Below are 72,089 nucleotides of genomic sequence, written 5' to 3' on the forward strand. Positions count from 1 at the left end.
AATTAGTTTTTCAGCATCACTCTGAGACAAGACCTTTCTGATTTTAGAGATATTGCGTAAATGCAAAAAAGCAGTCCTACATATTTGTTTAATATGCGCTTTGAATGACATATCCTGATCAAAAATGACTCCAAGATTTCTCACAGTATTACTAGAGGTCAGGGCAATGCCATCCAGAGTAAGGATCTGGTTAGACACCATGTTTCTAAGATTTGTGGGGCCCAGTACAATAACTTCAGTTTTATCTGAGTTTAAAAGCAGGAAATTAGAGGTCATCCATGTCTTTATGTCTGTAAGACAATCCTGCAGTTTAGCTAATTGGTGTGTGTCCTCTGGCTTCATGGATAGATAAAGCTGGGTATCATCTGCGTAACAATGAAAATTTAAGCAATACCGTCTAATAATACTACCTAAGGGAAGCATGTATAAAGTGAATAAAATTGGTCCTAGCACAGAACCTTGTGGAACTCCATAATTAACCCTAGTCTGTGAAGACGATTCCCCATTTACATGAACAAATTGTAATCTATTAGACAAATATGATTCAAACCACCGCAGTGCAGTGCCTTTAATACCTATGGCATGCTCTAATCTCTGTAATAAAATTTTATGGTCAACAGTATCAAAAGCAGCACTGAGGTCTAACAGAACAAGCACAGAGATGAGTCCACTGTCCGAGGCCATAAGAAGATCATTTGTAACCTTCACTAATGCTGTTTCTGTACTATGATGAATTCTAAAACCTGACTGAAACTCTTCAAATAGACCATTCCTCTGCAGATGATCAGTTAGCTGTTTTACAACTACCCTTTCAAGAATTTTTGAGAGAAAAGGAAGGTTGGAGATTGGCCTATAATTAGCTAAGATAGCTGGGTCAAGTGATGGCTTTTTAAGTAATGGTTTCATTACTGCCACCTTAAAAGCCTGTGGTACATAGCCAACTAACAAAGATAGATTGATCATATTTAAGATCGAAGCATTAAATAACGGTATGGCTTCCTTGAGCAGCCTGGTAGGAATGGGGTCTAATAAACATGTTGATGGTTTGGATGAAGTAACTAATGAAAATAACTCAGACAGAACAATCGGAGAGAAAGAGTCTAACCAAATACCGGCATCAGTGAAAGCAGCCAAAGATAACGATACGTCTTTGGGATGGTTATGAGTAATTTTTTCTCTAATAGTTAAAATTTTGTTAGCAAAGAAAGTCATGAAGTCATTACTAGTTAAAGTTAATGGAATACTCAGCTCAATAGAGCTCTGACTCTTTGTCAGCCTGGCTACAGTGCTGAAAAGAAACCTGGGGTTGTTGTTATTTTCTTCAATTAGTGATGAGTAGAAAGATGTCCTAGCTTTACGGAGGGCTTTTTTTATAGAGCAACAGACTCTTTTTCCAGGCTAAGTGAAGATCTTCTAAATTAGTGAGACGCCATTTCCTCTCCAACTTATGGGTTATCTGCTTTAAGCTACGAGTTTGTGAGTTATACCACGGAGTCAGGCACTTCTGATTTAAAGCTCTCTTTTTCAGAGGAGCTACAGCATCCAAAGTTGTCTTCAATGAGGATGTAAAACTATTGACGAGATACTCTATCTCACTTACAGAGTTTAGATAGCTACTCTGCACTGTGTTGGTATATGGCATTAGAGAACATAAAGAAGGAATCATATCCTTAAACCTAGTTACAGTGCTTTCTGAAAGACTTCTAGTGTAATGAAACTTATTCCCCACTGCTGGGTAGTCCATCAGAGTAAATGTAAATGTTATTAAGAAATGATCAGACAGCAGGGAGTTTTCAGGGAATACTGTTAAGTCTTCTATTTCCATACCATAAGTCAGAACAAGATCTAAGATATGATTAAAGTGGTGGGTGGACTCATTTACTTTTTGAGCAAAGCCAATAGAGTCTAATAATAGATTAAATGCAGTGTTGAGGCTGTCATTCTCAGCATCTGTGTGGATGTTAAAATCGCCCACTATAATTATCTTATCTGAGCTAAGCACTAAGTCAGACAAAAGGTCTGAAAATTCACAGAGAAACTCACAGTAAAGACCAGGTGGACGATAGATAATAACAAATAAAACTGGTTTTTGGGACTTCCAATTTGGATGGACAAGACTAAGAGACAAGCTTTCAAATGAATTAAAGCTCAGTCTGGGTTTTTGATTAATTAATAAGCTGGAATGGAAGATTGCTGCTAATCCTCCGCCCCGGCCCGTGCTACAAGCATTCTGACAGTTAATGTGACTCGGGGGTGTTGACTCATTTAAACTAACATATTCATCCTGCTGTAACCAGGTTTCTGTAAGGCAGAATAAATCAATATGTTGATCAATTATTGTATCATTTACCAACAGGGACTTAGAAGAGAGAGACCTAATGTTTAATAGACCACATTTAACTGTTTTAGTCTGTGGTGCAGTTGAAGGTGCTATATTATTTTTTCTTTTTGAATTTTTATGCTTAAATAGATTTTTGCTGGTTATTGGTGGTCTGGGAGCAGGCACCGTCTCTACGGGGATGGGGTAATGAGGGGATGGTAGGGGGAGAGAAGCTGCAGAGAGGTGTGTAAGACTACAACTCTGCTTCCTGGTCCCAACCCTGGATAGTCACAGTTTGGAGGATTTAAGAAAATTGGACAGATTTCTAGAAATGAGAGCTGCTCCATCCAAAGTGGGATGGATGCCGTCTCTCCTAACAAGACCAGGTTTTCCCCAGAAGCTTTGCCAATTATCTATGAAGCCCACCTCATTTTTTGGACACCACTCAGACAGCCAGCAATTCAAGGAGAAAATGCAGCTAAACATGTCACTCCCGGTCTGATTGGGGAGGGGCCCAGAGAAAACTACAGAGTCCGACATTGTTTTTGCAAAGTTACACACCGATTTAATGTTAATTTTAGTGACCTCCGATTGGCGTAACCGGGTGTCATTACTGCCGACGTGAATTACAATGTTACCAAATTTATGCTTAGCCTTAGCCAGCAGTTTCAAATTTCCTTCAATGTCGCCTGCTCTGGCCCCCGGAAGACAATTGACTATGGTTGCCGGTGTCGCTAACTTCACATTTCTCAAAACAGAGTCGCCAATAACCAGAGTTTGATCCTCGGCAGGTGTGTCGCCGAGTGGGGAAAAACGGTTAGAAATGTGAACGGCTTGGTGGTGTACACGGGGCTTCTGTTTAGAACTACGCTTCCTCCTCACAGTCACCCAGTCGGCCTGCTTTCCCGGCTGCTCGGGATCTGCCAGGTGGTAACTAACGGCGGCTAAGCTACCTTGGTCCGCACCGACTACAGGGGCCTGGCTAGCTGTAGAATTTTCCACGGTGCAGAGCCGAGTCTCCAATTCGCCCAGCCTGGCCTCCAAAGCTACGAATAAGCTACACTTATTACAAGTACCATTACTGCTAAAGGAGGCCGAGGAATAACTAAACATTTCACACCCAGAGCAGAAAAGTGTGGGAGAGACAGGAGAAGCCGCCATGCTATATCGGCTAAGAGCTAGTAGCTACGCTAAGCTAGCGGATTCCTAAAAACACGCAAAGTGAATAATGTGTAAATAATTTAGAGGTGATTCAGCAGAAGGAGTGCTTTAGTTAAGGCACGTAAAGATTACACTGGGAAACAAATCGTAATCTAGATAACTAGATCAATCTAACTGCGCAGATTAAACAGCTAATAGATACAGAAAAACACCGATGTGCTCCGGAACAGGAAGTGATACAATACCGCAGTGAGAGCCAACCACCAGTAGAGGCAAGCAAGAGCCACAGACTAAAACAGTTAAATGTGGTCTTTTAAACATTAGGTCTCTCTCTTCTAAGTCCCTGTTAGTAAATGATATAATAATTGATCAACATATTGATTTATTCTGCCTTACAGAAACCTGGTTACAGCAGGATGAATATGTTAGTTTAAATGAGTCAACACCCCCGAGTCACACTAACTGTCAGAATGCTCGTAGCACGGGCCGAGGCGGAGGATTAGCAGCGATCTTCCACTCCAGCTTATTAATTAATCAAAAACCCAGACAGAGCTTTAATTCATTTGAAAGCTTGACTATTAAGCCCCGGTCACAACCCACCGTGCATTTTTTTTTCGCCGTACGTTTTCTGCGGATGCCACGGCCACTACGTTTTTGTGAAAACGTACGGAGTCACCATCAACAAGGATACCAAGACGCCAGGTGGAATCATTGGCAAAAGCCTGAACCCTGGAGCTGTCTTCAAGTGGATGATCTTGCGTGCAGATCGATCCACACTCGACCAGCCAGAACACAGACACAAACATTCTGGGCAAAAGCGAATGGATGATGACGAGGAAGCTGTACAGGCCATAGCTGCATGCAACAATAACTGAATCAACCCATTCCAGTCTGATGAGCAGCTGTCAGTTAGCTTCTGGCAACATGGTTACAGAAGATGTCAAAGAAGACCTCTTCATCAATTTATTTATATTTATTTATTTATATAGCGCCAGATCACAACAACAGTTGCCCCAAGGCGCTTTATATTGCAAGGCAAAAGCCATACAATAATCACAGAAAAACCCCAACGGTCAAAACGACCCCCTATGAGCAAGCACTTGGCGACAGTGGGAAGGAAAAACTCCCTTTTAACAGGAAGAAACCTCCAGCAGAACCAGGCTCAGGGAGGGGCAGTCTTCTGCTGGGACTGGTTGGGGCTGAGGGGAGAGAATGAGGAAAAAGACATGCTGTGGAAGACAGCAGAGATCAATCACTAATGATTAAATGCAGAGTGGTGCATACAGAGCAAAAAGAGAAAGAAACACTCAGTGCATCATGGGAACCCCCCAGCAGTCTAAGTCTATAGCAGCATAACTAAGGGATGGTTCAGGGTCACCTGATCCAGCCCTAACTATAAGCTTTAGCAAAAAGGAAAGTTTTAAGCCTAATCTTAAAAGTAAAGAGGGTGTTTGTCTCCCTGATCCGAATTGGGAGCTGGTTCCAGAGGAGAGGAGCCTGAAAGCTGAAGGCTCTGCCTCCCATTGTACTCTTAAAAACCCTAGGAACTACAAGTAAGCCTGCAGTCAGAGAGGGAAGCACTCTATTGGGGTGATATGGTACTAAGAGGTCCCTAAGATAAGATGGGACCTGATTATTCAAAACCTTATAAGTAAGAAGAAGAATTTAAAATTCTATTTTAGAATTAACAAGAAGCCAATGAAGAGAGGCCAATATGGGTGAAATATGCTCTCTCTTTCTAGTCCCCGTCAGTACTCTAGCTGCAGCATTTTGAATTAACTGAAGGCTTTTCAGGGAACTTTTAGGACAACCTGATAATAATGAATTACAGTAGTCCAGCCTAGAGGAAATAAATGCATGAATTAGTTTTTCAGCATCACTCTGAGACAAGACCTTTCTAATTTTAGAGATATTGCGCAAATGTAAAAAAGCAGTCCTATATATTTGCTTAATATGCGCATTGAAGGACATATCCTGATCAAAGATGACTCCAAGATTTCTCACAGTATTACTAGAGGTCAGGGTAATGCCATCCAGAGTAAGGATCTGGTTAGACACCATGTTTCTAAGATTTGTGGGGCCAAGTACAATAACTTCAGTTTTATCTGAGTTTAAAAGCAGGAAATTAGAGGTCATCCATGTCTTTATGTCTGTAAGACAATCCTGCAGTTTAGCTAATTGGTGTGTGTCCTCTGGCTTCATGGATAGATAAAGCTGGGTATCATCTGCGTAACAATGAAAATTTAAGCAATGCTTTCTAATAATACTGCCTAAGGGAAGCATGTATAAAGTGAATAAAATTGGTCCTAGCACAAAACCTTGTGGAACTCCATAATTAACCTTAGTCTGTGAAGAAGACTCCCCATTTACATGAACAAATTGTAATCTATTAGATAAATATGATTCAACCCACCGCAGAGCAGTGCCTTTAATACCTATGGTATGCTCTAATCTCTGTAATAAAATTTTATAGTCAACAGTATCAAAAGCAGCACTGAGGTCTAACAGGACAAGCACAGAGATGGGTCCACTGTCTGAGGCCATAAGAAGATCATTTGTAACCTTCACTAATGCTGTTTCTGTACTATGATGAATTCTAAAACCTGACTGAAATTTTCAAATAGACCATTCCTCTGCAGATGATCAGTTAGCTGTTTTACAACTACCCTTTCAAGAATTTTTGAGAGAAAAGGAAGGTTGGAGATTGGCCTATAATTAGCTAAGATAGCTGGGTCAAGTGATGGCTTTTTAAGTAATGGTTTAATTACTGCCACCTTAAAAGCCTGTGGTACATAGCCAACTAATAAAGATAGATTGATCATATTTAAGATCGAAGCATTAATTAATGGTAGGGCTTCCTTGAGCAGCCTGGTAGGAATGGGGTCTAATAGACATGTTGATGGTTTGGAGGAAGTGACTAATGAAAATAACTCAGACAGAACAATCAGAGAGAAAGAGTCTAACCAAATACCAGCATTACTGAAAGCAGCCAAAGATAACGATATGTCTTTGGGATGGTTATGAGTAATTTTTTTCTCTAATAGTTAAAATTTTATTAACAAAGAAAGTCATGAAGTCATTACTAGTTAAAGTTAAAGGAATACTCGGCTCAATAGAGCTCTGACTGTTATGTGTCGGACGCAGCTCGGAGAACCGACCAGCGTTTGAAGGACCCAGTATGAAATAAGCAGAGCACGGTTCAAAGGCTAACTGAATTTAATACATAACAGTGATAATATAATAACAGAAAGGTGCGGTCTGGCGTGGTGCGCTCCCAGCAGCGCTAACGGTCCGGAGCCAGAAGCTGTTTCGGACCCAAGGACCCCGCCGACACCCCCCAGGTGGCCGCAACAACCGAGTCTGTGAAAGAAGGAACCATTATGTGAGTCCACACTCTACACACAGAACACTTAAAGGTGTACAAACAGCAAACACTTCCTGGCTTGATTACTGATCAGCTTCCCAACCTGCAGGCATGGAACATCCAGTTCACAAAACTCCACCGCAGTGGAAGCTGATACATGACTAACATACAGCTCAATACAATAAGGTGTGAGGGACACCACATTTACTGACTGTATAACTGTTAGTCACAAAATCTAACGTACCTCAGGAAGTGTGCTGACGAGCGTGAGACCTCACCCCCTCCTCTTTCACAGACTGTGCATCAAACCTGGACGTTCTCAGCATCCGCTGCTGATGAGATGGCTCCCAAGACGACGATCTCACCCGTCTGGTCACAAGGTCGAGTCTCTGGCAAATACACACTGTGCACTCCAGTCTTAAATGCCAACATGTTCCAATCCATCCAGATGCACCACAGCTGTGAGTCCTGATGAGTCGCAGGTGATCAGGGTGAGGTCCTGACAGCCTCAGCAACACAGCCACTCAGTCCCAAACGCACGCCACCTGGGAGGAAAACCAAAAGACAGAAACAAACCGGCAGCCAGGCCCCCCCAGCCATATAACACTGACTCTTTGTCAGCCTGGCTACAGTGCTGAAATGAAACCTGGGGTTGTTCTTATTTTCTTCAATTAGTGATTGTAGTGATAGTAATTACCTCTTGAATACTCGATCCAGGGGATTGAATTTCTGAGGAAGTTTGCAGAAGAACCACTCGACACTGGTGGAACAAAGGACTTTTACGCTGCCCTACCGCAGCTGCAACTGGAAACTTTCTCCTCTGTGGGGAAGAAGAGGCAGCTGGCAGCAACTCAAGCAGATGCCCAGAAGGCTACCAGAGAGATGTTTGGGAGGCTTCTTGTCATTGGACAAAGCAGAGAGCTGCCCCTGGAGAAGCCGCTGGCTTATCCTCTTGGACCACTTCCACTGTCTGTTGCCACACCTGAAGGGACACCAGTCAAGACTGTGAAGGCCACACTACTCAAACTGCTGGCTGAAGATGTGCCATCTCTTGTCAAAATTCCTCCAGGTGCAGTGTGGATAGTAGATGCCATAGCAGTCCTACAAACATTGAAGACAGCCACGAGCTACACATACTCTCAGATGGCAACTGACATCTTTAACATCATCACCAGAGGAGTATCAGAGCAGGGGCGAGTTGACTAGGTCATAGATACCTATCCTGAGTTGTCTATCAAAGAACCTACTCATCAACAGAAGCACCAGTGTGTCTGGGACCTTAGACACCAAGATCTGTTCAGGTGCCCAGAAAGTGAAGAAGTCCCTGAGAAGTGGCCTGTTTAAGCGCTCACTCATGCACTTTCTACTAGAGGAGTGGTCCAAAGACACATACACTGGCAAGCTGAAAGGGCGGTCATTATTTGTTACAGCAGATTACAAGTGCTTCTGTTTGATGGCCAGTGGAGACATGACCTCCATCAAGAAAGATGAGATACCTCACTTGAGGCGCACATATGAAGAAGCTGATACCAGGCTCCTCTTCCATGTGGCACATGCATCTGAGCATGGTGCTGCAGGTGTTGTGATCAAATCACCGGACACTGATGTGGCTATAATTGCAATAGCAGTGAGCCATCAGATGCAGACACAGCTGATCTTCTGGACAGGCACCAAGCAACGTACCCTTTACCTTGACCTGACAGCTGTTGGCAGAAAGCTCGGCAGAGATGTGTGTGAAGCCCTTCCACGTTACCATGCCTTTTGTGGTTGTGACTCAACCAGTGCATTTGCTGGTAGAGGGAAAGCCACTGGGTTCAAACTCATCAAAGAAGATGCCAAGTTCAGGGGTGCCATGCAGGGGCTTGGGCAGTCTTTTCAGATGGCTGTTGACCAGCTTGCAGCAGGGGATGCAGCCATATGCTCCTTGTATGGAAGGAAAGACACGGACTGTGTCAATGACTTGCCCTATACAATGTTCGCGCACAGCACTAACGCAGTTCAACTCCCACCTTGCCAGAGTGCTGCCAGGCTGCATCTGCTCCATGCAAACTACCAGGCTGCCATTTGGAAGCGATGCTTGGATGGACAGACATTCATCCAGAGATTCCACGTCCCCATGACCATGGGTGGGAGATCAGTGGGTCAGTGATCATCGTCCACCTGGTCGTTACTGTGAGTTTCTCTGTGAATTTTCAGACCTTTTGTCTGACTTAGTGCTTAGCTCAGATAAGATAATTATAGTGGGCGATTTTAACATCCACACAGATGCTGAGAATGACAGCCTCAACACTGCATTTAATCTATTATTAGACTCTATTGGCTTTGCTCAAAAAGTAAATGAGTCCACCCACCACTTTAATCATATCTTAGATCTTGTTCTGACTTATGGTATGGAAATAGAAGACTTAACAGTATTCCCTGAAAACTCCCTGCTGTCTGATCATTTCTTAATAACATTTACATTTACTCTGATGGACTACCCAGCAGTGGGGAATAAGTTTCATTACACTAGAAGTCTTTCAGAAAGCGCTGTAACTAGGTTTAAGGATATGATTCCTTCTTTATGTTCTCTAATGCCATATACCAACACAGTGCAGAGTAGCTACCTAAACTCTGTAAGTGAGATAGAGTATCTCGTCAATAGTTTTACATCCTCATTGAAGACAACTTTGGATGCTGTAGCTCCTCTGAAAAAGAGAGCTTTAAATCAGAAGTGCCTGACTCCGTGGTATAACTCACAAACTCGTAGCTTAAAGCAGATAACCCGTACGTTGGAGAGGAAATGGCGTCTCACTAATTTAGAAGATCTTCACTTAGCCTGGAAAAAGAGTCTGTTGCTCTATAAAAAAGCCCTCCGTAAAGCTAGGACATCTTTCTACTCATCACTAATTGAAGAAAATAAGAACAACCCCAGGTTTCTTTTCAGCACTGTAGCCAGGTTGACAAAGAGTCAGAGCTCTATTGAGCTGAGTATTCCATTAACTTTACCTAGTAATGACTTCATGACTTTCTTTGCTAACAAAATTTTAACTATTAGAGAAAAAATTACTCATAACCATCCCAAAGATGTATCGTTATCTTTGGCTGCTTTCAGTGATGCCGGTATTTGGTTAGACTCTTTCTCTCCGATTGTTCTGTCTGAGTTATTTTCATTAGTTACTTCATCCAAACCATCAACATGTTTATTAGACCCCATTCCTACCAGGCTGCTCAAGGAAGCCCTACCATTATTTAATGCTTCGATCTTAAATATGATCAATCTATCTTTGTTAGTTGGCTATGTACCACAGGCTTTTAAGGTGGCAGTAATTAAACCATTACTTAAAAAGCCATCACTTGACCCAGCTATCTTAGCTAATTATAGGCCAATCTCCAACCTTCCTTTTCTCTCAAAAATTCTTGAAAGGGTAGTTGTAAAACAGCTAACTGATCATCTGCAGAGGAATGGTCTATTTGAAGAGTTTCAGTCAGGTTTTAGAATTCATCATAGTACAGAAACAGCATTAGTGAAGGTTACAAATGATCTTCTTATGGCCTCGGACAATGGACTCATCTCTGTGCTTGTTCTGTTAGACCTCAGTGCTGCTTTTGATACTGTTGACCATAAAATTTTATTACAGAGATTAGAGCATGCCATAGGTATTAAAGGCACTGCGCTGCGGTGGTTTGAATCATATTTGTCTAATAGATTACAATTTGTTCATGTACATGGGGAATCTTCTTCACAGACTAGGGTTAATTATGGAGTTCCACAAGGTTCTGTGCTAGGACCAATTTTATTCACTTTATACATGCTTCCCTTAGGTAGTATTATTAGACGGTATTGCTTAAATTTTCATTGTTACGCAGATGATACCCAGCTTTATCTATCCATGAAGCCAGAGGACACACACCAATTAGCTAAACTGCAGGATTGTCTTACAGACATAAAGACATGGATGACCTCTAATTTCCTGCTTTTAAACTCAGATAAAACTGAAGTTATTGTACTTGGCCCCACAAATCTTAGAAACATGGTGTCTAACCAGATCCTTACTCTGGATGGCATTGCCCTGGCCTCTAGTAATACTGTGAGAAATCTTGGAGTCATTTTTGATCAGGATATGTCATTCAAAGCGCATATTAAACAAATATGTAGGACTGCTTTTTTGCATTTACGCAATATCTCTAAAATCAGAAAGGTCTTGTCTCAGAGTGATGCTGAAAAACTAATTCATGCATTTATTTCCTCTAGGCTGGACTATTGTAATTCATTATTATCAGGTTGTCCTAAAAGTTCCCTAAAAAGCCTTCAGTTAATTCAAAATGCTGCAGCTAGAGTACTGACGGGGACTAGAAGGAGAGAGCATATCTCACCCATATTGGCCTCTCTTCATTGGCTTCCTGTTAATTCTAGAATAGAATTTAAAATTCATCTTCTTACTTATAAGGTTTTGAATAATCAGGTCCCATCTTATCTTAGGGACCTCGTAGTACCATATCACCCCAATAGAGCGCTTCGCTCTCAGACTGCAGGCTTACTTGTAGTTCCTAGGGTTTGTAAGAATAGAATGGGAGGCAGAGCCTTCAGCTTTCAGGCTCCTCTCCTGTGGAACCAGCTCCCAATTCAGATCAGGGAGACAGACACCCTCTCTACTTTTAAGATTAGGCTTAAAACTTTCCTTTTTGCTAAAGCTTATAGTTAGGGCTGGATCGGGTGACCCTGAACCATCCCTTAGTTATGCTGCTATAGACGTAGACTGCTGGGGGGTTCCCATGATGCACTGTTTCTTTCTCTTTTTGCTCTGTATGCACCACTCTGCATTTAATCATTAGTGATCGATCTCTGCTCCCCTCCACATCATGTCTTTTTCCTGGTTCTCTCCCTCAGCCCCAACCAGTCCCAGCAGAAGACTGCCCCTCCCTGAGCCTGGTTCTGCTGGAGGTTTCTTCCTGTTAAAAGGGAGTTTTTCCTTCCCACTGTAGCCAAGTGCTTGCTCACAGGGGGTCGTTTTGACCGTTGGGGTTTTACATAATTATTGTATGGCCTTGCCTTACAATATAAAGCGCCTTGGGGCAACTGTTTGTTGTGATTTGGCGCTATATAAAAAAAAATTGATTGATTGATTGATTGTACCACAGTCCATTCTGGAGTGCATCTCATGCAAATGCCAGAAGAAGTGCATCCGAAGAAACCTTGAGATGAATCTGGCACGGCAAAGCCTGCCGGTATGACCTGTGCCACGTACAACCACATTTCCATTGAAGTTGGGACACTGTGTAAAATGTAAATTAAAATGGAAAACAATGATTTGCAAATCCTCATGATCTGAAGTAAAGGTTAGAGAAGCAAGACTGAGATGGGTTGGGTATGTGCAGAGGGGGTATCCAGGCAATACCAGGAGATGGATGCTGAGGATGTAGCAATCAGTTAGGAGCAGAAGAGGAAGGCCAAAGAGGAGGTTTATGGGTATGATGAGGAAGGACATGCAGGTGGTTAGTGTGACAGAAGATACAGAGAACAGGGAGAGGTGGATCGTCTGCTGGTGGGACCCCACATAGGAACAGCCTAGAAAGAACAACAAAAACAAAATAAGAAGAAGAAGTATGCAAAAGTTGGATGTGCTGCCTGTTGTTTTAGCTTGAACTGTTGAGTAGAGGCCATTGAGGACCATTGGCAAACTGTGTATGGTGAGCTTCCTCCATGCTCTGAGTGATGAGAGCAAGGTTTAACCGTCTGCAGGTGTGCTTGAGACAGGCAAGTAGGGCCTTTGAGGTGGAAGCCAAGTGGGACCCAGGCCCATCTCTGACCAGCAGCCAGCAAAAACATACACTTTCAATTAACACTCTCTCTTCCCTCGCTTTCAATTTCTATTAGCTCTGCTGTCTTTTATGAAACTCATCTTTAATCACAAAGCAGGGATTTACCATGAAAACCTTGGGGCAATAATTTGAATATTCTGTTTGTGATGAGCAGGTGAATGTGTTGCAATCAAGAGGTCAGTTGTACTGGTTCATCATTACATATGCAAGATGAATATTGTTAAATCTGTTCCCTGATTAATTCACCTCTCAAAAGGCTACATGAACCTCCTGCTTCAGAGTCAGGGTGATTGTTGAGAAACCTGTGAATCCTCAGAACTCTGATTCTCTGATGTATTGGATTGGTCTCATTTATCTTGAAGTGATGAATCATGTCACGTCATGTGAACACTACACGCCCTGTCTATAGTACAGATAAGCTGTACTCTCTCTCTCTCTCTCTCTCTCTCTCTATGTATATATATATATATATATATATATATATATATATATATATATATATATATATATATATATATATATATATATTAACATGACGGAATAACTTGAGGTCAGGACTTTTGATGGAGTATTTGAGCATGCAAGAGCTCATTCAGGGTTTCCTGGCCAATCACATCACTCCTGTAATTTGTCAGATGTCCTACTCTCCTGATATGGCTGTCTTTGAGTTCTGGATTTTCAAAACTACACTAAAAGGGACAAGATTTGAGTCATAAGAAGATTTCCTGCAGAACGCAATGGCCCAGCTGAACACCTTCAAAAGAGGACTTACCGAAATGCTTCTGTCAATAACAGAACCTCTGGGAGAAGTGAGTGTGAGAGAGTACGGAGTCTGAGGAATCATGGGAGTGTTGTGTTTGGCCATGAAAGCCTCAATCAGCCAAGCAGAATGAGCAACTGCAGGACTTCCAGGAGCAGTTGCTTCTCCTCCGCAGTCACAAACTTTCCTGACACTCTCCACATGCCAAAATCGTCCATTAAAATGGAACCTGTGCTAATTCCCATGTCCTCCGCAAGTTCTTGTATGGTGACATGTCGGTCATCCATGGCCAAAGTATGGTGTCAATCACTTGGTCATTTCGGCCTGTGGATGGTCTCAAGTTGCTCCGTCATGTTAAAAACTGACGGAGGCACAGTACAAGTCTGCACTCTTTGGCCTGCTGCTCAAGTCTAACATGCTCTGCAAACTACAAAAATTCACTCATATGTAAGAAGGCTGCTTACACCTCTCCACCAAATGTTTTGGACAAATTGTTGTTTGACCTCTAATTTTTGCCATCCGACTTCTTGATGTTTTCAGAAAAAATTGAGTTGAACTTGACAGTACTTTTTTTTTCTTTTGCTTTGTGCAAATAAAACTCATTCATTAAAGGTAGAAGGCCACCAAAATTTCACTAAACTGCAAAATTTAGTTTCTACTGAAATCCAAGCATTTTAATGTTGTTTTTTTTTTTTTTTGAAATATCTTGTAAAATTACTGCTCATTTTAATGAGAACATATATTTATGTGAGGGGAATTCAATAACAAATATTATCTTTTCTTTTTGACACTGTCTGCAGGTGGACGTGCATGTGTGCATGCATGAGCTTTTGAAACGACCCAAACTTACACGCACATGTATGTAGCATACATGCAGACATCTGTGAGATATCTTGCAAATCACTTCAGAGGCATCATCAAGTTACAAAAACAGTATTTATAGTTTTAGAAATGTTTATTTATCGCTAGCTTTTATATAAAATAAGAGAAACATATTAGATTTACACAAAAACACAGCAGTTTTTTTTTTTGTTTTTGGTTTTTTGAGCATTTTTAACCATGTTGGATTTGCAGCCAGAGAAAGACCAGCCAGCAGATGTCACTGTGCCTCTCTACTCTGATTGGCTGTCACCCTGTCCTTCCCAACATCCCTTTGCAAGTCTGGGGAAGCCCGCACATGATCTATGACCTCGCTGTTATAAACTGTATGGGTTTCTACTGTCACTATCATAAGTAATTCAATGTCATCTGCTCTTTTGAAAATTTACCCTTCAGGGGAACATTTTATTCATTTATTTTCTAGACAATTGATCAGACTGGCAATGGCATGAATGCCCTATTTAAAGGCTAATAAATAAAATTAGAGTGGTACCAAAGAAAATTATTTTCATGCCTTAAATCTTAAAATACTCAGTGGTCCTATACCTTTAAGGATTTTAAAATTCAATAAGAATGCTAAAACAAAAGGAAAGTTAATATCCAGTTTACCAATATCTAGTTTACACCATCTATTGGTAATGCCGATATAACACTTAACAGGAGTTATATCATACAATTTTATATATATATATCTTGCACATCTCATTAAAGATAAAAAAAAGAGAAACAAATGCCTGTTTCTCCCTTGAAGCAGCAACATCTGGCTCCTGTTAGCCTCAAGTGTGTAAAAATCAAATGTGGTTTCAGCCCAAGCATTTTGTACAACAGCCTCACACAAACACACACACACTGGGAGGTAGGAATCTGGCATGGCGGTCACCCCCACAAGTCCCAGACACTGTGTTCCTCCAGTGGCATGTTTGAAGAAATCAGCAGACAAGAAGGGGCTTAGACAGGGACAAGTGTATTTGGAACGAAAAGAAGCAACGATAAATATAGATACAAAATTTTTACACAATATTAAACCTTTAATGGCCTGAGGATAGCTGTGCTCCACATGTTTACTGTTGTGTCTCCGTGTGAGTGAGTGGTGTCAGTGATAATAACTAATAGTATTTTGAAGTAGAAGGACATTCAGTATTGTGCATAACTCTGGCATCTGGCACTGTGCACTTTAATTTAAACTAGCGGGTGACGGATAAATAAGCCAGTAACTAATAAGATTGTTTTTATAGCCCATGCACTTAGATTTTTTTCATTATCAAGTTGTGTTTCCCCTTGCCTGTGGTACACATTCTGAGTGCATACCTCCAACCTACTCTGTCTATGATGGACGCAGAGACATTGATTCATGCCTTTGTCTCTTCTAGAATGCATTATTGTAAAGTCCTATTTTCTGGTATTGCAGTTCAGAGTAAGGGGTCTCCAGTTGGTTAAAAATGCTGTTGCTAGAGTTCTGACTTGAAGAAGAATGCTATCCCAATTTTGGCCTCCCTTCACTGACTTACTGTCCATTTGAGGTCACACTTTTAAGGTTTTGATGTTAATGTACAAAATCCTCCATATGGACTAGCACCTCCGTATATGGCTAATCTGGTCCCCTGTCTGAGGATGCAACTTGATTTATAATCCATACAAAAGATTTTCACCATCCAGCAAAATTCTTGGATGACAACTGACTTTTTGTTGTTGTTGTTTTGCATGCTTGAAAAATCTTTGCTGTACTTTGTTTATTTGAGCTTTGTTATAGTTAGTGCAGCCTAAGCAGTTGTCTGTTGATGGTTAAAGTGTGTGACTCAATCAAAGGATGAAGTGATTGTGCACATGAAACCACAAGCCCCCAAGACAGGATGGAAAGCAACTGGAAACAAACAATGAACAGATATATCAGAATAAAGGTACAAGGAGAAAAAGAGAAGAATCCACTACGAAACTCGAAAAAGGTAAAATATCACTGTAAAATAATTATTAGAAAAGTAATTAATTGAGCGAATGACAGACACCAGGTGCATGTGCTGCCGTCTCTGAGTCATTCGCATTTTTCATTGTTATTTTTATGCAAATGTGAACATAAGACTGTGAGAATACCCATATCACTGCGTGTTTAGCCATTATCCGAAATGAGTGAAAGAACTATCAACACAATACAATCTGGTTTTGTTGGCATAAACAGACACTCATGGACAGGTTAGTGAAATTGGACCAGACAGACAGACTCTGTCCCAAAAATCCAAACAACTCTGTGCACACTGAGTGACACATGGCCATGCAATTCTTTGCTGAAATTCTGACTCAGTCAATCGGGTTGTTATTGTTGCTATGAAGCGCATCAGATTGCTGACACAAACTCGAAGCGTGAAATCCGGTGTTTGAGTGTGTAAAATGGTGTGTAATTATCAGAGCACATTGTCATGATTGTGTAATCAGGAACAATGATGCAAATAAAGGGCAGCACATCTTTTTACTGCACATGACAGTGATGTTTAACATCATGTCTGCAATATTTTGGCATTCTAGCTGTTTCAAAGTGTCACGTAGACTCAAAGCCGGCCTATTGTGTGTTCTTCAAAACCCAGAAGGCATGTCTGAAAGTCTCTGAAGCCCTGTGTGTCTGTCTACAACCTTCAATTTCCTGCCTGGTTGAAGAAGATATTTTGAGTTCAGCATGGGGTGGGCTGGTGGGGGGGGGTAGACTACACCTGAATGTCTTTATCATTATCTATGAGTGCACTGCCCGTAGGAAGTTTATATTTCTATAGAAAATTGGGAGGTTAAGTAGATTTCTCATGGATGGTCGCATGAGGCTGTGTTTGAAGGTGGGATGTACAAAGAGGTGTACTTATGTTATACATTATATTGTTATTTGAATATAGTATTTCATATTGTTTAAAAAAGTTTTATTATCAATTATATGAAAAAAATCCTATTAAACAGGTTATTGGAAGAGACAGACAAAATTAATCAGAACATTTAGAATATTTGAAACCCCCTGAACACAGTTTATTTAAACTTGAACTTACACCAAACAAGATTTTATTCAGCTTATGTATTTACTGAAATGTTGTACAAATAGTGGGAAATTTGTTGGTCGCAGCAAAAAATGGATTTTAGTTAACATCTCCTCAGTGTTGTCAAGTTAAACACAGTCGCAAGGAACACTGACAGCATGTGTTTCACAGTAAAAGTATGTGCAGGGATGCTGGCATTAAACATTTTATTGTCTTTCTGATGTGTGATTCAGTTTTTTTCTTTTCTCTCTGTCCAGAGATGGGTGTGGTATCTGTTCCAGAAACCCTCCTGTCCTATGCATCTGCAACATTTCCTGTATGTGTATATTTTGTGTGTAGAGCGCGCCTTGTATGGCAGCACCCTGACATCGGGGTGAATGTGAGGCATAATTGTAAAGCGCTTTGAGCGTCTGATACAGATGGAAAAGCGCTATATAAATGCAGTCCATTTACCATTTTGTGAATTGTTTTGTAATTTGTATCGGTCGTATGGCCCAAGCAGAGGGTCACCCCTTTGAGCAGGCCCGGCGCCACAAAAAAAATATTAAGGGGGCGATGAGTTTATCACAGGGGGCGGGGTCATTCCACCCCCCCCCCCCCACACACACACACACACAAAAAGTGCGCACCAGAGGGTACCTGCCTTTGAGCGTGCGTAATGAATTGGGTGCGCTCCTAGAAAGCTTGTGTATTTAGGCTACACCGTTGTAAGAGACTGACTAAGAGTAAAGAGTGATGACAGCATTTTTTAATTATTATTTGAACGTATAGACCCTCGGTCAAGTGATCTCCTGCATACCACAAAACCAAACCAACAACTGATCTGAGAAACGACACATAAACCTTTCATGTAGATATACAGTGGTCCCTCGTTTATCGCAGGAATTACGTTCTAAAAATAGCCCGCAATAGGCGAAATCCATGAGGTAGTCAGCGTTATTTTTTACAATTATTATAGATGTTTTAAGGCTGTAAAACCCCTCACTACACACTAAACACTTTTCTCAAACAGGCATTAACATTTTTTCACTTTTCTCTTGTGTGTAAACACTCTCAAAGTTCAAACCTTAGTAGAAAAATAAGACCAACCTGTTTTCAGGCCCAAACATTTGTTTGAGAAATAAAAATAGAACGTTTTCCTATAAATAATTATGATGGCTTTTAGAACTAACGAATTTAATTTTAACGATCAACCTACGAGGGTTAGGGACACATAAGAAATTATTAACAGTGACTGACCAGTATTTCACAGTTCCTCTGATTGTGCCTCTTCGTCCTGGCGCCGCGCCACTGTCGCACCTTTTTCCACTCACACCTTGGTGCAGGTGTCTTTTCCGAGTGAAGAACACAGTTATGGGTAGTTGTTGGCGCTCTTGTTTCTTCTAGGTGAGAAGATTCTTATAAATAGACACGCAGTGTTGTGTGGGCCGCCTGAAGAGGAGGTACTGCTGGCCCACCACCAGAGGGCGCCCTGCCTGAAGTGCGGGCTTCAGGCACGAGAGGGCGCTGCCGCGGACACAGCCGGGGGTGACAGCTGTCACTCATTATCTCTTGACAGCTGTCACCCATCTACTCTACATCATCTCACTCCATAAAGACCAGACATCATCTCCACCTCGTTGCCGAGATATCATCTACCTGTGAAGGTAATATCCTCAGCCAGAAACTAACTGTGTCCTAGTCTGAATTCATTTTGCAGCTGCTTTCCTGTGGAGTGCCTTATCAGTGAGGTTGGCGTAATCCGCGACGGCTTCGCTTCACACCCCAACCAGATAAGTGTTTGACAGGAGCTGCACGAGTGTGTATTAGAGGTGGAGGTGACTTTCCACCTTCTGACTGTTTTTGTTACTGGGTGTGCACACACCCACGTCTCACTGTTTGTGCTCCTCGCCAGCAGTACCAGATCCGACAGTCGGGGACGGTGATCACCTGGGAATTCGGGACTTGGCGGCTCCAGTATTCACCGGGTTCTGTGGCGGTGGAAATCGTGTGGTTCCGGCTCTTCTCAGGACAGACGTCTTCTATCCTCGAGCCTGCCCACACGTCACTTTTGTGGATTGACTGCTATCAGATTCTGAGATTGTCTGTATACTCGTTGTGCACATTCACAACATTAAATTGTTACCTTTTGGCTCATCTATTGACCGTTCATTTGCGCCCCCTGTTGTCACTACACTTTCCCCAACAGGATATCTCGGCCAACGTCATGGATCCCGAGGGGCGTCAACCATCTGTTGGACAGCCAATGGAAGAGCAGGGTTCACAGGCGTCGGCTGGAGGCGTGATTGGTGAGTTGCAGCACATCCTCACCACCTTTACCGCTCGGATGGACCTGATGACCGAGCAACACATCCTCCTTAATCGCAGGATGGAGGCTCTCACCGCACAGGTGGAAGCGCGCGCTCAGGGCGCTGCTGCAGCTCCTCCTCCTGCCGGCCCGGTGCCGAATACAGACATTCCACTGGTCATTCAACGACCCCCCCTACCATCCCCTGAAGCATACATAAGCCCCCCAGAGCTGTACGGAGGTTGTGTGGAGACTTTCTTATGCAGTGTTCGCTCGTCTTTGCACAGCGTCCCGTGATGTACGTGTCTGATGCCAGCAAGGTGGCTTACGTGATTAATTTGCTTCGATGTGAGGCACGCGCTTGGGCTACAGCGCTTTGGGAACAAAGTTCACGGCTCCTTGCCTCTTATACTGGGTTTGTGAGGGAGCTCAGAACTGTTTTTGATCCCTCTAACAGAGGCGAAACCGCGTCTACCGTGCTGCTGTCAATGAGACAGGGGCACCGGAGCGCAGCCGCATATGCAGTCGACTTCCGCATCACGGCTGCGAGATCCGGCTGGAAAATGACTGTGCTCCGCGCCGCCTTCATAAACAGACTGTCGTCGGTCCTGAAGGAGCACCTGGTGGCTAAGGAGGAACCGCGGGATTTGGCTGAGCTTATCGATTTGGTTATACAGTTGGACAATCGGTTAGAAGAACGCCGACGGGAGTGAGGCGAAGGGCGCGGTCAGGCACAAGCCGTCCCTCTTCCTCCCGGGTCCAAAAGGGAGCCGTCTTCCCCACGCTCCACAGCCACAGCACTCCGTGTGGCTACAGCTTCCCCTGCTGACGATGCTAGGGACACAAGCAGGGCCACATTCAGACAAAGGAGGCTGGTCCGCGGGGAGTGCTTTCTCTGCGGCTCGAGTGAGCATCAGCAGAGAGACTGCCCCAAACGGTCAAAACACAAACGCCCGCCCTTAGAGACTGGGCTGAGGGGGGGGTCAAAACATTCACGTGGGTCATACTCACGACTCCCAGTTACAATCCTGAGCGGGGATTTAACCCTTCAAGCTCCAGCACTGGTGGACACGGGGTCAGAAGGGAATCTGCTGGATAGCAGATGGGCAAGGGAGGTAGGGCTCCCTCTAGTGGTGCTTTCTTCCCCAGTGAAGGTGCGAGCACTAGATGGCACTCTTCTCCCTTTTATCACACACAAGACACTACCTGTAACCCTGGTAGTGTCTGGGAATCACCGGGAGGAGATTGAGTTTTTTGTAACTCCTTCTACCTCCCGCGTGATTTTGGGCTTCCCATGGATGATTAAACACAATCCCCGGATTGATTGGCCGTCTGGTGTTGTGGCTCAGTGGAGCGAAACCTGCCACCGGAATTGTTTAGGATCCTTGGTTCCTCCCGGTGTAAACGCTAAGGAGGAGGTTAAAGTCCCTCCCAATCTACCGGCGGTGCCGGTTGAGTACCATGATCTTGCTGACGTCTTCAGCAAAGATCTGGCGCTCACCCTTCCCCCGCACCGTCCGTACGATTGTGCCATTGATTTGGTCCCGGGCGTTGAGTTCCTGTCCAGCAGGCTGTACAATCTCTCACGTCCCAAGCGCAAATCAATGGAGACCTACATCTGGGACTCATTAGCTGCTGGGTTGATCCAGAATTCCACCTCCCCAATGGGTGCAGATTTCTTTTTTGTGGGCAAGAAAGATGGCAGACTCCGTCCATGCATTGATTACAGGGGGCTGAACGACATAACGGTTCGTAATCGATACCCTTTACCCCTGTTGGATTCAGTGTTCACACCCCTGCATGGGGCCCAAATTTTCACCAAACTGGACCTTAGGAATGCGTACCACCTGGTTCGGATCCAGAAGGGAGACGAATGGAAGACGGCATTCAACACCCCATTAGGTCATTTTGAGTACCTGGTCATGCCGTTCGGCCTCACTAATGCCCCCGCGATGTTCCAAGCATTAGTAAACGACATCTTGCGGGACTTCCTGCACCGATTCGTCTTCGTATATCTGGATGACATACTCATCTTTTCCCCGGACCCTGAGACTCATGTCCAGCATGTACGTCAGGTCCTGCAGCGGTTGTTGGAGAACCGGCTGTTTGTGAAGGGCGAGAAGTGTGAGTTCCACCGCACCTCTTTGTCCTTCCTGGGGTTCATCATCTCCTCCAACACCGTCGCCCCTGATCCGGCCAAGGTTGCGGCAGTGAGAGATTGGCCCCAACCAACAAGCTGTAGGAAGCTGCAACAGTTCCTCGGCTTTGCGAATTTCTACAGGAGGTTCATTAAGGGCTACAGTCAGGTAGTTAGCCCCCTGACAGCCCTGACCTCTCCAAAAGTCCGCTTCACCTGGTTGGATCGGTGCGAAGCCGCATTCAAGGAGTTGAAATGCCGGTTCTCATCTGCACCAGTTCTGGTGCAGCCCGACCCTAGCCGCCAGTTTGTGGTTGAAGTGGACGCCTCTGACTCAGGGATAGGAGCCGTGCTATCCCAGAGCGGAGAGACCGATAAGGTTCTTCACCCATGTGCCTACTTTTCTCGCAGGTTGACCCCAGCTGAATGGAACTATGACGTCGGCAATCGCGAACTCCTTGCGGTGAAAGAGGCTCATGAGGAGTGGAGACACCTGTTGGAGGGAGCGTCTGTGCCTTTCACGGTTTTCACTGACCATCGGAACCTGGAGTATATCAGGACCGCCAAGCGGCTGAACCCCAGGCAAGCCCGCTGGTCACTGTTCTTCGGGCGTTTTGACTTCCGAATCACCTACCGCCCCGGGACCAAGAACCAGAGATAGGATGCCTTGTCCTGGGTGCATGAAGATGAGGTCAAGACTGAGCTGTCGGATCCACCGGAGCCCATCATTCCGGAGTCCAGTGTCGTGGCCACCCTCACCTGGGACGTGGAGAAGACCGTCCGGGAGGCCCTGGCACGGAGCCCGGACCCCGGAACTGGGCCGAAGAACAAACTCTACATCCCACCAGAGGCCAGGGCTGCTGTCTTGGATTTCTGTCACGGTTCTAAGCTCTCCTGTCATCCGGGGGTGCGAAGGACCGTGGCAGTGGTCCGGCAGCGCTTCTGGTGGGCATCCCTGGAGGCCGACGTCCGGGAATATATCCAGGCCTGCACCACCTGTGCCAGGGGCAAGGCAGACCACCAGAAGGCACAAGGACTTCTTCAGCCACTTCCTGTGCCTCATCGCCCCTGGTCCCACATCGGTCTGGATTTTGTCACGGGCCTCCCGCCGTCCCAGGGAAACACCACCATCCTCACGATAGTGGACCGATTCTCAAAGGCGGCCCACTTCGTGGCCGTCCCGAAGCTCCCCACGGCCCAGGAGACTGCAGACCTTCTGGTCCACCATGTCGTCCGTCTGCATGGGATACCCACCGACATCGTCTCTGATCGTGGTCCCCAGTTTTCCTCACACGTCTGGAGGAGCTTCTGCCAGGAACTGGGGGCCACCGTGAGCCTCTCGTGCGGGTATCACTCGCAGACGAACGGACAGGCGGAACAGGCCAATCATGAACTGGAGCAAGCCCTGCACTGTGTGACGTCCGCACACCCGACGGCCTGGAGTGAACATCTGGCCTGGATCGAGTATGCGCATAACAGCCAGGTGTCCTCTGCCACCGGCCTCTCCCCATTTGAGGTGTGTTTGGGGTATCAGCCCCCATTGTTTTCCGTGGTGGAGGGAGAGGTCGGTGTGCCCTCGGTCCAGGCCCACCTGCGGAGGTGCCGTCGGGTGTGGCGCCCCGCCCGTTCTGCCTTGTTGAAGGCCTGGACGAGGGCGAAGACCCATGCAGACCGCCGGCGGTCCCCGGCCCCTGCTTACCGGCCCGGGCAGGAGGTGTGGCTATCCACAAAGGACATCCCCCTCCAGGTGGACTCCCTGAAGCTCAAGGACAGGTACATCGGACCTTACAAAATCCTCAGAATCCTCAGTCCTGCCGCAGTGAAGCTCCGACTCCCGGCTTCACTGCGGATCCACCCGGTTTTTCATGTGTCACGAATCAAACCTCACCACACCTCACCCCTCTGTGCTCCCAGACCGGCGCCGCCTCCTGCCCGGATCATCGACGGGGACGTCCGTCGGATGGGCCGGGGGTTCCAGTATTTGGTGGACTGGAAGGGGTATGGACCCGAGGAACGCTCCTGGGTGAAGAGGAGCTTCATCCTGGATCCGGCCCTCCTGGCCGATTTCTACCGCTGCCACCCGGACAAGCCTGGTCGGGCGCCAGGAGGCGCCCGTTGAGGGGTGGGGTCCTGTTGTGTGGGCCGCCTGAAGAGGAGGTACTGCTGGCCCACCACCAGAGGGCGCCCTGCCTGAAGTGCGGGCTTCAGGCACGAGAGGGCGCTGCCGCCACAGACAGATGGGTGACAGCTGTCACTCATTATCTCTTGACAGCTGTCACCCATCTACTCTACATCATCTCACTCCATAAAGACCGGACATCATCTCCACCTCGTTGGCGAGATATCATCTACCTGTGAAGGTAATATCCTCAGCCAGAAACTAACTGTGTCCTAGTCTGAATTCATTTTGCAGCTGCTTTCCTGTGGAGTGCCTTATCAGTGAGGTTGGCGTAATCTGCGACAGCTTCGCTTCACACCCCAACCAGATAAGTGTTTGATAGGAGCTGCACGAGTGTGTATTAGAGGTGGAGGTGACTTTCCACCTTCTGACTGTTTTTGTTACTGGGTGTGCACACACCCACGTCTCACTGTTTGTGCTCCTCGCCAGCAGTACCAGATCCGACAGTCGGGGACGGTGATCACCTGGGAATTCGGGACTTGGTGGCTCCAGTATTCACCGGGTTCTGTGGCGGTGGAAATCGTGTGGTTCCGGCTCTTCTCAGGACAGACGTCTTCTATCCTCGAGCCTGCCCACACGTCACTTTTGTGGATTGACTGCTATCAGATTCTGAGATTGTCTGTATATTCGTTGTGCACATTCACAACATTAAATTGTTACCTTTTGGCTCATCTATTGACCGTTCATTTGCGCCCCCTGTTGTGGGTCCGTGTCACTACACTTTCCCCAACACGCAGAACACAATGCGCGTGCTCTCCCTTCGCGGTGCCACAACAGATGTCCTGTCATCTCGACAGAACACCGGCCTGCTTGATGAGGACGCAGACCACAGTGCGCTATTAAAAAAAAAGCATGCAAAATTGGACTAAAAAAATCCGCGAAACTGTGAAGCACTATATTTTCCAGTATTTCTTTTTCTTTCTTTTTTATTTTTATTTTTGATAACTCTCATATCTGAGGGGGCGAGGTTGATGACGTGAGGGGGCGTCGCCCCCAAACGCCCCCTCGTGGCACCGGGTCCGCCTTTGAGTCTGGTCTGCTTGAGGTTTCTTCCTCAGAAGGAGTTTTCCCTTACCACTGTCGCCTGTGTGCTAGCTCTGGGGGTTGGTAAACTTTACTTGTGTGAAGTGCCTTGAGGCAGCTTTGTTGTGATTTGGTGCTATATAAATGAAAAGAAATTGAAACTGAAAATTGTGAAATCGTGTTGTTTAACTTTGGTACCAGCAACATCAGCGAGCCACGCCATCTTGGAAGTATAAATGTTACAATGTTAATCAAAATAAAGGTTTCAAAATAAAGGTTTTAAAAATTAATTCCACAATTTTTCATAATAAAGGATACACATCATCGTGCTATGCGCAAGCCATATCTGAAAGCTGAGCCCGATCTGACAAATATTCAGCGAGATACTGTATGTGAGCCACATACTCACATTCACACAGATGCTTCTTGCTTTATACAACCCCAATTCCAATGAAGTTGGGATGTTGTGTAAGATGTAAACAAAAACAGAATACAATGATATGCAAATCCTCTTCAACCTATATTCAATTGAATACACCACAAAGACAAGATATTTTCCTTCTAATAAAACTCAATAAGTGTTTGGGAACTGAGGACACTTATGACTGGGAATAAAAGGAGCATCCCCAAAAGTCTCAGCCGTTCACAAGCAAAGATGAGGTGAGGATTACCACTTTGTGAACAACTGCATGAAAAAATAGTCCAACAGTTTAAGAACAATGTTTCTCAACTTTCAATTGCAAAGAATTTCGGGATTCCATCATTTACAGTCCATAATATAATCAGAAAATTCAGAGAATCTGGAGAACTTTCTACATGTAAGCGGCAAGGCCGAAAACCAACATTGAATGCTCGTGGCCTTTGATCCCTCAGGCGGCACTGCATTAAAAACCGACATCATTGTGTAAAGGATCTTACCGCGTGGGCTCAGGAACACTTCAGAATACCATTGTCAGTTAACACAGTTCGCCGCTACATCTACAAGTGCAAGGTAAAACTCTACCATGCAAAGTGAAAGCCATACATCAACAACATCCAGAAACAGCACCACCTTCTCTGGGCCTGAACTCATTTGAAATGGACAGACGCAAAGTGGAAAAGTGTGCTGGTCTGATGAGTTTTTGGAAATCATGGACATCGTGTCCTCTGGACAAAAGAGGAAAAAGACCATCCATATTGTTACAAGCGCCAAGTTCAAACGCCAGCATGTGTAATGGTATGGGGGTATGTTAGTGCCCATGGCATGGACAACTTACACATCTGTGATGGCACCATCAATGCTTAAAGGTACATCCAGCTTTTGGAGCAACACATGCTGCCATCCAAACAACATCTTTTTCAGGGACATCCCTGCTTATTTCAGCAAAACAATTCAAGCCACATTCTGCACATGTTACAACAGCGTGGCTTCGTAATAAAAGAGTGTGAGTACTAGACTGGCCTGCCTGGAGTCCAGACCTGTCACCCATTGAAAATGTGTGGTGCATTATGAAGTGCAAAATATGACAACGGAGACCCCGGACTGTTGAACAACTGAAGTCATACATCAAAAATGGGAAAGAATTCCACCTACAAAGCTTCAACAGTTAGTGTCCTCAGTTCCCAAATGCTTATTGAGTGTTGTTAGAAGGAAAGGTGATGTAACACAGTGGTAAACATACCACTGTCCCAGTTTTTTTGAAACGTGTTGCAGGCATCCATTTCAAAATGAGCAAATATTTGCACAAAAACAATAAAGTTTATCAGTTTGAACATTAAATATCTTGTCTTTGTGGTATATTCAATTGAATATAGGTTCAAGAGGATTTGCAAATCATTGTATTCTGTTTTTATTTACGTTTTACACAACGTCCCAACTTCATTGAAATTGGGGTTGTATATAGATAGATATTGCCATCTTGGTAACATCAAAATTCTGCAAGCAAACTGGTACAAAGGAGAATATGCATTTGCTCAAAAGTGCCTTCTCACAGTGTTTTTGCATTGATTTTTGTAAAACCTGATGCATCGTTGCACACACTGCCCTGAGTAACACAGTGGCATCAGTTCAACAACTTTTTTGCACTCATCAAGCATGTGTCAAAAAATCAGCAAGAGACCATTAGAATCAAAATTAACGCACTTTTTTGGGAAACCAATTTCACGCCACCTTTCAGCAATAGTTGTGTCATGGCCAGCTCAAGCACTTCACAAAAAAAAAAAAAAAAACTAAATTATCTTTGGCAGCGTGCTGGCACTTCTACTGGACTGTCAGAGTGAAATGTTGCCCTCGCATCAGATATCAGTAAACTCTTCTCCCTTCAACTGTGATGGACGGGCCTTCTCATAGTCTCTGGAGATCTGGCACACAGCGTGATGCCGGGGTGGTTGGATCAACGTCTGGACCGCTTCAAGGTCCTGGAGTCATCTCCTCGCTGAGTACTGCCAGTGTTCGGTGGAGGATGAGGATAAGAGCTTGAAGAATTGTTCTGCAAAGAGAATTGCAGAGATTATGGACACTGTATATGACAATACATATTTTCTGTATACCTTTCCCTTTAAGGCATGTGTGTCTGACAGACTCCTAACCTGAGCCTCCCAAAAAAATGTTGCAATACCCGAACATCTCACATGTGCTTCTAATTGAACTCTAAGTCCTTGGTGGTCTTTTATCTCTCCATTCTCCTACCCTGAACATTATTACTTACCCCCACCTCCACTTTTTGTTTTTACCTTCACTCAACCCCATCGTGCCAAACTGAATCAGCAATCCAACTCTTTTTTGCTGCGCAGAGACAAATCCATCTGTTTGACCAACATGATTCATACAGATTTACCCCTACAAATCCACCTCATTCAAAATATACTTATTTCTAACCACGTCACACCAGAAAATAGAATTCAAAATAAACCCTCATGCACAAAGATTTTCATAAGCACATCATGCTTTACTAATTTTTAAACCATTGTCTGTATATATCACTCCAGTATGAGTCACGACAGGCTCAATACTATAAAGAATATATACATTTTTTTAATATTCCAGCAAGGATTTGCTGCTCCCATTCGTTTTCTTAAAGATCAAAGAGGTGACACAAAATAGCATTATAAATCGACAATAACTTTGACAGCAAGACACACCGACAAGGACAATGCCTGTGACAACAGCAAAGACGCCAACAAGGAGTGAGTGAGAGAAAGAGAGAGAGAGAAAACAACATGCAGACACACACAAGCAAACAGAGTACAGATCATGCCCACCCAAGGAGGAAGCAAAGATGATAGTTGCAAACCGAGAAATATAGAGTTTCATATTATGAATTGCAAAAATATTGAATATGCATGTGCATTTGTCAGGCTCACCTCCACGCACAGCTTGGGCTCTGGTACCCAACTCCTGGAGAGGGGCTGGACGCTTCATTTTTCTGGCGTCGCCCACGGGGAGAGGCAGAGAGCTGGGGTCGCATTGCTTATTGCTCCCCAGCTCAGTCGCCAAGTGTTGGAGTTCACTCCGGTGAACGAGAGGGTCGCGTCCCTACGCCTTCGGGTCGGGGACAGGTCTCTCACCGTTGTCTCGGTCTACGGGCCGAGCGGCAGTGCAGAGTACCCGACCTTCCTGGAGTCCCTGGGAGGGGTACTAGATAGCGCTCCGACTGGGGACTCCATTGTTCTCCTGGGGGATTTCAACGCCCACGTGGGCCGCGACAGTAAGACCTGGAGGGGGGTGATCGGGAAGCACGGTCTCCCCGATCTGAACCCGAGTGGTGTTCAGTTGTTGGACTTCTGTGCTAGTCACAGTTTGTCCATCACGAACACCATGTTCGAACACAAGGGTGTCCATAAGTGCACGTGGCACCAGGACACCCTGAGCCGGAGGTCGATGATCGACTTTGTACTTGTATTATCTGACCTTCGGCCACGTGTCTCGGACACAAGAGTGAAGAGAGGGGGCAGAGCTGTCGACTGATCACCACCTGGTGGTGAGTTGGATCCGCTGGGAGGGTAGGAAGCTGGTCAGAGCTGGCAGGCCCAAACATATCGTGAGGGTCTGCTGGGAACGACTGGTGGAACCCTCTGTCAGCGAGGTCTTCAACTCCCACCTCCGGGAGAGCTTCTCCTAGATCCTGGGGGAGGTTGGAGACATGGAGTCCTAGTGGACCATGTTCTCCACCTCCATTGTCGATGCGGCTGCTCGTAGCTGTGGTCGCAAGGTCTCTGGTGCCTGTCGCGGCGGCAATCCCCGAACCCGGTGGTGGACACCGGAAGTAAGGGATGCCGTCAAGCTGAAGAAGGAGTCCTACTTATCTTTGTTGGTAGGTGGGACCCCAGAGGCAGCTGACAGGTACTGGCAGGCCAAGCGTGCCACAGCCCGTGCGGTCGCAGAGGCAAAAACTCGGGTCTGGGAGGAGTTCGGGGAGGCTATGGAGGAGGACTATCGGTCGGCCTCGAAGAGATTCTGGTAAACCGTCCGACGTCTCAGGAGGCGGAAGCAGCTCTCCACCAGCACTGTTTACGGTGCGGGTGGGGAGCTGTTGACCCTGACTGGGGATGTTGTCGGGCGGTGGAAGGAGTACTTCGAGGATCTCCTCAATCCCATCGTCACGTCTTCCGAAGAGGAAGCAGAGACTGGGAACTGAGAGGTGGACTCATCCATTACCCAGGCCGAAGACACCGAGGTGGTTAGAAAGCTCCTCGGTGGCAGGGCCCCTGGGGTGGATGAAGTCCATCCTGAGTACCTTAAGTCTCTGGATGTTGTGGGGCTGTCTTGGCTGACACGCCTCTGCAACATCGCATGGCAATCAGGGACAGTGCCTCTGGATTGGCAGACCGAGGTGGTGGTCCCTCTGTTTAAGAAGGGGGACTGGAGGGTGTGTTCCAACTATAGGGGGCTCACACTCCTCGGCCTCCCTTGTAAGGTCTATTCCAGAGTACTGGAGAGGAGAATTTGACCAATGGTCGAACCTCGGATTCAGGAGGACCAGTGTGGTTTTCGTCCTGGTCGCGGCAAACTGGACCAGCTCTACATGCTCCATTGGGTGCTCGAGGGTTCATGGGAGTTCGCCCAACCAGTCCACATGTGTTTTGTGGATCTGGAGAAAGCGTTCGACCGTGTCCCTCTGGGCACCCTGTGGGGAGTGCTCCGGGAGTACGGGGTCCGGGGTCCTTTGCTAAGGGCTATTCGGTCCCTGTACGACCGCAGCAGGAGCTTGGTTCGCATTGCCGGTAGTAAGTCAAACCTGTTTCCAGTGCACATTGGCCTCCGCCAGGGCTGCCCTTTGTCACCGGTTCTGTTCATTATTTTTATGGACAGAATTTCTAGGCACCGCCAGGGTGTAGAGGGGGTCTGGTTTGGGAACCACAGAATCTCATCTCTGCTGTTTGCGGATGATGTGGTTCTGTTGGCTTCTCAAATCAGGACCTTCAGCGTGCAATGGGGCGGTTTGCAGCTGAGTGTGAAGCGTCCGGGATTAAAATCAGCACCTCCAAATCCGAGGCCATGGTTCTCGACCGGAAAAAGGTGCTTTGCCCTCTTCAGGTCAGTGGAGTGTCCTTGCCTCAAGTGGAGGAGTTTAAGTATCTCGGGGTCTTGTTCACGAGTGAGGGACGGATGGAGCGTGAGATCGATAGACGGATCGGTGCAGCATCTGCAGTGATGTGGTCGCTGTATCGGACCATCGTGGTGAAGAGAGAGCTGAGTAGGGGGACAAAGCTCTCGATTTACCGATCGATCTACATTCTGATCCTCACCTATGGTCATGAGATTTGGCTCATGACCGAAAGAACGAGATTGCGAGTACAAGCGGCCGAGATGAGTTTCCTCCGCAGGGTGGCTGGGCGCTCCATTAGAGATAGGGTGAGGAGCTCGGTCACTCAGGAGGAGCTCGGAGTCGAGCCGGTTCTCCTCCACGTCGAAAGGAGTCAGTTGAGGTGGTTCGGGCATCTTTTCCGGATGCCCCCTGGACGCCTCGCTGGAGAGGTGTTCCGGGCATGTCCCACTGGGAGGAGGCCCCGGGGAAGACCCAGGACACGCTGGAGGGACTACATCTCTCGGCTGGCTTGGGAATGCCTTGGGGTTCCCCCGGATGAGCTGGGGGAGGTGTGTGTGGATCGGGAGGTCTGGGCGGCTTTGCTTGAGCTGCTGCCCCCGCGACCCGACTCCGGATAAAGCGGAAGAAAATGGATGGATGGATGGATGGATGGATGGATGTGCATTTGTATTTGGGAAAGCTATAAATCAATGTGCCAGACCTGAAAGATAAAGCTAGATGTGAGATCAAGTGAAGGTTTGTGAGGAATTGCATCCGTGCCGCATGGCCTCTGAACAGAGATGCAGCCCCACGACCACACAGGGATCCACAGCCACAGCAAGCACCACAGAGTATTGGGGCAGGACCACTCTTCCGTGACCAGTGCTTGGTGCCCACACCCCAGATCCCAGGCCAGCACACAAACACAGTGCAGCAACAGATTCAGAATACCTCCTGACAGCTGCAACTCCACAGACCACAGAAGTGCCCTCACTTCCATCTAGGTCCCATACCACCATGAGCCACTGCCTACAGCCCCTCAGCACCATTGGCAAACTCCAGCACCACAGTCACCAGAGGACCCCCACCCACCCAAAAAGCCAGCTCCCAGTCTACAGACAGTACAGTGCTGCCTCAGATCTGTTATTTAAAGTTAGTAACCAGTGCTTATGCTACGTAACATATCATATTTGTTTTGGGTTTTTTGTTTTGTTTTGTTTTTTCTTTTACTTTTGATACTGTGTGCTTCTTACCCTGTGTGCTGCTATACAATGCTGCTGGAACCTCAAATTCCCTGAGGGAATCTTCCCAAGCGATTAATAAAATTCTATCTAATCTAATAACAACAAGCAAGGCCGGCAATAAACTCAACAATTATAAGACATTATTAGTTATCAGGTTCAAGATACATACATGAATGCAGTAGAGTAAAAGGTGTGTCACATCCTGAGTTTGTTTCTTCTTGGCTACAAACTTTTTTTTTTTTTGTACAATTTGTAGCCAGTCAGACAATCCTTCCAGCGTGCAATATTTATGCTGTTCTTTGATTTCCACGAGGATAGTTTTCTTGTCCATAGTGAGACCGATGAGAAGTAATTTACTGTCAGTTTGGTTTGAGGAGCATTTGGATAAATTGCCGACAAAGAAGAGCACTGGGGAGAGTGGGATGGGAAGCCCAAGAAGTTGGCAAGACTGTCAGTAGTCTTCTCCCCGAAGGGAGGTGTGTAGTTCCAGATAGCATGGAAGGAAGTTTCTGGAAGGATTTGTGAGAACTGTGAGCATCTCAGTCTGAGCCATATTCATTTTGAACATTTATTGTCCGGTATACTGAAATCAATGAATTACTTTGTATTAAACTAAGTGCATGTTATTACAATTGGTCATCGTAAAAACATTGTTGTAAATATTCATCTAAATCTCTGAGTTTGAAATGGCCGATTACACTATGTAACACAATTTTTGTTCCTGGCTTCTACGAGGTCTGTCCGTAAAGTATAGGTCCTTTTTATTTTTTTCAAAAACTATATGGATTTCATTCATATGTTTTTACGTCAGACATGCTTGAACCCTCGTGCGCATGCGTGAGTTTTTCCACGCCTGTCGGTGACGTCATTCGCCTGTGAGCACTCCTTGTGGGAGGAGTCGTCCAGCCCCTCGTCGGAATTCCTTTGTCTGAGAAGTTGCTGAGAGACTGGCGCTTTGTTTGATCAAAATTTTTTCTAAACCTGTGAGACACATCGAAGTGGACATGGTTCGAAAAATTAAGCTGGTTTTCAGTGAAAATTTTAACAGCTGATGAGAGATTTTGAGGTGATACTGTCGCTTTAAGGACTTTTCACGGTGCGAGACGTCGCTCAGCGCTCTCAGGCAGCGTCATCAGCCTGTTTCAAGCTTAAAACCTCCACATTTCAGGCTCTGTTGATCCAGGACGTCGTGAGAGAACAGAGAAGTTTCAGAAGAAGTCGGTTTCAGCATTTTATCCGGATATTCCACTGTTAAAGGAGATTTTTTTAATGAAAGACGTGTGGGCGGATTGCAGCGTTGGCTCGCAGCCGCCGCCGCGACGCTCCGTCACAGGAAAAACACCTCTGCTGGAAGCCATAAGGACAAGTTGGAACATCTCCAGCTGATAAACAATTTCTCATATACTCACTCCACTGAAAGCCATCAAAAGCCAACTGGATTTTAACAAATGGCTATCAACACGGAGGTGTTTTTCCTGTGCCGTTTCCTGACCCGTCCGCACGTCTTTCATTAAAAAAATCTCCTTTAACAGTGGAATATCCGGATAAAATGCTGAAACCGACTTCTTCTGAAACGTCTCTGTTCTCTCACGATGTCCTGGATCAATAGAGCCTGAAATGTGGAGGTTTTCAGCTTGAACAGGCTGATGACGCCGCCTGAGAGCGCTGAGCGACGTCTCGCACCGTGAAAAGTCCTTAAAGCGACAGAATCACCTCAAAATCTCTCATCAGCTGTTAAAATTTTCACTGAAAACCAGCTTAATTTTTCGAACCATGTCCACTTCGATGTGTCTCACAGGTTTAGAAAAAATTTTGATCAAACAAAGCGCCAGTCTCTCAGCAACTTTTCAGACAAAGGAATTCCGACGAGGGGCTGGACGACTCCTCCCACAAGGAGTGCTCACAGGCGAATGACGTCACCGACAGGCGTGGAAAAACTCACGCATGCGCACGAGGGTTCAAGCATGTCTGACGTAAAAACATATGAATGAAATCCATATAGTTTTTGAAAAAAATAAAAAGGACCTATACTTTACGGACAGCCCTCGTAAGTGTTATATTTCAACTGCTTATGTCTAAAGTCTATGGAAAAATGACTACATTCAGCACAAACTTTGATTTTATTATTTTAATGTTCTAGAAAGTTCTAAAAGTTTCTTGAAATTTCTAGATAATTCTGGAAACTTCTAGAAAATTCTGGACAGTTCTAGCAGTTAAAGAATATTCTAGAAGACTACTCAGTAGTAGTGAAGGCGAATCGAGAATATTCTTGAAAACAGACAAATTTCAAAATATCAATGTCCTGATCACAGAAGCAAAGTTTTTGTGGAATAACAGCTATTTTCTATTTATTTAAGGCATAACAGGTAAGGAAAATACACTGTGTACCCAGGAACAAAACAAAAATAAAAATTTGTTACATAGTGTAATTGTTGCTCCCATTTCATTGACAGTAAACAGATTATTGTGCAAGTTTTCAATATTAATTTTTGACAGGAACCTTTTTGAAGTTAGAAATTTTAGAAATTCCAATGCAGAAGGAATCTGAAACATCACTAATTAACATCTGACTTGATTTTTTTATTTTACCACTGATTTAATTTGTGAATGTTGGCAACACTTTTGCATGGACAACCACCTGTAGTTTGCTCTCCTTTTACAGCACAAGATTTCCTGGATTACTTTGGGAAGAAAATAGAAGACATCAGGTTAAACATATCCCAGCATGCCTTAACCCAGCCACCTGCTATTGAGATGGGCGCCACTACTGAGGTATTACCTAGATTTACAGAATTTGATAGTATCTCACCATGCTGACAAAACTTGTAATGTCAACAAAAAGCACAACCTGTTTATTTGATCCTATACCAACAAAATTGTTTAAGGACCTGTGGCCCACTCTTTCGCCAACTGTGCTGGAAATTATTCATCTTTCTTTAAATTCTGGATCTGTTCCTAAATGTTTCAAATCTGCAGTGATTAAACCATTACTTAAGAAACTTAATCTTGACCTTAGTGTATTGAAAAACTATCGGCCGATATCAAATCTATCATTTTTCTCTAAAATTCTGGAAAAAGTGGTGTCGCGGCAGAATGTAGACTATTTTACCAAGAATAATCTCTTTGAGCCACTGCAGTCTGCTTTTAGAAAATATCATTCCACAGAGACGGCACTCACTAAAGTGGTGAATGATCTTCTGCTTACAATAGATTCGGACACCAAAACGGTTCTGTTGCTGTTAGATCTCAGTGCTGCATTTGATACAGTGGATCATCATATTCTACTTGATAGGCTGGAAAATCATTTTTTGATTACTAGGAGTGCCCTTGCATGGCTGACGTCATACTTGACCAGTTCTCACTGTGTTTTGTACAGTAACACTACCTCTAACCTTAGTGAAATGAAATTTGGGGTTCCACAGGGGTCTGTCTTAGCCCCCCTGCTTTTCTCCCTTTATATAGCAGCCCTTGGGCACATACTGCGGTGTTTTGGGATTACCTTTCACTGTTATGGAGATGATACTGTAGAAGAATTTTTAGGTCCATATTTGAACTGTGATGAACTATCAAGTGTCCTGATCCGAACTGTATGTCCTCTGGTTGAACTAGCAGGTGTTCAACCCAAAAAAAGGGCTCTATTAGTCATTTAGTCTGTCAGGGGCTTTCCAAGGCCTTTTAGGTGCTTTCCCGCAGGCCGCGTGCAGGGGCCTCAGGCCAGCTGCACGTGTGGCTGAGGCCACGTGCGGAGGGGGCCTCAGGCCAGCTGCACCTGTGGCTGAAGGTCTTTTAAAAAAATCAGTTGTAAATCCTTCACGTTTTAATGGGAGCGTTTGTCACATTGAAATAATGGCCTAACACCTGCTTAGGGTTCACTAGAGGACGCTTCCAATAGAAAACCATGTCTTGGGAATGAAATAAATAAAAAAAGTCGAAGGAGGAGCGATGCCCGCGGGTCTCCAATAAATAGACGAGCGCGGTTGTCATATTCAGTCTCTCTAGAGGACTCAGTTTGTCTAAGCTTTGTGTCGAAGGCTTAAATAAACTTAAAAACTCTGTGCATTTTATCTTGCTTAAGGCTGAATTATTCTAAAGTGTTGTGTCATTTTCTAGCATATCACTTGCAATTAGTTTGAGTTATCTAAAAGACGACATCCTGAGAAGACTAAAGACGAGCCGCGACAGAACTTGGCGAGCCAGCTTCAGGAGGGTCCAGGGGCATTCCGGCAGCCTGGGGCAGTCCAGCTCATCCCTCCAGACCGTAAATAACAGTGATCACGACTAAAAGGTAAGCAGAAACCTTTTATAATTTCTGCATGATCTGGAGGAGTGAGTCGGGATTTCCGCCCAAGTTGACAGGTGATATTTTTTAATTGCCTCTTACCCAAAAGAACCTGGACTAAGAAAATTGATAAGAGACTAAAAAAGATAAGATTGAAAATTATCAGGCCTTGTAGATAAAATGCTCAGAAGGTGTGTGTGTTCCCGGGAAAAAGAATGTCTATGTGAGTGAAAGGTCAGGAATGTTCATGAACTCTGGTGCGGAAAGAGTGCGTGGAGAACTAACCTGGATGCTTGGGGAATAATTGGTGTTGAAATTCGTTACTAACGTGCCGGCTGATAGCATGCGCTGTAGGGGTTAATTTAGGGGAGTATACTGACAAATAGATACAAGGTAATACAAGGTTGTTTAAAGAGTTTAACAGAGACTGAAGTGAAATAAGTGAGAAAAAGAGTTTAACAGAGAATACGTGCAGAGGAAGCACAAGATAAGCGCCTGAGGGGGCGCAGTAGAAATACCGTACGTGATAAAGAGATTTAAAAGTGCAAAGTGGCACAGCTGACAGTAAGTAAAAGAGCTCAATAAAGGACGTCATTTTTTAAGAAAAGAGAAAAACTATAAAAAAATAATAAAATAAATAGAGAGTTAGTGCAGAATACATGAGAATTAATGAAGCAGAAAATAGTGCAGTAAGGCACCAGATACACGCTTGTGGGGCGTGGGAGAAGAATAAGTAATTAAGTACACAGTAATATGACTTTTTTATAAGACAAGAAAAAGAGTATTTTCAGTGCAAAGGCACATTAAGCTCACGAGGAGCTCAGTAAGTGAAAAAAAAAAAGGTAGAAGAAAGTGCAGAAAGGCACAGGATACGCACGCGAGGCGCGGTAAGGCGTAGAAATAAATGAAATATTGTATGCTCAGAAAGGAGCTTGTGAAAATAAAATAGTAAGCACAGGATACGCATGCGAGGCGCGGTAAGGCGTAGAAATAAATGAAATATTGTATGCTCAGAAAGGAGCTTGTGAAAATAATATAGTAAGCACAGGATACGCACGCGAGGCGCGGTAAGGCGTAGAAGTAAATGAAATATTGTATGCTCAGAAACGAGCTGGTGAAAAATAATATATTAAGCACAGGATACGCACGCGAGGCGCGGTAAGGCGTAGAAGTAAATGAAATATTGTACGCTCAAAGAGGGCTTGTAAAAAAGTAATATATGAAGTTGCTGACAGCGCCGGAGAAGCTGTCTAACGTGAAGAAGAGATACATGCTTAAACAGAACACATTGGTGTTAAGTGAATAAAAAGGTTGTTTAAAGCCGCGGAGTGAAAAGTGGCAGAAGTCTAGATAGAGATATATAGAAAGTTGTTTTTAATAATTTTTGTGTATAAAGCTGTTGAAAATTGTGTGTGGGAGAGTGGAGAGTAAGCGGGGAGGTGCAAGCAAAAAGCTGTGAGGGCTTGCAAGCTGGCTGACATACAAGATTAATGTGAAAGAGTACGAGGGGGAGGTATTTAGACCCAACAGGAGGACTTGGGAGGTGCATGACAGGCAGAGAGGAAAGTGTGAAACAGAGGCAGTGAAGAAAAAGACAGGAGAAGAGTGCTATGTAAATACAGAGAAGGTAGATATTATTTCAAAGAGAGAAAACTAATAAACAAACATAGCAGAAAAAGACGAGAAGCAGAAAGTTAAAAAAAAATAAAATAAAATAAAATAAAAATTAGAAGGGAAATAGAAAGTCGGGAGCAAAGACATTAGGAGGTGTTAGGGTTGTAAGAGGATTAAATAAATAAAGTTGGTTATAAATCAAAAGAGTTAAAGCTTAGATTATAGTGAAAAAGCTGACAGACTGATCAATGCTTGGGACAGTCTTTGATGGGAGACTTAAGTGATGATGAAATAATACTCCCAGAACATTACTTGACTGACGGAGACATCGAAACCCAGGGAATCAGGACACATTTTTGGCTGGAAAGGACCTATTTTGACAGGGTAGGAGCAGAAAATTGGCAGGACGAACAAGAGATCAATCAGAAATTATGGCAGATTACTAAGGTAATCAATCTGAAGCAAAAGAAAGAACAATTCCCTCTAATTAATTGGGAGCTGCTGATAAGACGTCTGTGGCATCAGGGTTTAACCCCGTGGCTGGAGCTGCTTTGTGCTGACCCTAATAAAGAACTTAGCATACCATTAAATCATTTAGTAACACTACCAACCGATCCAGGTGAAGAACTGTTTCCTAGGTTGACTCTGACTGTGGTCCCAAGGAGGGTTCGGTGGGAAACAGGTAAATTTTCATATTTAGTTAAAGAAAAAGAAGACGGGCATAGCAGTTGGAAATTTAATCCTTTTAAGGGTTTAAAATACAAAACAGGTGTTACAGCCAGCAAGTTATTGGTCTGGATCAGGACAGCCCCTGAGGGACTACCAGAACACCATAGAAACACCTCACATAGCGTTTGTCAGGGTTACATGGGTAACTCTCAAGGTCAAGGTCGGGAAAGTACCCCGCTAGACTTAGTACTAAGAAAATATCCAGGAAAACGCACTAAGGCCAACCAATGTATGAGAAAGTGGCACAAAAGGTCACATGGGGGCAGGCAATGGCCTTTGGTGGGATCATTTGATCCGGTGATGTGTGAAGCAGTTGCGGTAGAAATACAGAAAAAAGAAATTAAAGATCAGCAGAAGAACGTAAAAAACAACAAAAAACGCACTGAAGAAAAAGAAGTTTTGGCCTTGTTCAAGCAGGAAGCACAGAGGCTACAGCAGAAAAGAGAAAAAATGACAGAGGAAAGATCCAAAGAGACTAAAGCCAGTGCACCGAGCTGGGAAGCAGAGCCACCCCCATATAAACGTCATGATATGGGGAAGACAGCTGGACAATTTGTATTAGGAACTCGTGAAGAGGACCAAGGCATGGATGTGGAGGGCAAATTCACACTGACACTATGTACATCTAGTTTACCTTTACATGTCACCCTGATGTTCGATGCCAAACAAGAACAAACTGACTATGCATGCTGCTGGGATGCATTGATGAATCAACGGCTGTTTCACATAACCACCACAGAAATTTATTTAGGCCCCCAAGGGGCCGCAGCTTCTGTCAAGCTAACTTCAGCTGAACAACAATGGTATCAAGTGCCGAATGCCACACCTCATGTGACCCTTTTAGTCTCAGAAAAGTATGAATCCCATGACCTAGGTCCAATGGTAAAGACAGCCTCAGAAGTTGAAGAATGGCAAAACATGGAAAGTCCACAAGTACATCTGTCAGAAGACCAGCAGTTTGTACGAATTAATTTAAAAGTAAATGATGAGGCTATAGCTCAAAAAGTGGAGCTCAATCCTAGACCAGAGGGACAGATGGTGTTATCGGCCCAACAAGAGAAATTGTTAGAGCAAATACCACCAGTGGTGTGGTCCAAAAGCAAAACGGATGTAGGACTAGTAAAAACAGCCTTACCAGTAAAAATAAAAGTAAAACCGGAAGCAAAACTGCCTCACCAAAGGCAGTATCCATTAAAACCTCAGGCTATTGAAGGCATAAAACCAGTAATCAAGGGACTAATGGCAGCTGGAGTTTTAATAAAAACTGCAAGCCCATGCAATACTCCTATCTATCCTATCCCTAAAAACAATACCAAAGAGTATCGGCTGGTACATGATTTGCGTCCTATCAATGCAATAATAGAAATGGATGCACCTATAGTACCTGATCCGCATACTATACTATCAAGCATCCCTGCTGGAGCAAAATGGTACACAGTAATAGATCTGTGTTCAGCCTATTTCAGTGTGCCTGTGCACCCAGACTCACAACATTTGTTTGCATTCACATTTCTGGGACAACAGCTAACGTATACACGGCTACCTCAGGGACTGAACCTGTCCCCAGCCATCTTTAACAAAGTCCTGGCTGAAGATTTACAACACCTTGACATACCCAGTACATTGGTGCAATATATGGATGATCTCCTTATTGCATCAGAGACTCAAGAACAGTGTGAAAAAGACTCATTAATTGTATTGCATGCATTGGCAGATGGAGGTCATAAAGTAAGTAAGGACAAATTGCAGTTCTGCAAACAACAAGTAGAATACTTGGGAAGACAGTTGTGTGGGACCACGCGATGTATAGCCCCAAGCCAAGTGGAGGCTATAATCAAGGCTCCCAAACCCCAAACAGTGGGACAGATGCTTTCATTCCTTGGGATGGCAGGGTACAGTCGGCCGTGGATTTGTGATTATGCTATAAAAACTGCACCTTTGCGTGCCATGATTAGAGCAGTGGGGCAAACAAGCAATGCAGCTCTCCTCGTCTGGACAGATCAGGCAACGGGAGCTTTTGAGGCCCTAAAAACAGACATGCAATCTGCTCCCGCGTTAGGTAACCCAGATTATGGGAAACCTTTCCATTTGTATGTTACTGAAAAAGCTGGTTATGCTTGTGCTGTACTAATGCAGGAAACAAATGAAGGAAAACAACCATTGGCCTATTATAGTACAAAGCTTGACAACATTGAAACAGGATTGCCACCATGCTATCAGGGTCTAGCAGCAGCTGCCTTTGCATTTCAAAAAGCATCATCCATAATCATGGGACATGCAGTAACGTTGTACACGTCGCATCAGTTACATGCCCTGCTAACCAGTCAACGTTTTGTCTTAACACAAGCTAGACGCACTGGATATGAAGTTGTGTTGTCCGCTCCAGAAATAACAATACAACGTTGTCACACGGTGAATCCCGCCACCAAATTGACCACACCGTTAGATGGTACTCCACATAACTGTGTGGCAGAGACAGAGAAATTTTTGAGAGCCAGAGCACATTTGTATAATCACGCCATAGATGCAGATCTAACCCTGTTCGTGGATGGCTCATGCTTTCGGGATGCCGCGGGATTGCATGCGGGTATGGGGATTGTTAAACTAAACACGGATGGCGAGACCTTTGAATTACTGGAGTCCCAAGGAATTGATCAGCCTTGTTCAGCCCAACTGGCAGAAATTAAAGCCTTAACTATGGCTTGCCAGATAGCTAAAGATCAACGTGTTAATATCTACACAGACTCAGCCTACGCTTATGGCGTATGTCATGTACATGCAAACATTTGGAAACAAAGGGGATTCCTGAGAGCAGATGGCACCCCTGTCACTCATGGAGAAGCGATTTCCCAACTGTTACAAGCTCTCCAATTACCGTCTGAGGTAGCCATCATTAAATGTGCAGGTCATCAAAAGAATAATAACATCATAGCTCAAGGTAACAACCTAGCAGATGACGCAGCGCGCAAAGGAGCACAAGGAGAAAATATGTTTCCCCTGCTAACCATCCAAGATTGTGCCCCACTGGTTTCACTTGACGCACTGATAGTGGCTCAAAGTAGGGCCAGTGGAGAAGAAAAACGAATGTGGGTTAAACGAGGCGCTATTGAGACACGCAGTCAGGGGCCAGCGGACAAGCTGTGGCGCAGTAGTCATGGACATTTTGTGTTACCCACCAATTTATTACGACATGCAATCATTTGGGCCCACGGACCCGATCATTGTTCGCGAGTCCAAATTATGAACAAACTAAAAGCTGTCTGGTGGTCACCATATATGGCAGCAACAGTGGACCGTTTGTTGAATGAGTGTGAGGTATGTGCACAGTACAATGTCCGGAAATCATTCACAGCCCCTTTAGCCCACATTCCGGTCCCTGATGGGCCATTCAGACATCTTATGATGGATTTCATAGACATGGGAGCTGAAAATCGAGTTAAACGAATGAGATATGTTTTGGTAGTGATATGCAGATTCAGCCGATGGATTGAGGCAGTAGCCTCTGCAAATCAAGACCATAAAACGGTAGCCAAATTCTTGTGCCGAGATGTCTTTCCAAGATTTGGCATTCCAGATACTATCTCATCTGACAACGGTAGGGCTTTTGTAGCCAAGGTTACACAAGAAACATTCAAACAATTGGGTATCAAACAGAAGTTTGGGTGTGTTTATCACCCTCAATCAAATGGGGCAGTGGAACGGGCTAATGGCATTTTAAAGAACAAACTAGCAAAAATCATAGCAGACAGCAATGGCAAACTAACCTGGCTGGATGCGTTGCCGCTTGCTTTATTGTCAATGCGCTCACAAACTAACCGACTAACCCATTTGACACCATTTGAAGCTCTTACAGGTCGGCCGATGCCTATTCCATACCTGAGAGGACCCTACGAAGGACCATCGCTGGAGCAGCTACAAGACAAATGGCATAATTATCTGAGACAGTTAACCCAAATACACAAAACTATCTTTTTGCAGGTCAAAGGTGCTACAAAAGACAGAGAAGCAGAGATTCCACTCGAAAATCAGAGCATCCAGCCTGGTGATCTGGTTTACGTCAAGGTGTTCAAAAAGAAGTGGGACAGGCCCCGCCGAGAAGGTCCTTTTAAAGTTATTCTTGCCTCACGTACAGCAGTCAAAGTAGACGGTAAGGACACTTGGTTTCATTTAAACCACTGCTGTAGGGTTGGTGGCCCAGCGCCCCTGCGGCCTCGGCAAGCTCGTCTTGGCAGAGCCGCCGGGCCAAGGGGGGAAGCAGGAGAAGCCAGAGACCCTACAGCAGCACCGAGGGACGGCCACGCCTCCCTGCAGCCAGAAGAAGCACCGAGGGAAGGCCACGCCTCCCTGCAGCCAGGCGAACACTGGCCAAGGCGCTCACAGAGACTGATTGAACAAAGACGACGCACAGCTTCAGAGAGTAGTGGATCCCTGCCAGATAGAGCAGCGACAGACTCAGATGCAGACTCAGAAACAACTGGAGACGCAGGCCAACAGACAGACAGAAATACAGACCGACAGATAGACAGGCCACAGGAGACATCAGACTCGGACAGCAACTCAGTAGATTTACCGACAGAAGAACCGCAGGAAGTACAACCCAGACAAAGCACAGATACACCACACATCCCTAGTGACAGCTCATCTAGTGACGGCTCACTTAGTAGCACATCTAGTAGCACATCTCAACAGTCATCAGAGCAATGATTAAGGAATTATTCAAGGGATTGACAATACTACTGGTGGTCAGTATGGGAGAAAATAGACATCCAAAACATACAATGGACTGTGCCGTGGCCATGGCCGCAATAGCAGCTAAACAAGGCATTCTAAACACAGGAAAAACATATAATTTGGTATACATTAAATCAAAAGCCTACAAGAACATAGGAATACAGGGAAAGCTGGGGGATTACATATTAGGCAAAGCCATTAGCATCAAATGTGAAGAGGAGGGAACACTCAACATAGAGGTAATTTGTGATAAAAGAGGATGCAGGGAAACCAAGCAAGACGTAACTGTTACAGTACATGAAGCCACAAAATGGGTAAAAATCAAACCAAGGAAAAAGAGGACAATTAGAAGCCTAGAAACAAGCAGTCACTTAGGGAGATGGGATCCCAGTACAGACCTAGCCCGCACACAAGGGTTGAAGACCAATTTATTTTACCAATGGTTGAAATTTTCGGCTAGGCAGATCAGTGAAAAGCCTTGCATAGCCTGTCACCGGAAAGGTGTGATACCTCAGGCTAAACCCCTACCTGATATCAACAACTGTTATAGGAGCCCCCAACATAACTCAGACCAAGCAGAATGCTATACACAATGTGTTATGAAAATGGCAGTAGGTGATGAAAAATATGCTGCCGACAGTAAACTTTGTCCAGTGCCCCTAAGTACAGAAGGAACCGTTCCACCTATGATTAAAATAGAGAAAGGGATGATACACCCATTCTGTATAGCTAAAGGCTTAGTAGCACAATACATAAGCGATTGGCAGGTAGGGACGACCCAGCCAAAACACCACATACAGTGTATGCAAAAGCAGCAAGAATACAAACCGGCCAAAACAGCATGGAACATTACCGTCTGTCACACCCTGCCAGCAGCAGGCATACAGTGTGAACAAATAGTACCGGCCACAGGGGGGTCTGTAATTGGACTGAATCTCACCCATGCTTCATGGGTATCTACTCCAAATTTAGCTAAGGGAACGGTACCCTTAGCTGACATCTTTTGGATATGCGGACAAAAAAGGAAACTCCTGTCATCGCTGTCCCCGAATTGGAAAGGCCTTTGTGCTCCTGTGATGCTCACAGGAGCAATAACAGTAATTGAAATGCCAAATGCAATACAGCCCATGCCACAGAAACTTCGTAACAAAAGAGGAATAATGACGTTTAAAACAGACTACAACATCACAGTAAGAAACGGGATACCAGAAGGGATACCCCGACAGTTAGAAGCCATAGACAGTAGCAGAGTTAAAGCAGATGAAGATGCGGATAAATGGGGATGGGCATTGGCTCTGTTCGGGGTTACTCCAAAAATCCGTTCTAGGTTCCAGGAGGTGCAGTGGATTAATTACTTGTGGTATAATCAACAAAGATATTTGAATTGGACATTGGCAGCTGTAGGAGCCTTAACCGAACAACTGCACGCCACCTCGCTAATGACAATGCAAAATAGATTAGCTATCGAGATGATGATGGCTGATGAACAAGGAGTTTGTATTATGATCAAAGCCACCGAATGTTGCACAGCTATTCCCATGCGTACAGGGGAAGACGGAAATTTGACAGAGCTCTTAATCACACTTGAAGAGATGCAACAGGAACTGTTAAGTAACTCCATAGGAGGGAGAAATGAAACTGACGATTCTGGATACATTATAGGGAATGGAATGAATATTGGCCCACTATTTTCACTGTTTGGGACTCTAAGGAGAGGGTGGATATCATGGAAAGACTGGTTATACCAGATAGGTGTAATCTTGGCACTAACAGGGGTGGTGGTCTTGCTGGTAATATGTTGTGGTATTCCCTTGATAAAATTTCTGGTCAATAAATTGATTTCATCCACAGTAGGACAGCTCCCACTGCTAGCCATCCGAGCCCTAGAAGAAAGCACAAACGAAACAGACAGAGAACCAGAATATATGGAAATGGATGAAATACCAATTATCCTCCCCGACAGCCCCCAGCTCCCTAATATTGTGGCGCATACCCCAGATAGGGAGGACTGGGATGGACCGTGCTTGGTGATATTGTAGACGAGGAAGAAGACATGCACGCACATTTACATTCACACACATGCACCCACAAAAATGAGGGATAGGATAGACAATATCTGAAAGAATGACATGGAGCTGTAATAATGAACGTATATGTATATTACTAGGACACAGGAGTATGGCTGAGAGACCAGACTCCCCTGATCAGGGACCTATGCCTGATCTGCCTCTATCAAGTCTGATTGGACTCTCAGAACTGTTTGGAGAAGAGGATATACAGGAGGGATGGTCGAGACATGATTGGTCGCCACAGCCGCCTTCCATCCAGCAGCTAAACCAGTTGGCAACAGAAGGATCTTCATCGTTCCAGCACCTGGCGATGACGGCTTCACAGAATCTGCCTGCAGCAAGAGTCGGCCCGAGGACTCCACCATCACCTGAAGGACCCTTTGGACTCAGGAACACACCCCTTCCGTAGATGCCATGGAGACAGTCACATGTGCCAGTGGCAACGATATCCTCCAGGGGAGGCAGCCAAGGTCGGCCATATGCAGCAACCGCCCGAGTGCATCCTAGACCCAATTCGCTGCTAGGACCTGTCCCCAGCTTTCCACCCCCAAGGCAGGAGAGATATTCTGATCAGCCCAGTACCTCTGGAGGAGGATCAGCAGGGGTAGACCTTAGCCAAACTCACCCACCAGGACAGAGGGGAGCTTTGTACAGGCTGCTAAATGCCCAGAGTGTCCCACCCACTTGCCTGTGCGACATCAACAATACTCCCCCCACACACGAAATGCCTTCCCCCTTGTACTTCCTGTCCCCTGGACTGCACAACCTTAATCTGGTCATGGTCACCCCACAGGACATGGCAATCTTGGTTCGAGAGCTTCGTCTTCCACAAGAGTCTGTTCCAAAAACCTTGGAGCAGCTCCTGCCCCTCACAAATCACATTCCCCATGAGCTATTTGAGGAAATCATGCCACAACTAAGTCAGACAGCTGCATACCTGTTCAGGATACACCGTGACAATGCCAACATCTCTTGTGCTCAGGAGGGCCTCCATACTCAACTGTGTGGTCTTCAGTCTAGTATGGACATGCTAGCCTGCATGATGGAGCATATGGAAAGGGAACAGCTAGGGCTGGCCACCACCACCCTGAATGTGGGCAAGAATTCTCTGGGGGCCCTGTACAACCTGGCCAAGCAGCACAAGGAGCTGGAAAGATCCATCAGAGAACTGCACGACTGTCTGAAAGCCAGAATTCCTGATCCTCCCCCCACTACCCCTGAAAGGCCAACCTCCCCATGTTCCCCAACTTCTCCCAAAACTTCAGATGCTGAGTAAATGCTGAGGAGCGCGGACTGACGTAATGGCACTGAACACGGACTATGATCTTGGTTCTTGAGTTTGAATTGCGGACTGGTTTCAGAAATCTGAGTGTAAATAAAACAAAGAAGGATATATGTTAGTAACGAAGGTTGGGTAAATGTCTGTCCTTACCATCATCTGCGTAACACAGATAAAGCTAAATGCATACACATAGATATCACATTGCAAAGTTATAAAAAGGGGACCCTTACACGGCGTGTTTGGAGATTTAGTAGCAAAGATGCACCATAGGGACCCCTTTTTCTTAAATTATAGCATGCCTCAAGAGACATGCATCGCCTAAATTTGGCGTCTGGCCAAAAAGGGCATTAGAAAACAAGCTGAAAAAGAAGAAAAACAAAGTGGAGAATGTTGAGAAATGGCCTATAATGAAAACCATTATATGATTGACTAAGGCAAATGACTTAAGGACGGACATGAAGGGAAACCATTTATTGTGTTTATCATTTAACTAGACATAGCTGCGCTAACCTTAGAATAGTTACTTGATTGGTTGACTAAATAGTGGTAACGTAGGGGTTATTTGATGCATTTAAATAATAAATGTGTGACGCTTTAACAAAATAATATGTAGAACCAAGTATAATGGGTTGGAGCCTCTGGTTGAGTGAGTCAATAGATGCCAGAAGATGATTGGTTGCACTGATGTCAATGTGAAGCCTTTACTTTGCCATGATTAAGAGGTTGATGTAACTTGTTTTATGTGGCCATTTTAAGTGCCTTGAATTACACCAAAACTCAATGTTTGAATGTCACCTTGTGTTGATATAATCCAGCTAATTGCTCACCTTGTGCCTTAGTATGTAGGTTCACCTGCACTGCAATATATTTACCGTGTAAAGTATCACTGATATTCATATCCGCACCAGAGTTATCAGTAAGTCGAGTGCTGTGTTTTTCTTTTTTATTGCAATGCACAAATGAGGATGTCTTGTCAGTAAACAACCCAAGAGTATAGTTGATGTAATGGGACTCTTTCGAGTCCCAGAGGAGGGACTGTAGAAGAATTTTTAGGTCCATATTTGAACTGTGATGAACTATCAAGTGTCCTGATCCGAACTGTATGTCCTCTGGTTGAACTAGCAGGTGTTCAACCCAAAAAAAGGGCTCTATTAGTCATTTAGTCTGTCAGGGGCTTTCCAAGGCCTTTTAGGTGCTTTCCCGCAGGCCGCGTGCAGGGGCCTCAGGCCAGCTGCACGTGTGGCTGAGGCCACGTGCGGAGGGGGCCTCAGGCCAGCTGCACCTGTGGCTGAAGGTCTTTTAAAAAAATCAGTTGTAAATCCTTCACGTTTTAATGGGAGCGTTTGTCACATTGAAATAATGGCCTAACACCTGCTTAGGGTTCACTAGAGGACGCTTCCAATAGAAAACCATGTCTTGGGAATGAAATAAATAAAAAAAGTCGAAGGAGGAGCGATGCCCGCGGGTCTCCAATAAATAGATGAGCGCGGTTGTCACCTATTCAGTCTCTCTAGAGGACTCAGTTTGTCTAAGCTTTGTGTCGAAGGCTTAAATAAACTTAAAAACTCTGTGCATTTTATCTTGCTTAAGGCTGAATTATTCTAAAGTGTTGTGTCATTTTCTAGCATATCACTTGCAATTAGTTTGAGTTATCTAAAAGACGACATCCTGAGAAGACTAAAGACGAGCCGCGACAATACTCAGTTATAAATGCCGATAACTGCTGGTAATCTCGTTCACATAAAATCCTTAGAAGATTGCCTTGCAGCAGTGAGAAGTTGGATGCCTAGAAACTTCCTACTTTTAAACTTTGATAAGACTGAAATAATGGTTCTTGGTCCAGTGAGACATCGGCATCAATTTGAGGCTCGTGTGTCATACATCACACTGACAAAGTGAGGAACCTTGGGGTAATTTTTGATCCTTTGTTGTCCTTTGGCCTCCACATTAGAAATATTACTAGGACTGCTTTCTTCCACCTGCGAAATATAGCAAAGATTCGTCCCATCCTGTCTATGGCTGATGCTGAGACCCTGATGCATGCATTTATCTCTTCCAGATTGGACTACTGCAATGTTCTATTTTCTGGTTTACTGCAGTCTAGCATTAGGGGTCTCCAATTGGTTCAAAATGCTGCAGCCAGACTTTTTACACGAAGCAGAAAGTACAACCACATTACAACCATTTTGGCATCCCTTCACTGGCTTCCTGTCCAAGTGAGATCAGATTTTAAGGTTCTGCTACTAACCTATAAAATTATTCATGGACTGGCACCTCCCTACCTAGCTGACCTAATTAAACCTTACGTACCGGTTCGGGCTTTACGTTCTCAAAGTGCAGGACTACTTTGTCTCCCTAAGGTGAATAAGAAGTCTGCAGGTCACAGAGCTTTCTTTTATCATGCCCCTGCTCTGTGGAATGATCTCCCTGTGTCAATAAAACAGTCAGATTCTGTGGAGATTTTCAAGTCCAGACTTAAGACGCATTTATTTTCCCTTTCATATGGTTAGCATACTGGTACAGTTTTGTTTTACGCATTTTACTCTTTTAATTCATTTATTAGTAATTGGAGCGGGCCGTGACCTCAACTTTACCTAAATTCTGGGTTTTTTAGTGAAGTTTAGGGCTAGTGGCCGGCGATCACCTTAGTATTTCTCTGTTTTTCTTGTTGTTTAATGCTGGCAAATTATACAGTATTTTTTTTTTTTTTTGTCTTTCTGATGCCTGATTCTGTTTTTTTCACTCTGTTTAAGGTGCAGCTCCATCCAGAGATGGGAGTTGTATTCGTGTTGGCGATCATCCTGTCCTGTGCGCCAGTAACATTTCTTGCATATTCGTCCGTGAATTGTTCTGTGAATTGTTCTGTAATTTATGTTTGTAGCATGGCCCAAGAGGGTCACCCCTTTGAGTCTGGTCTGCTTGAGGTTTCTTCCTCAGAGGGAGTTTTTCCTTACCACTGTTGCTCTGGGGGTTGGTAAGGTTAGACCTTACCTGTGTGAAGCGCTTTGAGGCAACGCTGTTGTGATTTGGTGCTATATAAATGAAAATAAATTGAAAATAAATTGAAAAATATTGAAGGAAATGATTTTTCCTCTAGCTCAAATTTCTGACCCAAATATCAGTGTTATTTTCAAAAATATGTTTAAATTGTGTTACCCCTTTATTCTGTAAGAGGTTTGAGAGACTGAACAAGGTGGTCAGGAAGTCCAGCTCTGTCCTGGGCTGTCCTCTGGACTCTTTGGAGGTGGTGGCTGAGAGGAGCGTGTTAGCCAAGTTCAAATCCATCATGGACAACTCCTCTCACCCTCTGCACGAGACTGTAGTAGAGCTGAGTAGCTCTTTCAGTGACAGACTGAGGCACCCTCAGTGCAGGAAGGAACGATACCGCAGGTCGTCCATTCCTGCTGCTGTCAGACTGTACAATAACACTGTAAAATAACCACATGCAATAATACGTCCACAAATCATGTGCAATAACAACTAATATACAAATTCCAGCACTAGTGTCACCTTATCACATCTATACTCCATTTCACATATTGTAAATAAGATGCTCCTTTTTTTTTAACTCCAATCATGTTTATATATGCATACAGTGAGGAAAATAAGTATTTGAACACCCTGCGATTTTGCAGGTTCTCCCACTTACAAATCATGGAGGGGTCTGAAATTTTCATCTTAGGTGCATGTCCACTGTGAGAGACATGATCTAAAAAAAAAAAAAAAAAAATCCGGAAATCACAATGTATGATTTTTTAAATAATTTATTTGTATGTTACTGCTGCATATAAGTATTTCAACACCTGTGAAAATCAATGTTAATATTTGGTACAGTAGCCTTTGTTTGCAATTACAGAGGTCAAACCTTTCCTGTAGTTTTTCACCAGGTTTTCACACACTGCAGCAGGGATTTTGGTCCACTCCTCCATACAGATCATCTCTAGATCTTTCAGGTTTGGAGTTTCAGCTCCCTCCAAAGATTTTCTATTGAGTTCAGGTCTGGAGACTGGCAAGGCCACTCCAGGACCTTGAAATACTTCTTAAGGAGCCTCTCCTTAGTTGCCCTGGCTGTGTGTTTGGGGTCATTGTCATGCTGGAAGACCCAGCCATGCCCATCTTCAATGCTCTTACTGAGGGAAGGAGGTTGTTTGCCAAAATCTCGCAATACATGACCCCATCCATCCTCCCTTCAATACCATGCAGTTGTCCTGTCCCCTTTCCAGAAGAGCACCCCCAGAGTATGATGTTTCCACCCCCATGCTTCACGGTTGGGATGGTTTTCTTGGGGTTGTTCTCATCCTCTAAACATGGTAAGTGGAGTTGATTCCAAAAAGCTCTTTTCTGGTCTCATCTGACCACATGACCTTCTCCCATGCCTCCTCTGGATCATCCAGATGGTCACTGGTGAACTTCAAACAGGCCTGGACATGTGCTGGCTTGAGTAGGGGGACCTTGCTGCCCTGCAGGATTTTAAACCATGACAGCATCATGTGTTACTAATGTAATCTTTGTGACTGTGGTCCCAGCTCTCTTCAGGTCATTGACCAGGTCCTCCTGTGAAGTTCTGAGCTTTCTCGGAATCATCCTTACCCCACAGACTGAGGGAGACTGACAGTCATCTTGTGTTTCTTCCACTTTCTAATAAATAATCATAACAGTTGTTTTCTACCAAGCTGCTTGCCTGTTGTCCATCCCAGCCTTGTGCAGGTCTACAGTTTTGTCCCTGGTGTCCTTAAACAGCTCTTTGGTCTTGGCTATGGTGGACAGGTTGGAGTGTGATTGATTGAGTGTATGAACAGGTGTCTTTTATACAGATAACAAGTTCAAACAGGTGCAATTAATACAGGTAAAGAGTGCAGAATAAGAGGGCTTCTTAAAAAAAAATTAACAGGTCTGTGTGAGCCAGAATAAATACTTATTTGCAGCAGTAACATACAAATAAATTATTAAAAAATCATACATTGTGATTTCCATTTTTTTTAAGATTATATCTCTCACAGTGGACATGCACCTAAGATGAAAATTTCAGACCCCTCCATGATTTCTAAGTGGGAGAACTTGCAAAATCACAGGGTGTTCAAATACTTATTTTCCTCACTGTATATACTTATATGTGTGCATGTGTGTGTATATATTTTATTTATTTATTTCTACCTCATTTCTTATTTTAGTGTATTGTTACAAGTATTATTATTATTGCTTATCTTTGCACACGCTGTTTGATGCACATTCTCCTCTACTCGCAGCTGCCGTAACATGTGAATTTCTCCACTGTGAGATCAATAAAATCTTATCTTATCTTATCTTTGGATTATATTAAATTGATGTGCTATTAGAGGATGATAAAATGCTGTCAAAGTTGTCAAAATTGTTGGGGTTTTTGATGGTTTGGTTGATAAAAGGTAAATTCATAACTCTAATTTCCCCACACATTGTTGCCTCGTGGTCCATCATGATTTACTATTTTAAAAAATATCATATTGTTTTAAGTTGTTGGAAGAGATTAATGTTGTTGCTGTCCCTTCTGCTGTTCCCGTTGTTTCTTGTTCGGGGTCGCCACAGCAGATACAGCCAGATCCGCATTGGTATTTGACACAAGATCAAAGCCGGATGCCCCTGGAAGAGATGAATGTAATATGTAAAATATAATATCTACTTTGCATGTTTACATTTGTACCCAGCCAAATGCAACATTATGAAGGTTGCAAGAGGGCACAGACACACAGTACCCAGGTCACACAAAATGACAACTCCGGATGGTGCAATAGTATCTCTGGAGATGACTAAGAAGGAAAAGGATCTTGGTGTCCTTGGAGATGACAAGCTGACATTTGAGAGCCGCATAAACTCAAAGATAAACAAGGCCAACAGGATTATGGGGTTTATGAGAAGAACCTTCACTCTTCTGGCTGTTAATACCTTTGCAAAGACAGCACACCACAGTTGTGAGGCCACACACAGAACATGCATCCTCTGTGTGTACCCATACCAAATAAGGCCTTATGAATAATAATAATAATAAATTACAAAGTGCTTTCAGATCATTCAAAGTGCTGAATGATCTGAAAGCACTTTGTAAATGTAATTAATTAATATATTAATTAATTAAGAATAATTATTATAAGAATTTAAAACCACAAAACAACACACAACATAAATGGCATATTTAAAATAAAATTTAAAATTAAAATCAGAAAACTAAAAATAAGGACAAAGGAAAATGTACAATACTGTGCAACAAAACTGGCACCAGGCCTCAAAGAAATGACATGTCAAGATCATTTTAGAAGACTCAGCTTCCCTACTCTTGGTTGATACAGAATAACCCACAAACAAATATACTGGGTTCCAGTTACCTTGGAAGTTGTAAGTCTTTCACCCTATTGAGATATCCCGTAATCCCTTGCGCGCCAGAGAGACACTGTAGTCAAAAAAACATAGAGAATCCACATGACGACAATTGCAAATGAACATTATACAATCAAAATGTAATTTTTTTTATGCTTTTCAACACGTTAATAAGAGACTGCTGCATGAGACCCTGAAAACTTGCTAAAACAAATATTCCAAATAATCCGTGTCTGCTACATTTAACCTGCATGGAATTTAATAAACGCAAACTAAATTTCAGACATTTTATTATTTTTTTTTTTTTTAAATATAATACTCTGGAACAAAGAGGACAAACAGTGTTGAAAAGGACAATAATCAGGATGTTAAAGAGCAAACTTCACTTCCCCCCAGAACAGCATGAATAGGAAGTGATCGCAGCTCACAGCAATTCCCATTGAAAATAATGGAGAAACAACCTGAGCTTCTCACATGTTTACATAAAACAAACACAATAACAACGTCTAAAAACCCAGATAATGTATTCATGAGTTTTAGGCACAATATACAAAGAGTTTTATGTTGCGATATTAATGCTGTTGTCCGTATGAGCGGTTAAAGTGCAGCCTGATCAAACCACCTCAATGCATTTCTCAATGTTACTGACATCTCACAGAGCGACGACCTCTCTGAAATTTTGCGAGATTTTGCGGAATTTGAAACCTCAATAGGGCGAATGACTAGGAGTGATGTCATACCTGATTTAAATGCATTTCAATTTCCACACAACACCGTAACTCAGACAACAAAATGGACACCTCCATCAAAGCTTTTCTTGTGTTGTCTCTTTCAGAGCATTGAGAGATACAAAATTATGCAATCCACCTAAGAGACCACATGGAAGAAAGCAGATGGCACAAAAGATATATTATATTTGAATTTATTGCTTGGTTTGTAGCACAGTGTAACCAGTCATTCTTTTTCATGACATCGACCCATAATTAGGGATTCAAGTTGATGAACACATTAAATGGTATTTCATGCATTTAAAACACCATAGCAACATGTCTCCAGACAGCAGTAGGACAGTGCTGTGCCTACAACTTATTCAACTAGACAGAAAAAGACAGAAGTAAAAAAAAAAAGTAAAAAGTACAGCTTTCAGTTACTGTTGATATTCGGAGTAGCCATCGTGGATTGTGATTATTGTTGTTTTTTCTACAAATAAATTGATGAGCTGGAATAGATGAGATCCTCATCCCAATGCACATGTGCAACCTGTCACCAGAACAAAATTCTGGGGGGAAAAAAATCTCCTCCCAACAGCAATCAGACAACAGCAAAGAACAGGCAGCTTGAACTGTATTCAATTTTTGTGGTTTTTATTTAATCTAGTTTGCACTGTGATAATGATATCAACATATTGAAATGAGAAGATGTGCTAATCTCCTGTGATTAGTGATTGTAGAACGTTTAGGGGGCAGCACAGTGTCTTAGTGGTTAGCACTGTTGCCTCACAGCAAGAAGGTCATGGGTTTGATTCCCACCTGTGGCCTTTCTGTGTGGAGTTTGCATGTTCTGCCCGTGTTTGTGTGGATTCTCTCCAGGTGCGCCGGCTTCCTCCCACATGCAGGTTAGGTGGATTGGAAACTTTAAATTGTCCGTAGGTGTGCGTGTGGGTGTGGATGTGTTTGTTTGTTTCTATGTAGCCCTGCGACAGAGTGGCGTCCTGCCCAGGCTGTACGCCGCCTCACACTCTACGACTGATGGGATAGGTTCTATGCCCCCATGACCCTTAATTGGAATAAGCGGTTGAAGATGAGTGAGTGAGGATGTTTCGGGCACAGTCATTTTGGACATTGGCCACCAACCTGGGTCATTTCAGGCACCGAATATAGGACGTTTCAGACATGAACTACAAATTCTGTTTTGTTTTGTTTTTTTGGTTGTTTTTTTTTTTTCTAGGGTTTTTTTTATTTTTACATAAATATTTAAAATTTTTTAAATAATTACAGATTTTTTTCTTTCTTCGGGAAAAACAAGATCACACGTTGAAGTAGCACAATATACAGTATTATCACAGTGTATCAATATATATATATATATATATATATATATATATATATATATATATATATATATATATATATATATATATATATATATATATATATATATATTCTCCCAGATCCCGGGGGAGGTTGGAGACATGGAGTCCAAGTGGACCATGTTCTCCACCTCTATTGTCGATGCGGCTGCTCGTAGCTGTGGTCGCAAGGTCTCTGGTGCCTGTCGCGGCGGCAATCCCCGAACCCAGTGGTGGACACCGGAAGTAAGGGATGCCGTCAAGCTGAAGAAGGAGTCCTACTTATCTTTGTTGGTAGGTGGGACCCCAGAGGTAGCTGACAGGTACCGGCAGGCCAAGCGTGCCGCAGCCCGTGCGGTCGTAGAGGCAAAAACTCGGGTCTGGGAGGAGTTCGGGGAGGCTATGGAGGAGGACTATCGGTCGGCCTCGAAGAGATTCTGGCAAACCGTCCGACGCCTCAGGAGGCGGAAGCAGCTCTCCACCGGCACTGTTTACGGTGCGGGTGGGGAGCTGTTGACCCTGACTGTGGATGTTGTTGGGCGGTGGAAGGAGTACTTCGAGGATCTCCTCAATCCCATCGTCACGTCTTCTGAAGAGGAAGCAGAGACTGGGGACCCAGAGGCGGACTCATCCATTACCCAGGCAGAAGTCACCGAGGTGGTTAGAAAGCTCCTCGGTGGAAAGGCTCCTGGGGTGGATGAAATCCGTCCTGAGTACCTTAAGTCTCTGGATGTTGTGGGACTGTCTTGGCTGACACGCCTCTGCAACATCGCGTGGCGATCGGGGACAGTGCCTCTGGATTGGCAGACCAGGGTGGTGGTCCCTCTGTTTAAGAAGGGGGACCGGAGGGTGTGTTCCAACTATAGGGGGATCACACTCCTCAGACGGTAAGGTCTATTCCAGAGTACTGGAGAGGAGAATTCGACCGATGGTCGAACCTTGGATTTAGGAGGAGCAGTGTGGTTTTCGTCCTGGTCGCAGCACACTGGACCAGCTCTACACGCTCCATCAGGTGCTCGAGGGTTCATGGGCTCAGTTCAAGGGTTCAGTTCGCCCAACCAGTCCACATGTGTTTTGTGGATCTGGAGAAGGCGTTCGACTGTGTCCCTCGGGGCACCCTGTGGGGAGTGCTCTGGGAGTACGGGGTCCGGGGTCCTTTGCTAAGGGCTATCCGGTCCCTGTACCACCGCAGCAGGAGCTTGGTTCGCATTGCTGGTAGTAAGTCAAACCTGTTTCCAGTGCACGTTGGCCTCCGCCAGGGCTGCCCTTTGTCACCGGTTCTGTTCATTATTTTTATGGACAGAATTTCTAGGAGCAGCAAGGGTGTAGATGGGGTCTGGTTTGGGAACCACAGAATCTCGTCTCTGCTGTTTGCGGACGATGTGGTTCTGTTGGCTTCGTCAAATCAGGACCTTCAGCGTGCACTGGGGCAGTTTGCAGCCGAGTGTGAAGCGTCCGGGATGAAAATCAGCACCTCCAAATCCGAGGCCATGGTTCTCGACCGGAAAAAGGTGCTTTGCCCTCTTCAGGTCGGTGGAGTGTCCTTGCCTCAAGTGGAGGAGTTTAAGTATCTCGGGGTCTTGTTCACGAGTGAGGGACGGATGGAGCGTGAGATTGATAGACGGATTGGTGCAGCATCTGCAGTGATGCGGTCGCTGTATTGGACCGTCGTGGTGAAGAGAGAGATTTACCGATCGATCTACGTTCCGATCCTCACCTATGGTCATGAGATTTGGCTCATGACCGAAAGAACGAGATCGCGAGTACAAGCGGCCGAGATGAGTTTCCTCCGCAGGGTGGCTGGGCGCTCCCTTAGAGATAGGGTGAAGAGCTCGGTCACTCGGGAGGAGCTCGGAGTCAAGCCACTGCTCCTCCACATCGAAAAGAGTCAGTTGAGGTGGCTTGGGCATCTTTTCCGGATGCCCCCTGGACGCCTCGCTAGAGAGGTGTTCCGAGCACGTCCCATTGGGAGGAGGCCCTGGGGAAGACCCAGGACACACTGGAAGGATTACATCTCTCGGCTGGCTTGGGAATGCCTTGGGGTTCCCTCGGAGGAGCTGGGGGAGGTGTGTGTGGATATATATATATCCCCAGGATAAATAAATATATTTCTCCGGGCGCCTAATGGCGACTTCTGCTCCTACTGGCAATTACGATGGGTTAAATGCAGTAGACACATTTCATTGTGCAGGGAACATGTTCTTCTGTATGACAATATATGACAATATGACAATAAAATTCCTTTGAATCCTTTATATATATATATATATATATATATATATATATATATATATATATATATATATATATATATATATATATATATATATATATATATATAAGAAATATATATATATATATGTAAAAGAAACTTTGCGGGTGGAATTCTTTCCCATTGTTGTTTGATGTACGATTTCAGTTGTTCAACAGTCCGGGGTCTCCATTGTCATATTTTGCGCTTCATAATGTGCCACACATTTTTGTTGGGTGACAGGTCTGGACTGCAGGCAGGCCAGTCTAGTACCCGCACTCTTTTACTACGAAACTATGCTGTTGTAACACGTGCAGAATGTGGCTTGGCAGCATGTGTTGCTCCAAAACCTGGATGTACCTTTCAGCATTGATGGTGCCATAACAGATGTGTAAGTTGCCCATGCTATTGCCACTAACACACCCCCATACCATCACAGATGCTGGCTTTTGAACTTTGCGCTGGTAACAATCTGGATGGTCTTTCTCCTCTTTTGTCCAGATCCATCCATGATTTCCAAAAACAATTTGAAATGTGGACTCATCAGACCACAGCGCACTTTTCCACTTTGCATCTGTCCATTTCAAATGAGCTCGGGTCCAGAGAAGGCGGCAGCATTTTTGGATGTTGTTGATGTATGGCTTTCGCTTTGCATGATAGAGTTTTATCTTACAATTGTAGATGTAGCGACGATCTGTGTTAACTGACAATGGTTTTCTGAAGTGTTCCTGCACCCACGTGGTAAGAACCTTTACTCAATGATGTCGGTTTTTAATGCAGTGCCACCTGAGGGATCAAAGGTCACGGGCATTTCTGCCTTGCCGCTTACGTGTAGAAAGTTTTCCAGATTCTCTGAATCTTCTGATTATATTACGGACTGTAGATGATGGATTCCCTAAATTCCTTGCAATCGAACATTGAGAAACATTGTTCTTAAACTGTTGGAGTATTTTTTTCATGCAGTTGTTCACAAAGTGGTGATCTTCGCCCCATCTTTGCTTGTGAACAGCTGAGCCTTTTGGGGATGCTCATTTTATACCCAATCATAACACTCACAATTAGTGTCCTCAGTTCCCAAACGCTTATTGAGTGTTGTTAGAAGGAAAGGTGATGTAACACAGTGGTAAACATACCACTGTCTCAGCTTTTTTGAAATGTATTGCAGGCATCCATTTCAAAATGACCAAATATTTGCACAAAAACAACAAAGTTTATCAGTTTGAACATTAAATACAGTATCTTGTCTTTGTGGTGTATTCAGTTGAATATAGGTTGAAGAGGATTTGCAAATCATTGTATTCTGTTTTTAATTTACATTTCACACAATGTCCAAACTTCACTGGAACTGTAGTTGTACATACTGGCAAACATATCTTGCCAAACTTCATTTTGGCAAGATAACTACAGATAACCTGTTACACCGGTTTCCTCCCACATTTAAAAGACATGGAGGTTAGATGAATTGGAAACTTTATAATTGTCCAGGCCTCCCTTGCAAGAGAGGTCTTGGTCTCAATGAGACTAACATGGTTAAATAAAGATTAAATTAAAATAGGCGAATATCTAACCTCCTTGTCAGATTTAATGAGACAAGTATACCTTTGCCAAAGCTCATCAAGGCTGGAATTGTCCATCACAATCAACAGAATTAATGCAATCTTGCTGAGATTCATTGGGTTTCAAGTGATTTGAGAAACAACCACAAAGACACAAAAGAGGTGTTCAACATCTTGGTAGGAGGATAAGCCTGATCCATTTGTTCAAAGTAGTCACCCCAATGTAATGTTTTTAAATAACAATACAGCAGAGCCATTTCTCAGAACCATGTCCTGACTATAACAGGATGAGGTCTAGATTCAGAGAAATACAGTGCTTTGATTCCTCTGTAAGCAGGCCGAGTCTCATTAGACCACAGATGGTGAGTCACCTGCTCACAGACTCCTCTCACCAATGCCTCCTTGTCTACCCTCAGTGCCATCACAGCCCATTTTCTCAGCTCCCTGCACAGCCCAAAATTGCCATCAAGCCATGTGCTACAGTTTCTCCAGATGATCTGCCACACCTACACTGACTGTAAATTACACTCTTTTTGTCACATTGTCATTTTCATGAGTCCAAATGTATGAACTGTAAGAAAAAAATAATCTACCTACAACTTGTTACACAGCTGTTTATAAGGCACAATAAAACACCTGGTGGAAAATGATCAAAATCAATATTGTTGACTTGGAAATAAGTATTCATGGAACACATGATATTAATTCTGGCTTCAGGACAAGTAACTTCACAAGCTTTTGTAGACGTCTCCAGACAGTGAACAGTGAACTGGAATGAAAGAAGAATGAGAGCAGAAGAGTGACTGATTGCAGGGCATCAAACCAAATGGGAACCAGAGACTGTGAGATGTCAGAACTGCTACAGATTTATATTTTACCTGATCCCATGAGATCTGCCACACATACACCTACTCTGGGCAGAACAAAAGACTTGGTGGGTGTGAGGGGGTAAGATGTGAAAAAGTATGGGCATGAAGTCAAAGGTCAAATGGTGTGAGAGAATTAGTAAAAGAGGCTTGCAAAGATGACTGCGAGATGGAGGACTGCTGAGGGAGAGACATGGTTCTGAGTAGAAAACAGCAACATCAGCTGGCTCTTATTTAGAAACCTTTTGTACTCTTAAAGGAGCCTTGTACACCAGCCTGTACATCTGCCATCCGCATGTTAGGAGTGCAATGGGTGGGCTGCCCTGTTCTGTCTTTGCACTTTTCTCGCACTCATTGTCAGATTTAACAAAATTCATTCAACCAGCCAATTTCAATTAATTACTCTGAACAACCCAAGACATTCCAGCGTTGATGTGCTCCTGAGACAAAGGCCAGTCGCCAACAAGATAAATCCAGCATCTGATTAACGTGGTAACAAATTATTGGGAACGCCGCATGAAGCCAGCAAGTGCAGCTGATAGATGGGACCTGCCTCAGTGAACCACAGAGTAACACAATGTAGAACTGTTAACTGTTACTTTGACTGGAGGCTGGTCTGGATTAGATTCCCTCACCTCCCTCCTCAGACCTTCATCCAAATCAAACTCTTCCATAAACCAGATTTCTGCATTTAGACATTTTTTATGTCCAATTTAACCTATTTCATCATCTGATTTGTCTGTCATTTTTTTGCCGTCTTTCAGCCCACTGAGACACACTTAACGAAAACGCATGAGAGGGCGTGCTTGTCCAGATTAAAGACTGGGCACCTGGTACTGTACATTACTTGACAAGCCCTCTCCTAAACACAGCTGTAAAATCTTTATGGGTATGTCATACAAATTTCGGACATCAAACTCATCCATAAACTTCACTGTGGCAAACGGATTGCGCTCATACTGGTTACGATGACTCAGCATTATCTACTCTCGAATTCAGCTGTAAAACAAAGTATTGCTTCCCCATGCTGAGTTCTTCTGGTCCTGTGTGGCTTTGTAGATAACTTCAGATATTTAAATTATTATTATTATTGTATTTATTATTTCCTTCAGCTGTCCCTGGTCACTCGGGGTGACCTGGTGGCTGCCTTTCCTGGCCCCTGTGCTCTTCTGCTGCCCTTTTTCTCCTGGTTTCTCCTGGGGCCCTGCATCCTGGACCCATTTCTGTTGTTGCGTGCAGTCGGCCGTATGGCTTCTGACGTGCCGGAGTGGTCCACGTCATATGGTAAGGTTCTGTACTTTTGTCTTGGCCCAACACACCAGCCACAGTACTGATCGGATATTTAGCTGTGATCTGGGTCTCTGTGTGTGGATGGTTGTGTGTTTGTGGTCGTCACCACAATTTGGTTTTGGGTGCTCTCAAGGGGATCAAGACTCTGGTGTCCTCGATTAGGGTATGGATGCTCACTAATTAGACAACAGACTGTTGCTGTCACTACTTGTTCATGTGTGGTTGTTTGTCCTGGTAAGTTGTATGGTTGGGGCCCCGTCTCCTCGGTGTCCCACTTCTCATCACTTCACAGTTATTGTTTTTGCCACCTGTGTTTCGTTCTTGTCTGTCTTCGTGTTGTTTTGGTGGTCGGCCCTTCCTGATAGAGGTTGTCGGTTGACTTTGAGTAGGATGGTGTAGGCTGATCGGAAAGGGCGGATGGGGGTCACACACGCATATCGCGTTCACTCACGCACTACATACCTTCTGTCTTGCAGGAATAAATTTCATATATGTGTAATAATGTACATAAATGGTTCTGCCAGTGTGGCATTTACCATTACTATATATGCAGACAAGGGGAAGGGAAAAAAAGGAAAAAAAAGAGATATTGCAAGGTCTGCTTTCTTACACCTGTGAAATATAGCAAAGATTTGTCCCTTCCTGTCTATGGCTGATGCTGAGACCCTGATTCATGCATTTGTCTCTTCAAGATTGGACTACTGCAATGTTCTATTTTCTGGTTTACCGCAGTCCAGCATTCAAGCTCTCCAACTGGTTCAAAATGCTGCTGCCAGACGTTTGACACAAAGCAGAAAGTTTGACCACATTACACTCATTTTGGCATCCCTTCACTGGCTTACTGTCCCTGTGAGATCAGATTTTAAGGTTCTGCTACTAACCTATAAAATTATTCATGGACTGGCACCTCCCTACCTAGCTGACCTAGTTAAACCCTATGTACCAGCCCAGGCTTTGTGTTCTCAGGGTGCAGGACTACTTTGTGTCCGTAGGGTGAATAAAAAGTCTGCAGGTCACAGAGCTTTCTCTTATCATGCCCCTGTTCTGTGGAATGATCTCTCTGCATCAATACAACAGAATGTGTGTCGGTATTTGTCGGTAGCATGACCCAAGCAGAAGGTCACCCCTTTGAGTCTGGTCTGCTTGAGGTTTCTTCCTCAGAGGGAGTTTTTCCTTACCACTGTCACCTGTGTGCTTGCTCTAGGGGTTGGTAAGGTTAAACCTTGCTTGTGTGAAGCGCCTTGAGGCAACTTTGTTATGACTTGGTGCTATATAAAATGAAATAAATTGAAATTGAAATTATTTAAAGTTCGTGTTGGACGCCAAAGCACCACTGATGCACACAAAAATGTAAGTCCCTCTTCTGTTGTTTGTAAATTAATAAAATATCAAATGACAAGGATCTATTTTAGCCATTATATAAAACAAATAATGAATGTTTTTTTCATTCTTTCAGTGGCACAAATATTTCATTTGCCTCATTGAATGGAACATTCCATCTTTCACCTCATGAAATATTCATACCATTGAATTCATAAAAATTTGTTATTTGCATTATAGCAGCTTGAAATTGGCTAAAAGGTGTGAGCGTAAAAAAACAAACAAAAAAAAAAACAAGTTAACATCAATGAGATTAGGAAGGGAATGATTGAAATATAACAGTCTGGAAAAGGTCACACAGATATTTCTCGTTCCCTGTGGCTCAAAGGAACCACAATACTGACCCTTGAAAATATAAAATCACTCCAGGAGTGATTTTCTGGAAAAGAACATGGGAAACTGCAGCTTGGTTGCCAGAGAGGACAAGGGAGAGTCAAGCCTAGGTTTGCTCTGTTCATCCATATGAAAACATGAACCTGTGACTGATGGTTTAAGAGACAAAAGTTTTAAATTGCATATATCACAGCTACAGAAGCTGAAAACTCCTTGTGAGTTGTCATTGATGTCTTTGTGGCTTCCCTCACTAATTTCCTTCTTGCACGGTAACTCAGTTTTTGAAAACTGCCTACTCCAAACAAATTTATCATACAGTGACATACTGTTTGTGTTTCTTAACACTTTAACTTCCTCACATTTTTCAATAAAATGCAGTAGATATCAATGGACTCTACCAAATGGTTGACAGTTAAGTGGTTAATGACATATTCAGTAATTTGAAAATGATCCTGTAACCACACCCTAACCTGTCTTCTATATCGTTGGTCTAATTATTTCTGACTTCTGAAAATGTAGGACTGTTTATAAAAATGGCTGTAATTCCTATTTTTTAAAACCCCCATTAAATTAAAGCTAAAAATCCACATTTAAAGCACATCTTATTTGTTTCATTACTGCTCCATTGTGGTGGTAAAATTACAAAATTGTGTAAATGTCTGAATACTTATGTGCCTGACTGCAGGTGGTATTAAAATGTCCACATGGACTAGTTGGCTGCATGTAAGTATTACTGTTCAAAGGGAAACATATCCAGATGTGCACAGTTTTGCATGCGTGCAGAGGCCTAATGGCCCACAGCGACTTTCCTGTGCGATCACACACCACACAGGAAAAGAACAAATGAAACTTCTGTAAAGGGAACACAGGCGAAGGCCTCATTACAGTGTGTGCATCGATTAAAACAGTCCCCACAACCACCCTGTGGCTCCTGATTGTCAGCTCCTCCCCTCAGCGGGTTCCTACTCAGGCTGTTCAGGTCCGACCACATAACTGCTCCCAAGAGAAACAACATAATGGAGTTAAAAACCCAAGTTATGCACCAGATAAAACCAATTTACCCTTATCTAAAGTCACGTTGTTTGTATTGCTGGTGTCCTTACTCACACAGACACACACATACACACACACACACACACAAGCCAACACTTTTAATAATTTGTTTCATTTACTGACTATATTTCACTAATGACAGCACAGAAGCACATTTTAAGTGTTTTAGTGTCTGTGGAAGAAACCACATTTAATATGATGTTCTTTTCACACTTAATAGCACAACAAATTCTGTTGTGCTTGTCTCAAGCTCCGATCACACGGCACTAACGAAGGGCAACAAAGCCCAAATGAAATAAGAAATCTGGATATTCACTGACTTTCGGAGGCATCGTTTAACCTTCGTACAGCTTCGTTCCTGCAGCTGGCGAAATATAGCGAGGATCCGCCCCATCCTCTCTTCGGGTGATGCTGAGACCCTGATTCATGCTTTTGTTTATTCCAGTCTAGATTATTGTAATGTTCTATTTTCAGGGTTACCGCAGTCCAGCATCAGGGGTCTTCAGCTGGTTCAGAACGCTGCCGCCAGACTTCTGACACATAACAGAAGGTCTGAACATATCACACCCATTTTGGCATCTTTGCACTGGCTCCCTGCCTCTGTGAGAGCAGATTTTAAGGTTTTGTTATTGACTGATAAGGTTGTTCATGGACTGGCGCTGTCTTATCTGGCTGATCTGGTGGAACCTTACGTGCCTGCCCGGGCTTTGCGGTCACTGGATGTGGGACTTCTCTGTGTTCCCAGGGTGAAGAAGAAGTCAGCGGGTCAAAGAGCTTTTTCTCATCGTGCACCCGCTCTGTGAAACAGTCTTCCTGCGACCATGAGGCAGTTGGAGTCCGTGGACATTTTTAAGTCAAGACTTAAAACCCATTTTTATTCTCTTTCTTATGAATAGTTTTTAGCGTTTTTTTTTATCTGTTTTAATCTTTTACTTCTGTTTTTAATTATGTATTTGAATTTTTTATTCATTTTTAATTATTTATTTAATTTTTATATTTAATTGTTCTGTGTGAGGCGCCTTGAGACAGCTTTTGTTGTGATTAAGCGCATTATAAGATGATTAAACTGAACTGATTAAATTGGAAGGACAAGGGTGGCTGCGCTCGGTCTCATACCTGCTGTCGGTCACGCCATTTTAAATGTTTCATTTTGATTTCATTTAAAGCGTCGAGGACATTCGCTTCGTTTTTCTTCTGTTAGTTTCGGTTTTGTTTCATCCCTTTCTTCACTCTTTATTCAGAGGTTTTTTGTTGATGGGAAAGGTGCAGGACCATTCGTCCACCTTTTCTTGACAATTTGTGACTTTATGACTTTTTATCCTTCCGTCATCCAGCTATCGTCGTGTGCCGTGTGACCGGGCCCTTGAACGCAGCACACAGTCTCATGTAATTCATAAATACATGAACAAATATTCAGTGTAAGATATGAGACACTTTAATTTGACAGAATTGTTTTGAGCTAATACTCTATCTGAAACACTAGAAATGTCATCTGGTCAGGTCTGGTCACTTTTTTTGTCCAAGAAGGCAACCACGAGACAGAAACTGGTGCATCCCCACATCTCAAAAGAAGCCATCTGTCTGTTGCAACCAGGTGATATATGGAAACATCAATGAGATGCAGCATATGACCAAAATTTTGTAACTGATGTTCCTTCACAATGCCAGTGATACTCCTCATCTCCTCATCGACCAAACTGTCCCGCACAAAGTCACTCCAACAGTACCTGACAATCCTCCAAAGACACCTTGTACCAAAGCCATTCAATTATCACCTTAGATCACTGGTTCGCGTGTGAGTCTCTCAACCTCACACTCAAGCTGCGTTCACGTCAGCTGTGAAGACAAGCATCCACAATGTGGCTCTGCAGACCCTCTTGAACGTTTCTGACAAAAATATGGTGATGATAGTGTTTCGGTTGAACTTTGGATACACTGCATGCATGATTTCTGGTGATATTGCTCCACTTTTGTTTATATCCATAAGCTTTAGACAATGGACAGAAATACAGATGAAGTGTAGGAAGAGCACTGACATATCCGAATCTGTATTTAACATTGAACATGAGTGATCCTTCTGTCTTCGTTCAGGGCAATCACAAACTCAGACAGTCTTCACACCTCACTCAACATCTCAAGAACTGCAATCAGGGCATCCACTGATTCTGCAAAGATCACACCACCCTCTGTGATGTTAAGGTCAGTAAACTTTGCAAACAAAGGCACTTAAGCCGCATTTACACTGATGTTCTAGAGGGATATTTTTAATTTAAAGACCACAGTTTCTGCTATTACCATTGTCAAACTGTGTAACATTAACTAAAATAATGAAGGAGCCATTTTTGATAGCGGCTATTAAAATGCAGTATGAATTTGTACCTACAGAACACAAACAGGCTTTGGGTGAACTGTACTGGCACCTCAGTTTACCAACCTGACTTACAGCCACATCGAACAGGCTAAAACTATACCATCAAATAACAAGAGCAAAACCAACATCTGTGGTCAACATTTAATCCAGAAGCCAGAATGCTACTTTTCATCACACAACAAAATCAAAATTTGCAGGAACTAACCCACTTGATTGAGAGCAATTTGGTGATTATCTGTGACATTGTGAAGATATTCACATTCATACAGTCTGACCAATATTCAAATAAACACAACGTAAATATTTTACTCACAACCATATTATATATAATGGAATGGACTGCATTTATATAGCACTTTTCCATCTGCATCAGACGCTCAAAGTGCTTTACAAATAGGCCTACTGCGGCCTACTGGTGCCATTGCTTATCCTGGGATACCACACCATAAAGTGAGTTAGAGCCTACAACTCCCCCTGGATGGGGTACAAGCCCATCACACACTACTGGGGATACAGAAGTGTCTTGGCCACAGACACAGCCAGGTAGCCTGACAGGGAATCGAATAAGCTAAATAGATGTAGTCCATTTACCATTTACACACTGACTGATCTGAATCAATCAGTCAAAGAAAGTAGGATAATGGACACAATGTGCAGCAGTAATACCACATGTAATACCCTTTCTTAGATACATACTGTATCTCTCTAAATCGGATCCTCATATCACCCTTGGGCTCAACCTTGATCCCCTCTTGACCTGGAAACCTCAATAAGTCAAACTCCTCTATGCTGGCAACTCAATAATAGTGCAATATTTCACAGTACAATGATGTTTTAAAGAGCTGCTTTGAGCCCGTTTTATTTTACAGAAATACTTATTAACCTATATGACAATTCTACATTTTCTTCCTTTATATGGGGTCACATTATTTTTCTTTCACACAAGATTACACAGTGAGGTCTAAAGCTGTGATCAGTCTTACTACCAACAACAAACATCACTGTGTACGTAAGACACAACAGAATGAAAATACTCAACAATCATCCACACTCACATGCACACACATGATGACAAGCGGTGTGCAGCGGCCCTTCTAACTGTGAGGGATAAACATTCCATAATGTGGCCTGGTGTGTTTACAGTGCACCCAGAAAGTACAGTAAATCCAGAAAGTATTCACAGGACTTCACTTTTTCCACATTTTGTTATGTTACAGCCTTATTCCAATATGAAGTAAATGTATTTATTACCTCAACATTCTACTCACAACACCCCATAATGACAACATGAAAAAGTTTTATTGAATTTTTTGGCAAATTTGTAAAAAAAATAAAAAACAAGAAATCACATGTACATAAAAAGATATTCACACCCTTTGCTCAATACTTTGTTTATGCACCTTTGGCAGCAATTACAGTCTCAAGTCTTGAATATGATGCCACAAGCTTTGCACACCTATCTTTGGGCAGTTTTGCCCATTCCTCTTTGCAGCACCTCTCAAGCTCCATCAGGTTGGATGGGGAGCGTCGGTGCACAACCATTTTCAGATCTCTCCAGAGATATTCAGTCAGATTCAGGTCTGAGCTCTGGCTTGGCTACTCAAGAACATTCCCAGAGTTATCCTGAAGCCACTCCTTTGATATCTTGGCTGTGTGCTTAGGGTCATTGTCCTGCAGAAAGATGAACCATTGCCACAGTCTGAGGTCAAGAGTGCTCTGGAGAATGTTTTCATCCAGGATGTCTCCGTACATTTCTGCATTCATCGTTCCCTCAATCCTGACTAGTCTCTCAGTTCCTGCCACTGAAAAACGTCCCCACAGCATGATGCTGCCACATGACACCTGGCATTCACACCAAAGAGTTCAAGCTTTGTCAACAAAATGTGGAAAAGGTGAAGCGCTGTGAATACTATCCAGATGCACCGAGTTCATAGCACTGCACTTTTTCCGCATTTTTGTGATTAAATAATAAAAAACAATAAATCTGCGGTTTAATTGAGAACTGGCAAAGTGAATTGATCTTTGCCTTCTAATAAAAGGGCCTAAAAGATTATTGACAAAACTGCATTCTCTAAATATATTAGATGTTCACAAACAAGTGCAAAAACTTGTTTTTGTGAACCAGCTGCACATTAGCTAGCAAAAAATCATGGTTTAGCTTGTAGTGTATGTGCTAGCCTAGCTTACTTGCTGGCATAGCCTTTTTTGCTACCTGGATAATAGTACCACCTTGACACCTGCGCAAATCCCCACACTGGCACACTATCTTGCTTTCCATTGAGTAAACTCATCATAAACTGTATGTGAACTGTCTATGCGCAGCTCTGTATTAGTCCGCAAAGAAAATTTTGAAATGTTACATATTTCTGGCAGGCATTAATTTTGTGCCACTTGCATGAACTTGTCCTGGACATTGTGCAACCTATTTGGAAATACTTTGTGTCACTGTGTGTCAAAGCATGTCATTGTGCGCAGGCCATCTAACCCTGAAATTAGATTATGACGAGATGTTACATCTCTAAACACAACTTTACAGATGACTCAGAACTACCTCATAAAAAGGAATGAAAATGCAACTGTTTTACCTTTGAGACAAGGTTCCAAATGCATTCTCCACCACATGATGTGCACAAGACAACCTGTAACCGTAGGTAATTTCTCTGTGATTCTGGGAGCGATGAGATAATGGTTTCATCAGCCAAGTTCTGAGAGCAAATGCGTCATCTGCTACGAAATTATTATTTTGTAGGACAAAGCAGGATGCATTGGCACGACAAACTGCGCAGCGGTGCGGGGATCAAATTTGTGCAAGTATCAAGGTGCCTTTTGATAACAGTTCATTAAAGTATTGTATTAATACTGTTTAATTTTGGCATAGAACTGAGTGCAAACAATCTATGATTTTGACAGTTTATACTTCATTAAACCAGGATTCTTTCTCTGGATTAGCCTATGTATGACTTGCAAAAATCAAAGACTTGCTACAGTCTTGATATTGCTGCCTCAAGGTTCAGCAACATCAAGATAACTTCTGACTGGATATTACATTTTTGGCAACATTCACCCAGTTTGGCTTCAATGAGAAATTCTTATAGCAAATTACAAAAGTGAACATTTCAGCCACTTAAGCAAGTCCAATTAAGCAAATCTTTTGATTTAAAAAAATCCACTGCAATGACTTGAAAGAGCTGCATAGATTGTACAAATATCGTAGTATCTAATCCTGGGGCTAATGTCGATTGCTCGGAGCCAACAACCAGCAGGTTGCTACACCCAAGAGTTCCAGAATTCATGCTTCTGATCTAACCACTGTGATATTTCACAAGAGGGAAGTCAACCGGAGCCAAGAAGAAGGTGAAAGAGTTGAAAGATGGGGTAGATCTAAGAAGCAAAGGAGCAAAGGAGGCATAGATGACAAGGGTTACACATGGAAGGAATAAAGAAGAGAAAATTCTGGTTTGTGAAAATGGAAGAGCAAGAAATAAAGGGAGATGGTGAGACTCATGTGAACTCATTGAAAGTTTGTCGAAGATGTGCACAAATACAACATGTTAAACATGTATATTAAAAAATTATCCAACAGCAAATTATGTGAAATTAGCAAATAAAATATGTGAAACTTAGTAAACAACTGAAGTGTAGGAAAATAGGAAGTAATTACCAAATATGCTAAATGTTAACCGTTTTGGTCAATATTAATAAGCATGGAACATAATTTGATGCAAATACACTGTACGGCACAAATATACTACATATCTTACCATGCAGTGTTGCCACAGTTACTTTGAAAAAGTAATCCAATTACTGATTACTCCTTGAAAAAGTAACAGTTACTTTACTGTTACTCTATTTTAAAAGGAACTAAGTTAGATTGCTAGTTACTTTATTAGTTACTTTCAGTAGCTGCCGACAACAACCCCTGTGCCACCTCAACATGAAAATGATAATCAGTTTTTCCAGTACTCACTTTATAGTCACCCTTTCTTGACGTCAATGAACATAAGTACTTGTTTGATAAAACATAACACAAAGAAATCTTTCTTGGCCACATATTTAACTGTTGACAGCACTGTAACCTTAAAACTTACCATTTCTAACAAACATTGTTTATAAATGTAACTATTAAATTCTTTCTAACATTTTTATAACATTTAAATTCTTTCTAAACATTTTAGTTCTTTAGATTATGATTGTTATTTTAAGTAGTGTTAGTAGTAATAATTGTATGAAAATGTCTTCAAAAGTGGACCTTTAATCTAGGGGTGTTGTGAGGAGCCACCCCACCCCGCACCCATGCCCCCTTCCCGCATGGTCAGTTTATTGTCTGAGTGGAAAAAAAGGATAACGTATTTATTTATGCAGAAAGCATGAACAAACAAAAAGTTTTATCAGCATTTTTTACGTCATGTCGTCCTGAGAAAGAGGCTTTAGGTACATTTGTTGATAAGGCATCATTGATCAATTGTTTTTAGCGAAGTCGCACACAGAAGCACAGAGTTTTAAAGAAAAATAAAGAATAAAAAAGTCTTTATAAAACCATAGCTCTGAGTGTCACTGTGCTTTGAGACACAATTGTTTTTCAACTCAGAGCTGCTGCACATCAGATGAACAGCTCGCAGCTCAGTGAAAGTGGGTGAACCGGGCAGTTCAGTCGAACCCGACCTCCCCCTGCCCCGGCCAATTTTAACGGTCCGATTGACCCACAATACAGAAATAATCTTAACGCACAGTGACTTGGAGAAGTAACTTCAATCTGATTACTGGTTTTGGAAATATTAACGCGTTGGATTACTCGGCGAGATTAGATGTGAGATTAGAGTAACACATGGCTTCATCCTCAGCATCCTTCTCCCTATATAGCCTGCATCGCTCCTCTCCACATACCCAAACAATCTCAATCTCACTGACCTATACAGCTCCTTTGAAAGTTTCAATTTCAACAAAGTATCTGGTATAGATTAATGGTGTACCAGGACAGCTCCCTCACAATTTGATAGGAATCACGGCTTCAAGGTCATAGGTTCAATTCATGGTATATTCCTCTCAAAATTCCTCATACAGGCATGTGTATATATATATATATATATATATATATATATATATATATATATATATATATATATATATATAAGTGTGTGTGTGTGTGTGTGTGTGTGTGTGTGTGTGTGTGTGTGTGTGTGTGTGTGTACAGTGAGGAAAATAAGTATTTGAACACCGTGCAATTTTGCAAGTTCTCCCACTTAGAAATCATGGAGGGGTCTGAAATTTTCATCTTAGGTGCATGTCCACTGTGAGAGACAGAATCTTAAAAAAAAAAAAAAAAATCCGGAAATCACAATGTATGATTTTTTATAATTTATTTGTATGTTACTGCTGCAAATAAGTATTTGATCCCCTACCAACCAGCAAGAATTCTGGCTCACACAGACCTGTTAATTTTTCTTTAAGAAGCCCTCTTATTCTGCACTCTTTACCTGTATTAATTGCACCTGTTTGAACTTGTTACCTGTATAAAAGACGCCTGTTCACACACTCAATCAATCACACTCCAACCTGTCCACCATAGCCAAGACACCTGGTGTCCTTAGACATAGTTGTCTAAGGACACCAGGGGCAAAACTGTAGACCTGCACAAGGCTGGGATGGACTACAGGACAACAGGCAAGCAGCTTGGTAGAAAACAACTGTTATGATTATTTATTAGAAAGTGGAAGAAACACAAGATGACTGTCAGTCTCCCTTGGTCTGGGATTCCATGCAAGATCTCACTTTGTGGGGTAAGGATGATTCTGAAAAAGCTCAGAACTACACAGGAGGACCTGGTCAATGACCTGAAGAGAGCTGGGACCACAGTCACAAAGATTACATTAGTAACACATGATGCTGTCATAGTTTAAAATCCTGCAGGGCAGCAAGGTCCCCCTGCTCAAGCCAGCACATGTCCAGGCCAGTTTGAAGTTCACCAGTGAACATCTGGATTATCCAGAGGAGGCATGGGAGAAGGTCATGTGGTCAGATGAGACCAGAATAGAGCTTTTTGGAATCAACTCCACTTACCATGTTTAGAGGATGAGAACAACCCCAAGAAAACCATCCCAACCGTGAAGCATGGGGGTGGAAACATGATACTCTGAGGGTGCTCTTCTGGAAAGGGGACAGGACAACTGCACCGTATTGAAGGGAGGATGGATGGGGTCA

Source organism: Thalassophryne amazonica, chromosome 6 (assembly GCF_902500255.1).
Source record: "Thalassophryne amazonica chromosome 6, fThaAma1.1, whole genome shotgun sequence".
NCBI classification, from domain to species: Eukaryota; Metazoa; Chordata; class Actinopteri; order Batrachoidiformes; family Batrachoididae; genus Thalassophryne; species Thalassophryne amazonica.